Raw genomic sequence first — 71,723 nt, forward strand, 5'->3', positions numbered from 1 at the left:
AAGAGGGAGGTGGAGGACAAACTCAAGCAAATCGAAGGTCGACGCCCCTCTACAAGTAGTATATCCACCACACCTGACACATTCTCGTATCTCTCGTTGTTATTCGTCTGGTTTAATCCAACAAAAAAACATTTTTAATTATAGTGTTTTAATGAGACTTGTGATATTTTAGGCCTGGACTGGTAGAGTATAGATATTGGTATCAACTGTAGTATAAATTAGGGATGCCCAGATATGGGTCAGTGAGATATCAGCCCAAATGATACGAAAATATGGCCAAATGGAGAGATACAGATACTGAAAACTATAGTTACACATGTGAGGAAAGAAAGGGAGGCAACTTTATTTTCTACTTATTTTAACGAACGGAGTGGACCCGTCTCGTCCACCAGCACTGATGCCCGCTGCTGCCATTTTCATTCCGACCGTTCTGGGTTTTCTCCGGTTTGTTGACCCTGTTTTTATGCTGCTTCTCAGATCTGGAGAGGACGATCCAGGACTTGATCCAGAGGAAAGAGAACAAGGCCAGCGAGGTGGCCGACCTGATGGCCAAGGCGGAGGACTTGAGGAAGGCGATCCTCAAGCGGACGGTAGAATTCATCAAGTGCACCTTGTAGTCTGCTGCCGGGAGGGCCGGGAGCCGGGGGACCCCAAATGTACCCAGAGAATGGCTAGGGGGGTATCTACTGTTATCACCAGTAACCCTGTGATCACGAGACACAAGATAACAAGGTCGACCCTTCAAACTAGAAACATCCCACCCACAATGTGAAAGCTACAGCTGAGTTGCATGAGTTTTCCATCCTTTTCATCGCCATTTGTACGGAGGTTTCACTGCGTCTGCTCATGTACGAGAAGATTTTTAAAGTTTGAATACCAATGAAAACCTTTCTTTGGTCGTCACTTTGGCTTTTTTGAGTGGATTTTATTTCTAACATTTATCTGTTGTATTCCAGTCTGAATATTCAGAGTTTGTCGAAAAGATTTAACTTAAAATTAAGAAAATAAGCTCCAAGAGAAATATTTTGTTCTGATTTTTTTTTAAAGAATAATTCTGTCAAAGAATTTTTTTTTACCCTTCATATAAAAGAGAGGACTTTCTAAATACACTCTATTTTTACATTCCTCTGTTTTATCTTCATTGCTGGGGTGAAGGTAAAGAACATTTTATATTTTACTATTTAAAGATTTTAAATGCCTCTCAAATTGAATGTAAGCCATGGCGAACATATTTTTTATATTAGTATTATTTTTAATATGTATAAAAACGGACTTACTTTTTCATTAAACCATTTCTGGATGCATTCAATTTTACTGTGCAATATTGGAATATCCTCGATAACAAAATAGAGGCAACTACAATAAAGCAATAATATATTTCTAATGCTGATGCAATTCATTGATTTATTGATCTAGTGAATTGTGTTCGGGGTTGTGTGTATGGACATATGTATTGTCATTACCATCAATATTAATGAGTGCTAATAAATTAAAATATGATTCTGGATAATATTACCGAAGATCAATCATTTTGAACTATATGGTAATTTAAGATTTCTGACCAATATGTCCTAAAATATTTAAGAATTTTAGGCCATATCTTAACATCATTCATTGAAATGACATGTGAACAACGCCGAAGAGCGCAGACTGCAATGCTCCGTGTGACCAGCAGAGGGGGCGCACTGCCCGTGCACTTCTAGTGGACCTGTTGCGATTCAATCCTCTGATATAATGAGGAATGTACAGAATATTTCAACCGTTTTCTTCCACCAGGTCTGAAAGGTTCAATTTGTTTTCATTTTTTCAAAACATTTATTTCTCTTATTTCATTCCAATGACATGCATTTCACGTCTTCAACAGAAGCACAACTACTTTGTTAAACTGAACTGATGATCCATTAGGTCCATATTTTGGACACCACTTGTACTACTTATTTTTTAAATTGCAATCAGGATATGCATGAGCACTCATCTGCGGGAAGGAAAGGTACAATAGGCAGTTGATGAAGTATCATAGGCTCTGTTATATCGTGAAGGACATGTACTTACTTATTTACTTATTTACTAAGGGTCAAAGGTCAGTGGGGGAGGAGTCCAGGAGGATCCTGTAGAGCATCTGTTGAATCATTCTTATTCAGACCAAAGCCTTTTCTACCATTTCTACCAGCGCGCGACGTCCACCTCAGGCCAGACTGAGCCCTCAGGTTTAACAAGACCCCACACCGGCCTTGGAATGCGTCCACCCCCCGCACTCTTTTACAGGGCTCCGAGTGTGAAGGCTCAAACAGCCGAGCGTGAACACATCAGCCCCCTCGGCCCTCGCAGACGGAGGGCCACGGACCCCACGGCCGGAACGCGGCTTGCTTCAGAAGGTCCTGCATCAGCCTCGATGTCGTTAGAATCCATCATTTTGGCAAATTTGGAGAAGAAGAGGTGGAATAAAAACATTGAAACTCTGTACTGGGGTGGAAGTACCAATACTGAGTAAATCTATATACCCTACCTGACTCCAAGGAGAAGATGACATCACACAACTTAACTATGAGTGGTAGATATATATGAGACAGACAGACAGACAGACAGACAGACAGACAGACAGACAGATAGATAGATAGATAGATAGATAGTTTCCACAGTATATATAAATAGCCAGTACTTGTAAAACGTGACTCAACGACCGTTCCGTCATCACTGATTCCATCGCACTCTGTTTTTCCAGCTCAGTGGCTCCTCTCACTGTGAAAACAAACACAACTTCATGGATTTAATGGATTTTCCGTTTACATCCTAATGGACACATCAGTGTTCGCTGATCACCCCCATGCTCTTGTAAGTGAAATGTGCATCACACCTCAGAGCTGGAAACATGAGACCGTTTCTATCTATCTATCTGTCTGTCTATCTATCATTCTATCTACAGGTATCTATCTATCTATCTATCTATCTATCTGTCTATCTGTCTGTCTGTTTGTCTGTCTGTCTGTCTGTCTGTCTGTCTGTCTGTCTGTCTGTCTGTGTATTTATCTATTGGGTATTGGCCCCCTGCTGAGGCCACACATTGTTTTTCCAGCCTCCTGCTCCTCCCTGCCGCCTGGACACATCTTGAAACTCACCTCAGGGAACGAGCTCCAAGTTAAAACAGCAAGTATTCACATTCTAAAGTTCCTCATAAATCTTTCACTTTTTTTTTTTCAAGTTTTCAATACCCAAGCCCTTCAAAAGTTTTCTAAATTGCCTTTGTCCGCCAATAATACAATTACATTCATTTGAGATAGTTCCAGGGCTAATTCCCCCCCCAAAAAAAGTCCAGACTCATTTTGTTGCATTCTCCTAATGTATAATGTTTTCATTGGTTGCATATTCATGCAGAAGTAAACGTGTGGCATGAAAGCATAAAAAATAACTCTCAATGGCCTTCAGTGCCAAATGTAATTATTTTTCTGCTTAGCTGATATTGATATTGAGGATGACTAAATAAAAAACAACAAGAGACTAAATAACCTAAATGACCAGCTTCATCCACGCTACGAGCGGAGCAGTACTTAGAAGGCTAGAGGTGGAGGGCCCGGCCCCTGGGGTCACTGATCAGACGGAGGGAGGGGACATCCCTGCGGCCCCTGAGAAACAAGCCGCTCATGTTGGGACTCGTGTGAAACCCCGGTGGCTCTAGTTACATATAAATATCAACCATTCACCAAACGCGGAGTTTGTTACTGAAGGAATGTGGACTTCATGAGACCTGAGGCTGAAGATAAGATACGAGAGAAATGTTATTAAACACAGGGAGCAAACACTGAGTATAATACAAAGTAAATAAGATACCAGCAAACCTGGGAATATTTGGGAAAGACTGGGGGGAAAAAAAAATGCCTTTTTTCAGGCCAGAGGTTTTGTTCATTTAGCACATCATCATCCATGACCGTTCACATTGAATAGGAACATCGTCCTGAATGTGCAGCCTGAATGTTGTTTTCTGTGTAAAAATGATCAAATATGAAGTGCAGACATAAAAGCACACTGGTACAGGCTACTTCTCTACTATTTTGGAAGGCGCGAGTAATAAAAAAAATGCATTAAAATTATATTTTTTTTATGTAATTAAGCACATCCTGAGTACAACATGCAACTAAGTGGTTTTAATTTAACATCGTTTCACTTTCAGTGTATTTATTATGAGACATAAAGGTATAATAAATAGTATTTAATAATAATTTAAAAAAAGCATGTGTAAGTGCGTTATCTGAAAGTGTACTGAATAAACAACCAGCTTCAGATAACACACTTACACGTACTTTTTTGTTTGAATGGGGAACAGTTGAGAAACACCCTCCCACGGACGCCGTGTCGTACCACCGCACGCCGCCAGGGGAACCTTGAGAAGCGGCGCAGCGGGGAGCCCGGAGCCCCGCGTCGGCGCAGTGGGAGCGTTCAGTCACGACCAACACGTTCACAGGAACACCGCCCTGCGATCCCAGACGGACCCCCACCCCAACCCCCACCCCACCTCCCGAATAACAGGGCGTGAGTGGGAGGTGGTGGTGGTGGTGGTGGTGGTGGCGTTGGGTTTGGGGAATTCATGGCTTTACCTCATTTGAGTCCAACCGCGCCGCTGCACCTAAACTCACATCTCATTCACAAGTTATATGAATGGATGGAATAACCCCACCACCCCAGCCACCCCCACCACCTCCACCACCTCCACCAACCCCACCACCTCCACCACCTCCACCACCCCCACCTGCAGGCTGCTCCCAGCAGGCAGCACAGCAGTGTCTTTTGTTTCTGAGGGAGGTGTGTGTGTGTGTGTGTGTGTTTATGTGTGTGCGTGCGTGTGTTTGAGTGTGTGTGTTTGTGTGCTTATGCCTGTGTGTCTGCGGGTGTTTGTGCGTGCGTGTGCGTGTGCGTGTGTTTGTTGACGTCTGTGTGCGTGCGTGCGTGCGTGCGTGCTCGCGACCTCTCCAAATCCAATCACAGGGTGTTTTAGAGCCGCTGAGCAGATGAACAGGGAACGTGTTAAACAGCGGAGTGGAGCCATGTGAGCGCAGCGAGAGGAGGAGGAGGAGGAGGAGGAGGAGGAGGAGGGAGGACATCTCTACAATAGAGGGAGGAGAGAGAGAGGGGGGGGGGGGGCTGTGTGTGCGTGTGTGCCTGCCTGCGTGCGTGCGGATCAGAGCCTCAGTTGGGGAGAAGCAGCTCAGTGGGACCGGACGCACCGCCGCAGGCTCCGCAGGCTCCGCAGGCTCAACATGTCGCTGCTGCATCTCGCCGCTCTGCTCAGTAAGTCCCAACTTTACTTCATCCGTTTTCCTTCGCACGTCTCTGGGCTCCGCGTCCAACTCCCTCTCTCTCCCCCTCTCTCTCCCTCTCTCTCTCCCCCTCTCTCCCTCTCTCTCTCCCCCTCTCTCCCTCTCTCTCTCCCCCTCTCTCCCTCTCTCTCTCCCCCTCTCCCCCTCTCTCTCCCCCTCTCTCCCTCTCTCCCCCACGAGTCGCCTCTGCGCGTACGCGGAGCCCGGAGCGACGCCCCCGCGTCCGTGATGCTCCGTCTTTTTGGACGCGAGCGCCTTCGCAGGAAAGTGATCGAAACGAAAGAGGGTTTTTTTTTGTTGTTTTTGTCTGTTTTTGTTTTTAACTTTCCCCTCCGCTCCCCTCCGCTCCGCTCCGCAGCGCGGGACGTCCACCGCCGCCGGAGCGGAGCGCGCCGGGGGGGGGGGGGGCGTGGAAGCGGACGCCGCGCTGTGAGCCGGAGCCCTGCTCCCGTCGGCCGCGTTCTTCATTTTGGACTATTTTTTATTTTTTATTTTTTTTTCCCACCTTGTCGCGCACATGAGCTCGCAAGGAAAACAAGGTTTCAAATCGTCAGCGTGAGCCCATTCCAACGCCTGTTTACCTCTCCTGTTGTGCGTGCGTGCGTGGGTGTTGCGCCACCGATAATTAATATTGATGAGGGAAAAAGTCACAACTCGTAATATAACACACACACACACACACACACAATTCAACAGAAGCCATTATTTAACACATAAATTGGCTCCCTGCTGGAAAACATTCTGACGACCCCCCCACCCCCATCCCCACCCCCATCGTTGCGTTGAAGGGTGGAGACCTCACCCCCCCCCCCAACCCCCCCCCCCATGTTCATCCCATAGTTTTATGACCTGGCTTCCATGGATCACATGATAAAAGTTACTGTAATAGGAGGGACCTCTTGTGGAAACACTGTCTAAACTTGCTGCAGGGAGTTAAATGCTGATCCCTGCCAAGTCTGTGAGGTGGGAGGAGGAGGAGGAGGAGGAGGAGGAGCAACTCTCACTGAACTTTCACTTTAGAATTTTATATTTCAGAGCCCCCACAGATTGCAAATTCTAGACGTGAAACTTTTACCAATTTTAAGATACGTGCGAACTAAAGCTCTCCTACATTTTAACAGCGATTAGAGCCTTACCCCGGGTGCACAGTGTGCGCCGACCGCTTTGCCGATATGAACATAAATACTCACCGACAAAATGTCCTTCCTGGCCGTCCTTACTTCTTGGAAAAAAAACAGTCGTTCCCCACTCCGCACCAATCATGCGTGGACCAAGCCCCCCCCTTAGAAATTGGTGCGACCTTTATTAGTCAATAATCGCCCACGGTATTAGCCAATAAATGCATTTCACTCAACAATGCATTTCAAAGAGGGCGTGTCCCAAAAGTAAAACGGCTTGAACTTTAGGACAATTTGATCTTACGACACAGACGGCAGACTTGAATATTTCATAATGAACTTGGACGGACGGAATGACTTCTAGTGGTGGTGGTCTCTGACATGATAGCTCACAATCCGTGGGGCAATTGATCCAATATTTGCTCCACTCGACAGACAACGAGGTTAGAACACTCGCAGCAGGTTTTGTGCAAAATCCATGTCCAAGCGAAGTCGAATCGTGTGTCACGGTCATGTCGGGTTCTCACTTTTTCCTTCCACATTTGTACTTAACCCTTCTTTGAGAATTCTAAGATGTAGTTTTACTCATGGAGGTTTCTTCATATTTAGTTTTTGGAGACTCTAATGTCACAGTATGTCCTTTGCAGGTATATTTGAATTGTGACGCGTGCTACCTTTTTTATTTTTTGTCTGCATAAGTAGATATGGCAACCGGCTATCTACCATAACTACCATGAGAAAAAAAAAATCTGCATTAAAATGCGTTTTCTGCTCCTGTAGCAGCAGGGGTCTTCGCCCAGGACGACCAGGGCCAGTTCGCGTTGAGCCTCCCCGAGTACAGCGACGTCTGCACGGAGGGAAGCTGCTACCCGGCCACCGGGGACCTCCTGATCGGCCGCGCCCACCAGCTCTCCAGCACCTCCACCTGCGGACGCCAGCGGCCGGAGCCCTTCTGCATCGTCAGCCACTTACAGGTAGATATCCCCACGGGTAAACCTTCCCCCGAACCATCCACAACTCAATCCCATCAGTACTCTGATTAGTCTGTTGATTACCTCTTTAACGTCGTTTATGTCAAAGTTACTCAGCTATGAGTATCTTATAAACACTACATGCGATCGAAAGGGGGGGGGGGGGGGGGGGGGTTGAATTGACGCTTTTTATTTGGTGGATGACTTCATTATTTTTAATCAAGATTTGAAACACAGCAAACCCAGAGGGGGGTCTGGAGCCCGCCCATTGACGCAGGAGAGGCCCCGAGTGATTGAAAACCGTATGTTTTTTAGAGGGCTCAAACACTTTTTTCACAATCGCACATGGTATTTCATTAGTTGACCAGTCTATCCCAAAATCGGAATAACCAATTATCTCAACCGCTGGTTTTAATATCCTCGGAAATGAACATCCCAATTCATTTGCTCTCTTGCTCTGGGCGCTTTATCGTTCGAGGTTTTTTTTTTTTTTTTTAATTAGGGGTGGCCAAAATTATGACGACGACTTAACCTCCCTCCACACGCGCACACACACACGCGCACACACACACGCGCACACACACACACGCACATGCGCGCACACGCCACGACTTTCAACTCTCAGCATGAGATCGTCTTTGGAGCTTGTTGTCTTTAACCAGTCGTCTAGACCCTTGTCTAGACCATTTCCTCAGTCACAAAATCCTCCCGTATAAAGAGCCGGCCATGTTTGGGGACAACAAAGCGCCGGGAGGACGGCGTGCATGGGGGCTCATTGTGAACCAGGCGGAGAAGACGTGGGTCGGCGAGATGTCAAAACGGTCCCCGGTGTGGGGGGGGGCGCGAAAACTTCAAAGGCGTTGTATTTTGGAGCCCCGGCTGGGTCCAATTCATTCGCGCCGGGCGTTCGAGCGCGGGGGGGGGGGGGCGTCCGCGGCCTTTGACGAATCACGAGCGGCGCCGGGAGCGGTTTCCGGACGGCCCCACGGCCTGGCGCCGGACTGAAAACCAAAGGACCCAATCCTAAAAGCCAGAAAACAAAAACGAGCTCAGCGTCCCTTTCAAAGCCTCCCCTAACCGGGCCGTGGACGGCTCAGTTTGACGTCCCGCGGTGTCGCTTTCCCCACCGCGCACCTCCGCCCCCGCCCGTGGCCTGGAGACGCCGTCATTTGCGCGAGATGTACTTGAGATGAAGGGGGTGGAGCTGTAGCCCGCAGCCCTCGGACGCTCTGAATGCGTCCGGCGGCGCTGACGTGGTGTTCCGCCGGATCCCAGATGTTTCCGCTCCGAGATGCACGCAGGCACACACACACACACACACACACACACTCTTACATCTGTTGGCCAAACGCTCCACCGGCACCTCTGTGGGATCACTCCACCCTGATGACACCGGATCACCGGCGCCTCCCGTTTAAAAGTCCTTAAACTCCATTTACACTTCAATCAATCACGGCAGAGGAGACGGTTAAACACACGGTTACAATGGCTGCCTTCCCCGCGGCCTGACGCTTCAAAGGCCTCGTCTGCTTCTCTTGATTGAAAGAAATCAACCGGAGTATTTGAGGAATTTCTCTTGACCCCCCCCCACCCCCACCCCCCACCCCCCACCCCGCCACAGGAGGAGAAGAAGTGCTTTGTGTGCGACTCGGCCGACCTCTACGACCGCCACGGCAACCAGACCGACAGCCACCGCATCGAGAACGTGGTCACCACCTTCGCCCCCAACCGCCTCAAGACCTGGTGGCAGTCGGAGAACGGTGAGTTCCCGTGGGAAACGGCGAGCGCAAAAAGCGTCTCGCCCGCCCCCTCCTCCGCCGCCCCTCCCCTCCTCCTCCCCATCCTCCTCCTCCCCCTCCTCCGTCTTTGCTATTCTTCTTCTTTTTTTTTTTTCTTCCACGCCCGTTGGCTTTCCCATCCTCTGGTTTATGAGCGCGGCGTCTATAATCAACCTGTAAGGGGGAGGCTCCAGGGTGAGGGAGAGGGAGAGGAGAGGGGAGAGGGGAGAGAGGGAGAGCGGTAATGTCCAGGGTGAGACCGTGACCTTCGTGTAAACTCGTGTAAATTACAGAGTGAGCGCCGGGAATGATTAGCTCCAGGACGGCAGGACGTGGCCCCGGCTCGTAAAGGTGTGTGGAGCGTGTTGTTCACGCTGAGAGGTGGAGTTTACAAGGCCGGGCCTCGCTGCCCCCCGGAGGAGTTTCCCGCATCGCCGAGCAAGGCACTGCGGCCGCCAGCGTCGGGGGGGGTTCTGTTCCCTACGTTACCCGAATTACAGAGAAAGGATTGCCAGTGCTCATCCGTATGGGAATAGTCAAGTTTTTTGGGTGGGGGTTGGTGCAGGCTAGCTCGCTCCACCTGCAGCCTCGCATTGTGCTCGCGCAGTTAACGCGCAGCCTCTTAGAAAGACGAAAGAAATCCCACCCCGAAAACTGGCCCATCCCTTCGATGGAAAGCGACTTGATTTTCAGATTTTATTTTTTATTTTTTTGCCGTATAGACCCGTGTTAGATGGGAATCGCAATCTGCTCACGGCGCCGTGTCCTGGTTTTTTAACGCTGGGGATGATTGCACACCTGATGACGCCCTAACGACGCCCGAGGCCAGACCGGATGGACGGTCCTCGCTGGGTCCTCGTGCTCCACATTTTGGATCCGGAACCAGCACCAGCAGCGGGGAGAAAAAGTGGTGGAACACCCCTCCCCGAATACAGACACACACCCTCGAGATTTGTCGCGCTGCAAAATCACCCCGAAGGAATGAGGACGACGCCGGAACCGGGGGGGGGGGTTCTCGTGGGAAGTTGTGGCGGGGGAATATATTTCCTCCGGGAACGAGCGGGAGGAGCCGATGCGGAGGCAGCGGGCGCCGCCGCCGGGTGGATCGACCCGGGAACCGCGAGAGAGGAATGCTCCCTTCATTCATTCGGAGTCCGGGGCCCAGACACAGAACGGCCTGTCACAACCAGGAACCGTTTGCGGCGTGGATCAGGAATCACGAAAGCCCGGCTCTCTCTTCAAACACATAGCGTGCGTGCGTGCTTCCAAAGGACTGGAATGAATTCCTAAACCGCCGCCGGATGTCCCACCAGGTAACTCAGGGGGTGTGAGTGGCCCCGCGCCCGGGGTGGTGGTTAACGGGGATGTGTTGTGCCGTGAACGTGCCTCGTAAACGAAAGCTCAACGGCCGGGGTCTTGTGGTCCGCCGGGGCGTGGCCGCTAATTCGCCTGGCGGCGAGAAAGAGGTTCCCTGACTACAGACAATCGAAATGAGCCCTCAGCCGCTTTTCTGCATGCGGCGGTGCCGCACCGCCGGACCACGCTCCGGCTCCCCGCGGACCCGTCATTTGGCCGTTGGGCCCCCGCTATCAACCTCCTGCCGCCTCTGCCACAAGTTCTTTGCGGAGCCCGGGGCTCGCCGGCCCTTCTGTTAAACAAGCTTAACTTGGCTTTGCCGTGGAACCTCCCTGGTATCGGGTGTCCGGTGTCGGGGAGCTCCCTCTGGCTTCAGCTCCGACGGAAATGACGGAGCAGCGGAGGTGGAGGAAAGGTGGGCGGTCGCCGGTGTGCTTTTTTTTCCCCCGGAGGAAGTGAAGGGAGATGAGCGCTCTGCCTGTCTTTTTCTCGTGAAAAAACAGGGCGGTTCACTGTCAATGCTCTTTGTCTCTCCCTATCTCTCTCTCGCTCTCGCTCTCTCTCTCTCTCTCTCTCTCTGTCTGACTTTTTTGGGGCGAGTTTCTCTGTAATCTAATCTCTTCCGACCCTCCCCCCATCCTGTCTCCTCTGGCTTCTGTCCATCTCTCCTCTACCTCTTCCTCCTGTCACGTCATCCCATAATACAAACCTCAAGCAGCGTCTGGACACTGGACTGCTTCAACCCTAAACCAGGCATAATCCCTCTCCCTCTCTCTCCCTCTCTCTCCCTCTCTCCCTCTCTCCCTCTCTCTCCCTCTCTCCCTCTCTCCCTCTCTCTCTCCCTCTCTCTCCCTCTCTCCTCTCTCTCCCTCTCTCTCCCTCTCTCTCCCTCTCTCCCTCTCTCCCTCTCTCTCTCCCTCTCTCTCTCTCTCTCGCTCTCTAGGCATTGAGAACGTGACCCTCCAGTTGAACTTGGAGGCGGAGTTTCACTTCACCCACCTCATCATGACCTTTAAGGTAACCAATCAGCGGCGGGCTGAGGGAGGCGCTACTCCCTGGGGGGTCTCTGTCTCCCTCCCTGTCTCTTTCTTCCCCCCCATTCTTAACCCCCCCCCCCCCCCCCCCCCCCCCGCTTCCTGCCCTCTTTCAAACACACACGCACACACACACAAACACACAATGCCCTACAAATGGGCTCAAAGTACACGCCACTTGCACATACACACATACACTGGTGCTCAGACAGGCACAAACCGGTGTGCACAAATAGACACAAAAGCATGCAAACACTGGCGAGCGCACACACACACACACACACACACACACACACACACACACACACACACACACACACACACTCACACACAAACACAGGCGGACAGCGGTGAGTAAGCCTGTGGAATGTGTTAGAAAACGCCCACCCATGTAGTGGGTGAGTTTGCTCTGGGTCGGGGTCACACCACTTTACCCCGGGCTGCAGATAACACAGAGCGGCGTCTCTGACCAGAACCCACTCACTTTGGCACCGTTCCCATCACTGAGCAGAACTGCGCCCCGCTCTGATCACCGGCGGCAATCCCCTTCATGGCAGTCACTTGGTGGAAGGCTTCACCTGCATAGCGGCGGCCTCAGTGGCGGGCCTCCTCTCTGTAGAGCTCTGACCCCCACAGAGGTTTTCTCTGACGAGGACTAAACGAGTATGCCCTTTTTTTTGGTGTTTTTTTTCTGGTGTCACGTTCGACGTCACAAACGCGCCGGAGAAGGGGCACCGGGCCCGGGCCGGCTCCCCACACTCGTTTGGATTCTGAATCGGATATGAGATGATGGAGTGTTACACGGATATTCCTGTCTATTGACGGGCCGACATCGGAAAAAGGGCAGAAATGAGCGAGTCTGCCCGGGTGTCATGTTTCACCGCCAGTCGGAGCTGGAGCCGATAAATACCCGTGACTAGTGCAGAGTCATTGGTCCTGGGAATGAATGCCAGCTGTAACCTTTCCCACGAAGGACAAAAGCCAGATGTTAGTGGGTGTCAGTTGGTTTTTGGTCCGGTGGGATAGGGGTATACGATGCATGTGTGAAGCTTTTATCTTACTGGAATTCATCGATCTGCATAAGTGCAAAAGTTAAAATAGTACAAACTCAGATGAATTCAGACATTAAAAAAAGAAAAAAAAGGATTGTAAGAGTTTATAAGACACCAGAAGTCTCATCATCTGCAGTTTTCTAAAAATAAAATCTTTAGCTGGAAGTCCCAAGTCTTTGCATGATGTTCAGGCGGCTCCCCAAATAATGCCCCTGTCTTGGTGTCGTCTGATGTAATTGTGGAAGTGAACATCTGCGTCTCGCCAGACACAAGTTTATTTTGCATTACATCAGATTTGAGGAGCAGGTGTGCCTCGTCCGTGCTCGTCGGAACCTGCGCTCCCGTTCGTTTGGCACATCTGGCATCTGCGTCGGATCTCACTGCGAAACTGCATCGTCGCGCATGTTCCAAAGGATGCTGCGGCCAGGCGAGCTGCGAATATTAGACAGATGGTGTTGCACAAAGCGAATTAAAGTAGGGAAACCGAGAGAAATAGCTCCGGTTGTTAAACCGTCAAGGTTGTGGGCTGGACTTTAACTGTGACTTTATTTCCAAAAAAGGCGTTGTTTCGGGTGGGAAAGGAGCACGAGGTGTGGATTATGTCCCTGTGACCCCTCCAATAAAATGCTGTTAGGAACAAAGACTTCATCAAATGAGCTTGTGTCTCTTATCACGTACCTCCTTCAGTGTGAGAGTACAGAAAAACAACACGCACGCACACACACACACACACACACACACACACACACACACACACTGAGTGTCCGTTTCCCGCCCTCAGACCTTCCGTCCCGCCGCCATGGTGATCGAGCGCTCCTCGGACTTCGGGAAGACGTGGCAGGTTTACCGCTACTTCGCCTACGACTGCCAGAGCTCCTTCCCCGCCGCCTTGCACGGCGCCATGCAGAAGGTGGACGACGTCATCTGCGACTCGCGCTACTCCGACATCGAGCCGTCCACCGAGGGAGAGGTACAAAAACATAATCCTGTCCTGCCCGCTTCAAGTCGGTTCAAACTGCCAAAAAATGTATATATTTATTGTTAAATGGGAAACATGTACTGTAGGTAAATGCACGTTTTGGCTACGCAACCAAGCGAACATGATCCGAACACAACGTACAGTGCGAGTGTACATGTGAAGGCACAACCCCGGCACTGACACGCTGCATAACGTGTAAGACTCTGGTCCATATAAGATGGAAGTTGCGATGAAAACCTACGCTGGGATGTTTGTTTCAGGTCATCTTCAGAGTTTTGGATCCCGCCTTCCACATCGACGACCCCTACAGCCCCAGGATCCAAAGTGAGTCGCCCGGATTTAACCGGATAAAATCACGCTGTGTCTCTTTACTTTGGAGGAATTCCCCCACTCTTTTCCCAGAAGCGTGGCGTTGTTTTAGCTTTATCTGTTTAATTGGATGTTTCCTTATGGGATGGATACTTGGATCACGTCAAAAAGGCAGTGGGGCCATTTCACAAGTGACCCGAGACTCCACCCGACACATATCCCAACGCCCCATGGAAACAGTACTGCACCGGTTACCAGCATTATGTAAAGGAGACATCCATATGAAGAACAGTAGCTATTGTCCCTAAAAGTCACGTTTCAAACCCAGAAAGTGGTGCCCGGTCCCATTGAGCCCTTGAGCCCCGCCCCCACCTTGTCGCCAGCTACCACCGCGGCGACACCCACGGTGTAACGAGCTTCCCCGGTGTTTGTTTTGTGCCTCCGCCCGCAGACATGCTGAAGATCACCAACCTGCGGGTGAAGTTCACCAAGCTGCACACGCTGGGGGACAACCTGCTGGACTCGCGCATGGAGATCAAGGAGAAGTACTACTACGCCATCTACGACATGGTGGTGCGCGGGAACTGCTTCTGCTACGGCCACGCCTCCGAGTGCGCGCCGGTCCAGGGCACGGGGGACGTGGTGGAGGGCATGGTGAGTTGTATGCGATGAGGTGGGATGAAATGACGCTCTATGTGAACGTCATGTGTAGCATGCCGACACGACGAAGAGGGATATTCACCGTTCGGCTCTTACACGCTGCACTATCCGTGTGTTCTCAGGCTGTGCCGCTCGATGGTCCCAGAGTTGTAAGTGTGTTTGTGTGTGCTCACACAGCTGTGAATGTGTGTGCTTTAAGGATAGCCAAACAATGCGGTTCCTGTTTAGTCTGAGCCGCCCTGTTTATAGTCGTTCTGGGGGAAGTCTATCCTGCTTTGCAGCGCCTCCTATGTGGCTACTCTCCTCGTCTAGGAAAAACAGAGGAAGGAAGCTGTAAAGAATCAACACGTCGCTCCTTTTCTTCCGCCGGGCTCCGGCTGTAAACGAGGATGCAAAGCTCACTAAAGGCCGTTGTCATTAAGATAGGGGCAGAACTGCTTTTTTTACATTTCGTTTTGACAGTGAGTGATAATGAATTTAAATAATAATAATAATGCTTATAATAGTAATAATGATGATGATGCTAATAATAATAATAATAATAATAATGATGATGATAATGATGATGATGATGATGACTATGTTGATAATAATAAAAATAATACAAATAATAAAAATAAATATTAATAATAATAAATAAACAAGCAAAAAAAAATGGCCTCTCATAAAAATAAGTAACACACTCAATTAAAGTTTTGGGTCATCAACTTAGACCAAGACATTGAACCATCACAACCATTCCTCAGCAAATGATTTTCAATCTTTATTTCTTTTCAATGATTTTGTGTTGAATCATCGAGTCTTGAGCTACAAACAATTCCCCAAAAAATTCTCAAAATATTTCTTCTCAATGTCCCCCAGTTCGTTTCATCGGGCTAGGTCACGTTTTTCCCACTTTTCGCCAGTGGCATGACCATTCCGGATAGATCTGGCAAAGGGAAGGGCGGAGGAGAAAACCCACACGTGAAGCGGGCCGCTCTGTGGTGCGCGCCGACGGGCGGATGGAGGCTGGTTTTGGGTTGTTAACTGTGTGTTTTTCCCCCACCAGGTCCACGGCCACTGCATGTGCAACCACAACACCATCGGTCTCAACTGTGAGAAGTGTCAGGAGTTTTACCACGACCTGCCGTGGAGGCCGGCGGAGGGACGCAACTCCAACGCCTGCAAGAGTAAGAGGAGAAAATTGATGAATGCTTCACATTCATATTCAAAGTACTATAGAGCTTTATTCTAGTGGAGTGTAACCAAAATCTTCTCTTTTACTCATTAAATGAAAAAAATGGTCGTTTCATGTGATCTCAATTCAAATAGAAAGAAATAATTTATACGTTTTTTAATGAATTTAATTTGTGAATTTCAGTGTACATAATTATTTATAGTTTGACACATTCACACATTATCATTCACACATTCTTTTTCCGTTTGAATAAAAAAGTGAAAAGACCCATAAACAAATAAAAGTACAAATCAATGGCGACTAAAAGTTTCTTTGTGACTAAAAAAAAGTCAACTGGGACAATCATTTTTTCAAGTCTCCTCCCCTTCCATCTGCTGCATTTCACAGGGGTTCTATTCTCATCCAACTGACTCGAAGAATAAATAGTATTTATAACAGAATTTATTCATTTATTTATTTATTTTTTACATTCAGTCACATGCACTTTATTTTACGCCAAATGAAAAACATGAAGGCTTTCAACCAGATCAGAGCCTGTTCTGGACACGGTCACGAGATCACAGACTCATGGTCGCCGTCGCTGCCAAATCTCCGGAAGGGTGAAAAGGAAATGTTTCACAGCGTTGGCCTCTCGTCGGGGAGAGGAATGCTCGTCCCGCCGGTGATTTATTTCACGTACGAGCCCAGTGGCGTGTCACTGGCCAGGATACGTGAAGCCTTCGTTCAGTGATTATCCCTGCACACGCCGACATGCTGGGTTATTGGCTATTTTGGGTATTTCCCATGAACCACCGCTCATATTATCCCGGTTATTCCAACCGGGACGCAGCGTTTTCATCATCGCCGCAGGTTTGGCGTCCTGATACGACGGGGACACCAACGTGCTTGTGAACGCCGAAAAAAAAAGGGACGCCGCGCGAGTTTGCCTTCCTGGTGTAACACTTTCTCCCCCCCTTCCCTCCCCCTCTCACGCTCACCTTCCGCCCCCTCAGAGTGCAACTGCAACCTCCACTCGGACTCCTGCCACTTCGACGCGGCGGTGTTCGTGGCCAGCGCCAACGTCAGCGGCGGCGTGTGCGACGACTGTCTGCACAACACCGTGGGCCACCACTGCGAGCAGTGCAGGCCCTTCTTCTTCCAGCACCCGGAGCGCGACGTCCGCAACCCCAACATCTGCGAACGTGAGTGCACCCCACGGCCCCCCCGGGCTCCGCCTTCGCTGCACAGCTGCTCTTATGGATTTGACTTTTTTTTTTTTGTGTGATTGATTTTCTGCCGTGGTTTCCTAATTGTCTCGTTGGACTTGAGGCTGGATGAGAACCTCAACTCGCTCTTGGAACTACAAACTCCAAGCGGGCCCTTTTTCTCGTGATGCACTGACTTGGAGGTGTCACTTGGATCACGCAATTACTGCCATTTCAGCTGCCGCAGGCGCCGAGGGAGTCAATGCTTTGCTGTAATCCTTAAAGTCAAAGGGAAATAAACAATATTACAAGCGGCTTTCAAAACACGGTGAGTTAGCCCCGCGGTGTCGACCGATTCGAGGAGCAGCTGCCAAATGGCGATGATGTTGGTTTCCGTAGTTTCCTTTCCCCAGCGACCTCCTCGACTGCTGGAGAGCTACTTTGTTTCGGGGGAGAATGTTTATTTTTCCCAACACAGAACTTTTCAATAATCTGGTGCTTTGACTCTGAGCCATGATGTCATTATACCAGGTTTTTATCGCCCACCTCCCAAGACGGTTGCCTCCAGCAGAGATCTGTCAACCTGCAGCAACGCATGAGATCATCCCTGTCAACCCTCCCGTTTCTTCCTGGGATCTCCCCCTTTTTTACCCTTTCCGCTGTCATCCAGAGCATTTTTATTATCCTGTAAATATACCGTTAAGAAAAAACGAACAAAAAAAAGGTTGGCGCCGCCGCCGATCTCCACGTTTCTCCAAACAAAACCAATAATAAAGGTGTGTTTTTTGCTGCAGATGTATTCATCCCAATTGAATTAAACCGAAATCACCGTGCGTGGTCAGTGGGGGCACGCCAGATCGCAACGTTGTTTACATTTCAAGGTTCCAGAATCATGGAATACTTTGAAAACGCAAAAACAACATTAAATGATAATTATATATATTTTTTTTTCGCCAATGAGCTGTAGTCATTGCCCGAATAATCGACAGAATCCTCAGCAACAAACTCACTACAGCACACCCTCCAGACATGCTGAGGCCGCAGCCCCGCCCTCCTCTCCTCGGCCCTGTCAGGTGCTTCGGTCCTGGAGGCTCCGCCGTCTCCACCGGGTCTCTGTGGTGGAGCGTTCAAAGGAACACCTGCTCTTTGAAGGCGGATCAGAGACTGAGTTCTGCTCAGGAGCGCGGGCGACCAAACGATGCAGCCCCGGGGGGTGTTTTGGAAACAGCGCCGCGTGTGTTTGTTTTCGCGCTGGCGGCGCTGGAACAAGCGTCTTTTCTCAGAGTCCCTTCTGCGTCGTGTCGGTTGGAACGCGGGCGGGGAGCTGGGACGTTTCCCTCTGGTGTCGGGACGCTGCAGCTCTGCCATTCCTGTTAAAGTAGAAACTTGTGGCGCTGAAGTTGCCTCGGTCGTTTCCTCCGAGCCCTTTGTAGCCGGGAACGGCTTTAGAAGTCGCTGCCAACCTGGACACCGCGCATCGGGCATCATTTAAATCCATCAATGAGGCGGTAAAAACTCATTTTCATCAGCAGTATTTTGGAAACATGCGGAGGACATCTGGGCAACCGTTAATGTCGGGCCCTGCTTAGCGTTTTCGTCTTAGAAGCTTTTATTCTGGGTCACATTCGTTATCTTAAACATGTTAACATAAAAAAAAAGGACTAAATTCATATTTTAACATAATTGAATTATGGTAATTGTAATAATTTGCAAGACTTCTGTCAAGATATTGATGATTGGATTGTTTGCCTAAAAAAGTCAAAATTCAGTGAGTTGATTTCTATGTTTCCACTTTGTTAACATCACTTTCTTAATATGGAAATATGGATTATAAATATATAAAATGTAATTATCAATATCACTCAATTGTAAAATTAGTGTTAGTATTATTAAAGTCGCCAACCAAAGGCTGATGCATGTGTTGGGCCCCGAGACAGACAGACAGATAAAAGGGCGTGCGGAAAGACAGACAGACAGACATATGGTCATACGTACAGATGGACAGACAGACAGACAGACAGACAGACAGACAGACATACGGTCATATGTACAGACAGACAGACAGACAGGCAGGTGGGCAGGCATACAGGCAGACAGACAGCAGACAGGTAGACAGACAGACAGATGAATAGCTGGATAGATGGATAGATAGATAGACGGGCAGGCAGATAGATAGATAGATAGATAGATAGATAGATAGATAGATAGATAGATGAGCAGGCAGGCAGACAGACAGACAGTCAGGCAAGTAGGCAGGCAGACAGACGGACGGACGGACGGACAGTGTGTCGGCTAACAGAAGCCTGTCCCCTGTGTGTTGCCGTAGCGTGCAGCTGCGACCCGCTGGGCTCTCTGAACGGAGGGATGTGCGACAGGATGACAGACGTGCACTCGGGGCTGATCGCAGGTCAGTGCCGCTGCAAAGCCAACGTGGAGGGTGAGCGCTGCGACCAGTGCAAACAGGCGCACTACGGCCTGGGCGACCAGCCCCAGGGCTGCCAGGGTGAGCATGCACACACACACACACACACACACACACACACACACACACACACACACACACTCGCATGCACAGACACACTCGCATGCACACACACACACACACACACACACACTGGAAAATAGGAACTAAATGTCCAGAAATGTTGTCAGATGTCCTTGTCCTGTCCTTACTGTCAGAAAATCCTTACCTGCCTGGAGTTCTGTGGAAAATGACAGTTCAAAGAACGATCGAGTTCATAACCCTACACACAAGATTCAGTCCTAAATTCTGTTAAAAAAAAATCTTTTATCATATGTCATAATGAGTTTGTTATGCAGTTTGATGCGCAGCCAGAGTGGACAAATTGCAGGTGCAGGATAATTATAAAGGCATTACAAACATCACAAAAATCTATTGGCTCATAGGATGTGGAATTTCTTTGGATTACAGTATTTTTTTGAGAGCACCCTGTGACAATAATGAGGGTATTAACATTACAACCTTTTGAAAGAGTCCACTTACTCCCCATCAGCCTGCCATGGAAACACCAACTCTGAATAGTACTCACTAAAGTATGGATAGAATTGTGGTCTGTGCGAGTGCAGTGCATGAAAATTAATCTTTCGAGAGGGACTGAGGTTGAAATCAATCACAGATTTTGCTGAATGTTCCTGATTTATCCGCTAAGCCCCAACACTGAGATACATGATCGATTACAACACGTGTTTGCCTCCAGCTTGCAGCTGCAACCTGCTGGGGACGCTTCCTGGAGGAAGTCCCTGCGACACGCACTCTGGAGACTGCTACTGCAAACGCCTGGTCACCGGGCGGGTCTGTGACCAGTGTCTGGTGGGCAACACGCACACGCACGCACACACACATGCGCGCGCGCACACACACACACACACACACACACACACGCACACAGTATACCGTTTGGTGTGTGTAAGTCAATTTGTGAGTTTCCTGGAAGTGTATTTTTGGTACTTCTTATTTACTTCATGCACAAATTTTAAGTACAGCTTTATTATGAAAGTCGTTAATATGCTGTATAGTGTAAGTACACTTATAAAAAGGTATATTCAAAAATTCAACTAACTTAAGCTTCACTTTAGTGTACACACTAAGTGCAACTTAAGTGGTTTCAATTCAACATTTTTGTATATTGCAATTTTAATATATGAATAGTATATAATAATCATAAATACATTGATTATTATATACTATTATGATGAATGTGAATGGTATAAAATAATCATAAATTAATTCATAAACAAATATACTTAATATACAAAAGTATATTTTCATATAACACTATTACATATATATATTTTTTTTTAATTAAAAATCACACATGCACGCTCAAGTCTGTCCTCAGTGTAGCTGACATGTGTTTAGCGACGAGTGGTGTGTGTTACTGGTTCACCACGGCTGGTGAACATCAGACAATCTCAACAAGCTGCTACACACATACAAGATGGAGGGCTGATGATGATTGGTGTGTGTGTGTGTGTGTGTGCGCGTGCCTGCATGCGTGTGTGTGTGTGTGTGCGTGTGTGCAGCCGCAGCACTGGGGTCTGAGCAACGACATGGACGGCTGCCGGCCCTGCGACTGCGACCTGGGAGGAGCCGTAAACAACAAGTGAGCCCTCACAACACGCAGATGAGAGCCAGCAGGGGACTGTTTTGTGATGTAAACAAGGAGGTAGTTTGGGATCGATTCCCCTGTTCCTTTGTTGGTCGCTCTTGGCTGTTTTCATTCGTGTGAAAATGGATCACTCTCTCAAAGACGACGGTGGGACTTAGCAAGCAGCTTTCCCACGGAGAGTGGGAGGATCGCTGAGGATCGCTCTCGAGGATTTTTAATGTAAATATTGAATGGGATATGATGAAATCTGTGAAAGTAAGTTTCCCAGGAAGCGTTCGGAAGGGATGAGGTGAACCCACCGCGTTCCTGTACGGAGCGTAAACATAGTGTAGGTCAGCATGTAGGGTTCAAATTAAATGGCATGACACTCATTTTAACAGAAAGGAAAAAGGCTGCAGAAAAATCTCTGCAAAGAACTCATGGCAGTTCCAAAAAGTGGTGATGAATTCCTTGACACTTGGCTCAGTAGTTGTAATCTAGGGTAGATGGTAGTTTAGACACTAGATCGCTGTAGATCCTCTCAGGGTGGAATTTTTCTTCAGTAATAAATCAAAGTTGGTTTTTTTAAACTGAGCTTTCTTTTCCCCATCTGCTTGCCCCCACCCCCACCTCCACCCCCAGCTGTTCCCAGGAGACGGGGCAGTGTGTGTGCAGGGAGCACATGTTCGGCCGGCGCTGCGATCAGGTGGAATCCGGTTTTTACTTCATCGCCCTCGACCACTACACCTACGAGGCCGAGGACGCCAAGTTTGGACCCGTGAGTTTCCACACGAGCTTTGACCTTCGACCTTTCTCACTGAACGAAGGCTGAACATGCCCCGTCCGGTTGCTTGGGCGTTCGTAGCATTATGGAGATTTTTTTTTTTTGGCACATTTTGCAGCAAGACAAGTGTATTTAATTTGTTAAAGTCGCTTCAACCTGGAATCAACTGTGTTAATCTCCGTGCAATTGGTTCAGCACAATAGATTTTAATTCTAGAAAAGTGAATATAATATGATTTTTCTCACATTAGAATATGTGTAGAAAATAGGGCTGGACGATATTGACAAAACCCTTTTGAGCGACAAGATTCTTTACTTGATTTTATTTATTTTTTGTTGTTATTATTTTACTATTGGTGCATTCATAAGATATTCACACACAATAAATACTTGTACCAATCATTATTAATGTGGATATTATGACAAAGCAGATAGAGATTACAACAGTCTGTGACGTTCAAAAAGTTGCATTAGACAACGTTTGCCTAAACCGCGATGTAACGATGACCAAAATCCCAGATGCCATCTAATCTCCCATCACGATATCCATATTGTATCGATATATCGCCCAATCCGAGCATAAAAAGGGTCGGAACTGATCTCCCCTCCGCTACCGCGCAGGAGGTGACGGTGGTGCAGAGGCCGCACCCTCAGGACCGCAGCCCGACCTGGACCGGCGTCGGCTTGGTCAACGTCCCGGAAGGTGCCTTCCTGGAGTTCTCCATCGACAACGTTCCGCACTCCATGGAGTATGACATCATCATACGCTACGAGCCGCAGGTAAGGAGGCGGGATCTTGGCATTTTAACCCTGGTAGATAATGTGAATCTGGTGAATGTTGTTCCGTGGCGTTTCAGTGATTCAAGGGGAGTTGTGGTAGTCTGCACTGTGGCACTGGTCCGATCATCCCGATAATAAATTCTTCTCCAACCATCACCACACCCCGGCCAAAGAGAATACTTTATACTTTATATACAGTATATAAATACCTAATATGAATACGTCTCTGCATGCAGCTTCCCGATCAGTGGGAGGAGGTTCTGATGACCGTGATGCGACCCGGGCCGATATCGGCCGACAGCCGCTGTGCCAACACCATGCCCGACGACGACAACCAGATGATCTCCCTCCACCCGGGCTCACGGTAAGAACACCAAACACCACCCGACCTCCCCGATTAGCGTCTGCGTACGTTAAGATTTCCTTGAAAGAGCGACTTGCAGGTCGGTGTACCCAGTGTACCGATGCGTGGGGGAAATGGCGTAGAAATTCCATTTCGTTTTATTTATTTTTACTCAGAATTACAGCTGGACTCTTTTTTTTTTGATGCGATTGGCCACGCCCACCTAAAGATCTGACACCGCCCGCAAACTTGAACGTGACGTCACATGGGGGAGACAGGACGGAGCGAGGGCTCCAGCGAATGACGACTTGGCAAGGAGATGATGTGTGAGAGACGATCAGAGTCTGTTTTTATTTTAGATTTTCCCGAGTTTCCTCCAAAAAAAAAAATGGCCGCGACACCAACATTTTCCTGTATTTTTGCCCTTGCCGCCTGTAAAAAGGGTTTTTTTTATTAATTTTTTTTTTGTTTTACGTTTTTCTTTTACTTTTTGTAGAGCACAAGATTGTAAATTCATAAAAAAAAACAACCCTAATATTTGCTCTTTAATGTGTGCGTCTGCGTGTGCAGTGCTCTATGAGTCTCTGTTTTTATCTGTTTTCCTCTGTTTGTATATACATCTTTTTTTTTTATTTACTAAATGTAAAAGCCTCTGAACGATTGAGTCTGTGAAGAAATGTCTGCTGCTGTGTATCTTTCTAGCATTCCCCAGTGTGTGTGTGTGTGTGTGTGTGTCCGTGTGTGTGTGTGTCTGTGTGTGTGTGTCCGTGTGTGTGTGTGCATGCATGCGTGTTTACGTTTCACCAGCTGCTGATCCTGCTCAGTGCCTGTTCCTCCCGTCCTGTGTTTACATGTCATAACCGGGAGTGTGGTGTATACATGGTGGTTTGAAGGATGTGCTGGGGTAATCCTCCACCCTTTCCCCCCTTTTCCACCGCCACAGCTACGTGGTTCTTCCCAGACCCGTGTGCTTCGAAACGGACCTCAACTACACCGTGCGCCTGAGCCTGCCGCTCTACTCTGCGCTCAGCGACATCCAGTCCCCGTACACGCTCATCGACTCGGTGAGTCCGGCCTTTGCGGCTTCCTGTGTCCCCGCCGTTCTCGCACAGGGACAGGCTCACTCTAAAGCGCGTTTCCGAAATCGTAGTGCCGGAGTAGGAACTCTGCAGGATGCATTGAGGTCGTTTAAAAAAAACAAAAAACGACGTTCTTCTCAGAGACGAGAGGGAGGCTGAGCCTGAGAGACCTCCCAAAGCCATGAAGCAGCGGTAGCTCCGCGCGCGTCGGCCCCACCCCCTTGCAAAGGCCCAAAGTTTGGAAGATTTGGCATTTCTCCCTGATGCAGATCACATATCCCCACACTCATAAACAGAGCAACATACATTCCTCCAGCGCATTGCAACACACAGTGGATTCTGCTTTGGGGGGGATTGGCGTTAAAAAGTGGTACATACGGTATGAAAATAAATCGTTGTCGTCGTGACTGTGGGCGTATGGAAAGGTGATGTTTAGCGATGAAAGGGTGTCCTATTTCCACCAATGTGAAGAGTGAGCGACCCCTGGACGACCCCCCCCCCCCTCTCCCTGTGCGTCGCCCAGATCGTCCTGATGCCGCACTGCAAGAACCTGGAGATCTTCGCGGGCTCCGAGGGCGGCGACCTGGTCTCCAACAAAGCCTGGGAGACCTTCCAGCGCTACCGCTGCCTGGAGAACAGCCAGAGCGTCGTCAAGACGCCCATGACCGACATCTGCCGCAACTTCATCTTCAGCGTCTCGGCCCTGCTGCACCAGGGAGCCAAGGGTAGGAGCGCCGCGCTGGGTCCGAAGAGAGGGGACTACAATGGACTAGAATGGACTAGAATGGACTAGACTGGGCTAGAATGGGCCAGAATGGACTAGAATGATCCAAAATGGGCTATAATGGGCTAGAATGGGCTATAATGGGCTAGAATGGACTAGAATGGGCTAGAATGGACTAGAATGGGCTAGAATGGGAGGAACTGGAAGGGACCTGGGGATTGGAATGGAATAGAACAGAGCAGGAAAAAGATAAAAAAAATTCAAAGATGAGTGAATAGACCAGGATACAATAGAGAAGCATAGAAAACAGTAAAGATAAGGAAGTACAGCAGATCAGAATATAATCGGCGATACGCAGGCAATCTATTATCGAGGCTACATGGCTCCCAGGTTCCCAATCTTTATTGTCACATTTACATTTACATTTAGCAGACGCTTTTATCCAAAGCGACTTACAATTGTTCAAACACCGACGGACGCAGCCATCAGGAGCAATTAGGGGTTAAGTGTCTTGCTCAAGGACACTACAGCGTGCTAGCAGGAGGAGCCTGGGATCGAACCAGCAACACCGCCTGAGCTACCATCCCCTGTCGACAGAGGTCATGCTTCTCCGGCTCAAAAATATATGATATAAAAAGACTCACCTTTTTTTTTCCTCAAAAGATGCCCTTGCTTTTTGTGTCATCCGCTTTGCCAATACCCAGGCCTCACATTGCCCATTGCCCAGTCCCTCAAACTCATTTCCAGCTAATTTATCTCAAAGGTTCTGCTCAAGAGAAAAGAATAAAGAGAGCGAACAGAACAAAATGGAGGAAAGAGAATAGTAATCATCGCCTGGGAGGTTTTTTTCCCTCGTGGCTCATGAAGGAGGCATGCGGTCGTGGCTCCGAGCTGCAATACCTTCGCTCCGACGCGGGCCTTTCAACCCCCAGCATCAATCATCCTCCTCACCCGCTCACCCCTTCCTCCTGTCCCCCGACCTCCACCACCACCAACCCCACCACCACCACCTCCACCACCTCTCTTTTCACCAACTGTCTCATTTGCAATTCCTTCCATTGTGTCTCTTATATTCCTTTCCGTCATTCTTGTCATTACCTACGAGCTAAAACTTCCCCGCTCGTGTGTGTGTGTGTGTGTGTGTGTGTGTGTGTGTGTGTGTGTGTGTGTTTGTGTTTGTGTGTGCGTGTGTGTGTGTGTCTAGCGTGCGGCTGTTTCCGGCTGGTGTCACTCAGTCTCTCTCTCTCTCTCTCTCTCTCTCTCTCTCTCCGTCTCGCTGTCGTGTCGGGACACGATCGGGACCTGGGGGCTCGCGGCCGCCTCCGATGCCTTCCTTCCGAGTATTCCCCTCAAGGAATATTTCTCAGAGTCCCGCCCGGTGTCGGGGCTCGTAAATCTCCCGCCTTCGTCCCGGGGACGGAAAGGAAGGCGTAAAAAAAAATAAGTTTTATTTCCTTTTCGCGGGATGAGCCTTGATGCGAGAAGCGGCGGAATGTATGGGAGGAGTAGTCAAATAAAAGGAGTGGTTCTCAACGTGGGGTCCCGGGTCCCCCAAGGGGTCCTTCAAGAGCTTCCAGGGGGTTCCCGGCAAAACAAATAGTTGTTCAACTTTACGATTATTTCTTGTAGAAGACGTTGGCGCCGTTAGAGAATGTACAATAATGACAGTTTTGATCGTAGTTTCACTGTCATCTCCCATCACTATAGTATAGGCAGGAATTTCGGGATAAATCATATCCAACAAGAACATGAAAGTCTTCCCAAAACGGGCTCACAGAGACAAAGGGGTATCGAATGGGGTCCATGGCCATGACTAGAATAAATTCATAGCAGAAGACGTAAAACAAAAAACATGGCTTCCAGCCGTGACTTCCGCGTCATTAAAACAGGGTTCGGGGCACCGGGGGCGTGTTTCCCCGTTTGAAAATGCAAATAGGAAACGCAGACGCAGAGATCCTATCATCCCGCCCGTCTCACCGGCGCGGGGCTCGTTTCCAAGACCTAATTTACAAAACAATGATCCGGCTCCTTTGTCCATCAGAGCTGGGGGAGGTGGCGGCGGAATCAAGGATCTCCTCCGCCTCCGGCTGCCATTAACTCTGTTTATCTCAGCCTCGTCGATGTGGGTTAATCTGTGATGCCCCGGGGGAGGAACACAGGAGCGGGAGGGAATAATACAAACATTTAATCACACTGAGTGAACAATCCAAGACGATGCCGGAAACAAGGCCTACGTGGAAGAGTCTTTTAAAGGCTTGAAAACATCAGGAACTTATTTTCTCTAAGTCTTGGGACAGCATACTGCACCAGTGTCATGAGGGGCCCACTTTAACGTCAATTGGAAATTGACTATTGACCCATCTGACCAATCTAATATCTGATCTCACTATTACTTTAGTGCCCTTTTATCAAACTTCTATTCGTTGTCAGTGTTGATATTTTACCAAAAGACACAAGGCCTGCACGGTGCTTTTTGATGTGGTCACCAAAAAAAATGGTGTCGGTGCATTCCTGAGCTGTGGGGAAGACTTATGCACGTGTTAGTACCTGCAGAGTAGGATGTCACCGGGAGGATGATCAAGGGCCCAAAACCTGCACGCACGCATGCAGGCACACACACACACACACACACACTCATAATTAGACATGAAGGTGGATGTGATGGTAAGCCTTCTCCCTGAGCTCCATTCACTTTAGCGAGACACAACACAGAGGACCGATTATTATCTCTAAATTATTTACATTATGTAATCAAACATGGAGAGAAAATGACACACGTGCAGAAACACTCAGCAGCATTCACCGGGACTGACTGAGTATTTGAGGCACTTGTTCCGTCTTGCCAAGCCAAGCCCCCAACCGCCCCCCCAACCATTTCTTCCCAGAAATAATCTGTCGCACTTGTCATTTGGGCAAATATTTCCGTCTCTCTCTCTTTGCTTTCCTCTGTCTCTAGTGCGTTGCACTCTTGGTGTGGCAGGCCTGTGGGGGGTTCGTGTGGCAGTGATGGTGTGTGTTGGCCGATCTGTCGGAAAAAGGCTGAAGTGCCACTGCTATAACATGGAATTAAACAACGCGAAACCCCAAAAATACAGATGATATAAGAACACGTTCAAAAAGTGAGCTTTCACCAGAAAAATGGTCAGGAGTAATGTCAAATTCAAAACTAAGGGGAAAAAAATAGGTTATGTTTGGTTATTTATTATTATTATTTTTTTGATGATTACATTTTTTTCTTAGCTTAGATTCAGTTCCTTATCTCACATGCGCCTCCTTTTTGGACTCCGTTTCCCAGCGTGCCAGTGTGACCCTCAGGGCTCCCTCAGCACCGTGTGCGACCCCAGCGGCGGCCAGTGCGAGTGCCGACCCAACGTGGTCGGCAGGAACTGCGACAGGTGCTCCCCCTCCACCTTCCACTTCGGACCCAACGGCTGCAGAGGTATCGATAAATCGGACCGCTTTAAATATAAACGGAACACACCAGTCGGAATGCGGACTCTAACCGGCGCCTGCGTCCTCTCCAGCCTGTGAGTGCCACCCCCAGGGCTCAGAGGACAGCTTCTGCCACGAGGTGACCGGGCAGTGCACCTGCGTGGCCGGAGCGCACAGCCGGCAGTGTGACCGCTGCCTGCCGGGACAGTGGGGCTTCCCCAGCTGTCAGCCCTGCACCTGCAACGGACACACGGAGGAGTGCGAGCCCTCCACCGGCCAGTGCCTGGGCTGCAGGGACCACACCGGCGGACACAACTGTGAGAGGTACGACATGGACGGAAGGGCGGACGGACGGACTGACAGATAGATAGATGAACAGACGGATAGATAGATAGATAGATAGATGGATGGATGGATGGATAGATAGATAGATAGATAGATAGATAGATAGATAGATAGATAGACAGATAGATAGACAGATAGATAGATAGATAGATAGATAGATAGATAGATGGATAGATAGATAGATAGATAGATAGATAGACAGATAGATAGACAGATAGATAGATAGATAGATAGATAGATAGATAGATAGATAGATAGATAGATAGATAGATAGATAGATAGACGGACGGACGGACGGACGGACGGACGGACGGACGGACAGATGAATAGATGGATAGATAGATGAGCGGATGGACACGCAGACAGACAGACAGACAGATGGAAAGATGGACAAACAGGCAGACAGACAGATAGAAAAATATGTTTAATTCACTATTTAACTACTGGTTATAATTCACTTCTCGCAGGTGTCTAGATGGTTACTATGGCGACGCCCTCCTGGCCTCCGGGGATCACTGCCGTCCGTGCATGTGCCCCGACGGACCGGGCAGCGGGAGGCAGTTTGCCGGAGGATGCTACCTGGGCCTGGACTCCGACCAGGTGTTCTGCGTGTGCAGCCCGGGCTACAGAGGTAAAAGCTGGGCCTCAACCCCAGTGTGAAGACCACTGAACCCACAATGCACTGCTGCATACTGCGGTTCTTAGAGAGATCGATCTCAATGGTCACTGAGGTGAACCGATAAGATATGCTACGACAGCCCATATTCTTATGACTCTGCTATTATTAGCTCTGCTATTAACTCTGCTCATTTTTTGGGGAGGGGGGGGATTTCATAGGAGCTAGGCTCGCTGATCCCATCTGCAGCCTTGTATTGAGCTAACACGGTTAGCGTGCAGCTCTATCGCCGTGTTGGACAAACAGGGACGTAATTGGCGTTGATCCTTCTTGTCGGAATCGGGGTCAGATGACAAGACAATTTCTACATGAAATTTGAGAACACCTTTATTTAATCAAACAATTCGATTTTTTTCCCCAAGTTGGAATGAATCTTCATTGGAATATAACGTCTTTGGCATGTAGTTCACTCCGGCATAAAAGCCTTTCAGCATAATTTGGTTGCAGCGTGACACAAACAGCTGGCAACATTTCGGCAGCACCCTGTGAAGTTCCCCGCCGTGGGCATGATTACAGATGTCGCCCCCAGGAAGCGGGTTTTATAACGCAGCCGTGCGTTATATTAAAGGGCTTCTGTGATCCTCTGTGATGTAAACAGAGGGCGGGCTCGCCGATTCGACACGGAGTGTGTTATTACCGCAGGAAGGCGCTTCACCATTGGAAAAAGTGAAATTGTAGACGCGGCGGTAATTTGGTTCTGGATGAGTCAGGTGTTGAGTGATTGTCACAATGGCACATTATGGGATTCCACCGTTGTAATTAATGTGCTTTCTCCATTTTCTTCTTACTCACTCTCTTACTTCTTCTTTGCCCTATCTGTGTGTCTGTCTGGGTGTCTGTCTGTCTGTCTGTCTGTCCATCCAACTATCTAACCCTTCATCCCTCTCTCTCTCTTCCTCTTCCAGGCGCCCGGTGTGACGAGTGCTCTCCTGGTTACCATGGAAACCCCCAGGAGGCAGGGGGGCAGTGCCAGCCGTGCCAGTGCAACAACAACATCGACATGTTGGACCCGGGCTCCTGCGACGCCCAGACGGGGCGGTGCCTGAAGTGCCTGTACCACACCGAGGGCCCCGGCTGCCGGAGCTGCAGCTTGGGTTACTACGGCGACGCTCTCACGCAGAGCTGCAGGAGTGAGTCCGTCAGTTTGACGTACAGTCGATGGTCATAGATTACATTAATGTCGGGTGTCATTTTTTTTTTATTAATTTTATCGTGAAAAATCAAACAGGCTCCAGACTAGAGCTGATCTATCTAGATGTACAGTATGTTTCTATCTATTTATGTATTTATATTCATCTATGCTCGGCTGATCTCTCCATTAACTGAAACTCGGCAAATAGGTGGACTGCATTGTCAATTTGAGTCCATTCCATGACTGACCTTGAATGACCTTGATCGAATCATTGATTGGATCAAAGGGGGCACGGCACGTGCATCTTTGGTTGAATGGTTATTATTTTCTTGTTATTGGCTGGATGGTCAACTATTCCACATCCAATGGCATTGATTTCTGCTGTACATAAATATGCATTTTTTTTGTGTGGAGCCACTACATTGTACATTGACCATGTACATGTAAAAATCAGAAATACTCGATTAATTAAATATTTGTTTTGAAACGCTGTGTGCAGATGTGAGGAAGGCACAGCAAGTCATGTTGCATTCCATTAGAACTTGGCAAGCTGGTGAATTCTACAAGCATCTCCACATCTGCATCTGCACATGAGCTAAAACGACAGATTAGTGACGATCATGTTTTCAAATGGTCGTCCCTCTGCACTTTTCCACACGGGCGGTGGGATATTTGGGTGGGTAAGATTTTTGCCCCGTGTGTAGCAAAAAGACAAGGAAGAAAAATGTGGGGAACCAGACCATTTCCTGCGCTAAAGTTGTTTTTGCATAATCAAATCAAATCTCACGTCCGCAAACCCTCCCCCCACAGAGTGTGTGTGTAACCACCTGGGCTCCAGTCCCTCCAGCTGCCCCGCAGCCGGGGAATGCCACTGCGACCAGGTCAGCGGGCAGTGCCAGTGCCTGCCCAGTGTGGAAGGCAAGCAGTGCGACCAGTGCGCCCCCGACACCTGGAACCTGGCCAGCGGGAGAGGCTGCGACGCCTGCGACTGCGACGCCAACCACTCCTTTGGCAGCTCCTGCAACGAGGTGAGTCTTTGACGTTTTTGCTCATCCGCCCAGTTTGTTTCTCTAAATTTCGGGGGTTGTCCACAGTGGGACAGTAACTGACAGAGCTTCTGACTTCCCCTGTCTCCAGATTAGCGGGCAGTGCTCCTGTAAACCAGGCTTTGGAGGGAGGACGTGCAGGGAGTGCAGAGAGCTGTTCTGGGGAGACCCGGAGGTCAAATGTCACGGTGAGGCGCATGCGTGTGCATTTATACTTTGTCATGGTTTCCCATCCCATGGAGTGTGGCAGCTATTAAGTCCCCATTCCATTCGTAAGGGTTTTCTTTGTTTTTCCCCCAAACCCCCACACACACCATATTTTTTACATGTTCAGTTCAAAGATCTGTGCATCATTTGTTCCAGTCTGTGCGACGTTGGATGTACAGTGTCTGCGTAGAGCGTCCGTCTCCTTCAAATTCCTTTTCCTTAATGAAATTCCTTGATTTGAGCAGCATTTCCTCTTGCTGCCGTGGTCAGATAGAAATATCAACATACACAGGGATACAGGAAATGAAATACAAATGTCTTGTTGAGTTGTCCCTTATGTGCACTCGGGGCCTTTTGGCCTTGAAGGCCCTTGAAAGAGAGTTCTGACCAAGAAGTTGTTGACACTCTACCATATAGTTGCACATAAAGCTGACAGTCAGAAAGTGCAGCTTTCCCTCTTTGCTGTGGGGAGGACGTCGTTGTGGGAGTCTCAGCTGCGCAGGAGGAATCGCCCGGCCTCCGCCCGCCGCTGTGCGCTGCAGTATGAGGTCCAGATGTTCACCCTCCGCCTGCCCGCCCGCCGGCCCCGTCTCCACGGCGACCGGACGGCGGGATCTGTCCGAGCCTCGCAATATATCCCCGCCGTCCCCTTCAATGCACCTTTGTTCTGGCAAGGTCGTCCCGCGTCCGGCGTGGGGCCCGGTGTTCTCGTCTCTCCTCTGAAAGGACACGCCGAGCGTTTCCATTTTAATCACTCAGCCGGTGTCCTTATCTAAAAGAGACTCAGCAGAGAGCCCGGCAGTAGAAATGGAAACTTCGTCCGCGCGTCAGTTCACACAACTTCGTTCCCATAAGCTTTAAAGACCGGCAGAGAAAAACTGTCGCTCGCACCTGGTCCGGACTCTGGCCCCCGTAACCGAGCGTGAGGGTTCAGGGAAGGAAGGGAACTGGAGAGAGCTTTGTTTTTTAGAGTGTCTGAATATTGAATAGAGGTCTAGGTTCATTAGATCAGCAGAAGCAGAGTTTGAGTAATGGGGGTTTTAACTATGCTTTCTGTTATTGCAATTGCCGGGTTTTAGACGTGGGTAAGCACGAGGACAACGTTATTTTTTGGAGAGGAAATGGTGATCGATTAAATATCCTCTCCTGGGAAATCAATTAGTGCTTGAAAAAGGCAACAGGCGGGCTATGAGTTTACAAAAGCACTGAAATGTGTGTAAAAGTCTGATTAAATGCTCATTGAAAGTGCTGGAAAAATTCTCCAATGTCACTTGGTTTTACTTGTACAAACTCTGTAAAAGGTAAAATGAAGCACTCATCGAATGACGATTTATATCCATTTGGTGGAAAACGAATGAAAGGAGCAGGAGAGGAGGTGGGAACAGAGGGAACGCGCGTCGTTCCCTCTGAGTGACTTTCGCAGATCACGGTCGTGGCGAAACCCTCCGGGATTTGCTCACGGGCTCCTCGGCGGTGCTGCAGGTGTCGGGGCGGGGGAGCGAAGCAGTCATTCACCTTTCACCCCCGTGACCTCCTGCGTTCACTCGGGTTTCGGGCCAGCAGCCTTCCAGGCCCCGGCCCAGTTGCCCCAGATTAAAATCTAGACCCTGGGCTCGGCATCCATACAGCTGTGGGCTTGAATTCCAGCGTGTTGGTTGCGCGTCGATTTCCCAGGGTTTGGGGTTTGTCGGCTGCCGGCGGGGGAGCATTGCGACCCGGAATGGTTTGTGTTTTCTGGAAGGAGGAGACGACGTCGGTGTTGACAGAAGTCCCAGGCTGTTTGCTTTGAGAGGCAGGATGAGGCAGGAAGCCCCCTCCACCCTCCCCCACCCCTAAATAAAAAAAGAAAAGAAAAACCAGCTCCCCCGGTTTCGGGTTTCCTTCCTGCGTGGAATGGGAGTCCGTCTGGTGCGAAGCGACAACCCAACGCCGGGACACAGCCACCCGAACAGAGTCTGGCTCCGTGGTCCGGTTGGTTGCTTGGCCCGGATGTTAATGATTCACTTAGATTGATCTGCATGGATTGAGACGCTCTCCTGGAGGACGGAATGCAGGTAGCGCGCACCCGGCCACCTGGAGCCGTCCCCCCCCTGCTGGGAGACGGAGTGCTTCAAGCACCGAGGGTGAAGGCAGATATCGCGGAGTTGTTTGGGGGATGGCTCATAACTCCAAAGCCAGCCACCATACACAACACACACACACACACACACACACACACACACACCTCCTTGTCAGACGTCAACGTGGGGTTTTCGATTGCCGAATATCAGAGGTTGGTTCTGCACCGGCTGCAACCGGACGGGGACCGTAGCTTCCCGCGCCTCCCACGCCGCACCACCCCCACATCCACCCAAGCTCCTAAATAGGAGACAGATGGAAGCTGTACGCCCCCCCCCCCCCCCCGCCCCCTCCTCCTCCTCCCCCCCTTTCCCTCCCCCTCGGCCGGCGCTTTGCCCTGACATTATCGGCGCCGGAATGAACAACAGATGCATTGTCGAGAGGAGAGTCGGGACAGTTTCACCGCGACTAATCCGACCCGCCGCCCAAACATTTCCTGTGGAACGTCTTTACTGTACAGGAGGTTTAGATTTGACCGGTGGGGGGGGGGGGGGGCGAAAGCCAGCTGGGTGTTTTTGTCACGAGGCCTTGTGGAGGGTTTTCATCTGAGTGGAGGGCTTCTCTTACCCCGGGGCTGCTGTCCCGTTACGCATTTTTGGCGCTTTCTACCCCCGACGTTCTCCATGAACTACGGTTATTGAGCGTCTTCATCATGAACTCATTCACCTCCATGTGCGGTATGTGGCCGAAAAGCAAACACGGAGTCTGGTGAAAATCCATGAGAAGAACGTTGCAAGGCCTCGTTTCAGCCAGATCATCACGATATTCATCATGATATTTTTGGCGTTTCAGGATTAACGTCCCCTCCCATCACGGGCCGCTGCGTGGGCCAGGGTGTGCAGAGGGATCAACCGTGCGAACACTACACGGGATTGAATAAGTGAACACGGTGGATGTCAGCAACTGTCCTTGCTCTGTGTTGAACCCCGAGCCAACGTCCCCGGTTCGGGAACACCAGGCCAGTACTGGGTTTACTTCATAAGGAGCGCGGCAGCGCGGCCTGTCACGTTGTATGGCTTGTATTGAATTGTAAAATGTTAATGTATGACTTCAAAAAGAGCTCTCCGCTCTCCACTAAACCCTCTGGTTTGAGGGAACGTGTGTCCTGAGTCTGCGCTCAGGGCATTGGGAGAGTAATGAAGGAGAAACATGGACGCCCCCCGCCCCCCGAATTCCCACTCCTCATACCCCCGTTGCACCTGGGCCGTACGGTCGCCTTGTGCTTCAGAGGTGCAAACAGAGACGCTGCTTTAATCCAGGTGGAGATCTGAGGCCGCAGGTTCCTGCAGGTCGCGCGTTCTAGAGAGAACTCTTCTCAACTTGTTGAACCTCTCCTCTCGCCGTGGTGTTATTCCAGACGATTGATGATGATGATGATGATGATGATGATGATGATGATGATGATGATGATGATGATGATGATGATGCTGATGCTGATAACGGTTGTCCGAATTAATTGCAAGGATTGTTTGAATACTTGGAGCAGTAGTGGGGAGGTGCTTGACTTCCATGTGGAGCCGCTAGGTGTGATCGTCTGTGCAGACAGACGATCACACGCGGCCCTGTCTACGTTCCCGTCGTCTGTGTTTCCCGGGGCTTCGTTTGCTTTGACCGTGGGGGTCTGCGCCAGAGCCTTTTGTTCACCACACACTCCCTTTGAAGTAGGCAAATATCCTCTCCTTTTCTCCATTCCTATAACCCCCACTCCATCCTCTCCTCCTCCTCCTCCTCGAGAACCACCCCTCCCTCCCCCAGGCTCATGGAGGGTACTTTGGAAGTCACTTTCTGATCAAGTTGTAAAGTAAAATGAGACACTTTCTGCCTGAAAAGCTTTGTGTGTATACAGACATGTACCCTCCATCTCACTGGACTCAAGCTGACGTAGAGATTTGAACGTCTGAATGTCTTCAATAATCAGCACAGGGACAATACAGTGCCCAACAAGGGGCTGCTTCCTATGCTGTTAACTTCTGAGTGGAACGAAAAGGCCAAAACTAACCTACGATACAAAAGACAGAGATTAGGTTTTCTAAAAGGCAGTGGGGCTACTGAATTCATAGCCAACGCTTAGCAAGTTTCCATTCAGCTCATAGTATCTGATATAAACAATACCAGGTTGGTAGAACATAGTGGCTTGTCTCGTGCGTCTAAAGTGTGACCAACAGCAACTGGTTGAAAAATTGTTTAAAAAAACAAGTTACATTTTAGAATGAGATCCTCTGGATGATGCATGTTCACAAATGTATATTATTTCCAATGTTTGTCCAAACCACAGATAATGATCATGTCATGGGCCATGCTCAAAACTTTATCGCCACGGTTCACATTCCATTGTGACATGTTTACAGAAGGTGAACAATGGCTCCATCCAGAGGTTTCTTCACCACTACCAGGCACTCAAAGAGCGAGCTTGAGCTTGCTTTTAAATGAATGCAGGCGGCATCTGGATCAGTCTTGTTAGCCGAAAACTGATTGATGCATCCGGTGGTTCTCAACGTGGGGTTGGGGGACCCACAGAGGCCCTTCAAGAGGTCCCAGGGCGTCCTCCGCAAAATGATTAATAGTTAACATTTCACCATTTATTAATTTCCAAGATGTTGGCACCACTAGAGAATGTACAATAAATCTGCCCCACTATAGTATCGACTGGTGCGGAGGTTTGGATTCTATAACCACGGCCTCGGTTTTTGTCCCCCAGCCTGCGACTGCGACCCGCGTGGCATCGCGGAGCCGCAGTGCAACAAAGCCAGCGGCCACTGTGTGTGCGCGGAGGGCGTCTCTGGCCCGCGCTGCGACGCCTGCGCCCGCGGCTTCTCCGGGACCTTCCCCGACTGCCAGCGCTGCCACCAGTGCTTCGCCGAGTGGGACGTGACCGTGGGCCAGCTGACCAACCAGACCCACCGGCTGGTCAGCAAGGTGAACACCATCAAGGCCAGCGGCATCACGGGACCCTACAAGCAGACCATCGACAACATGGAGAAGAGCGCCGGGTACATCAGAAGCATCCTGGCCCAGAACCCCGCCACCCAGCCCATGTCCCACATCCAGGGACTGCTGGAGCAAGCCACGTAAGAAAGTGTTAAAATTTAAATAAATAAACATTACGTCGTTCAGCACACGCTTTTGCCTAAAGCGATTTACAAGTATCGCAAGATCACATGAAATATAGTTGCGATTTGACTTTAACTAAAGGAATATAAGATACAAACCCTTAACCATACGCAGTTACAAAGTGAATATCAAATAAAAAAATAAAAACCAAATAACATCACTGTCAGAATTTATAGACATTCCAGAGATGAAATATAATTACTGGCAACAATAACCATAAGCAATTACATAATACAAGGAACATGTATTTATATGTCTTTTTAAATGTTTTCCTCCAGATGCCTCAAAGATTTGTAACATTTACAACGAAAATGTGTAGCCCACTACACCACCATCGCTTAACTTTGTTTATTTATATTTATAATTTATTTATAGGTTTATAAAATACATTGTTGTTGTGAAAGTAGTTTTTTGTTGATTTACAAAGTGTGGATGAACAAAATGGATGAATAATTTTGATAAATAATCATGAAGAATGATAACCGCCGCAGGAAACCCACCCACAGCCATAAACACCGCCCAATCATAGAATCACACTGTAACCTGGCTGGAACGAAGGGACTTCTGCAGTCACACCGGAACAGAGAGCCAAAGCACTCCTCCATTGAACTTAAACGGAGGGCCGGCTTCCCTGGACCCCAAGTATTGCTGCCTGCAGCAATATTCATTTTATATGTTACAAAAAAAATGTTGATTTCATATTCACAGATATAATAAAAAAAACTAAATAAATAAATATGAATACATAAAGCTCATCTAGGGCATCTGTCTGTCTAGGGCAGCTGATACATAAAACTTATCTCATAGCCTCAAACAGCCAAGACAACACAGAACTGCTCCTTTATTTATATGTTTGTGTTTTGCAGTGATCTGGTTTCGGAGCTCAGTGACAAGCTGAACCGGAGCGAGCAGGCGCTGGTCCAGGTGTCCACGGAGGACAACAGCACCAACGCCAAACTGGACGCCCTCAGAGAGGACGCCCAAAAACTGGAGCGCACCGTCCAGGAGCTGCTGGACCAAGTGGAGTTCATCAAGAACTCCAACATCAGGGGTGAGGAACACGGAGAGTGTGCTGGGTGGTACGGCTCCAACAGCTCCATTACAAGGTTCTTCTGGTCCAGCGGCGGAATTTCCAGAGTAGTTTTGGTCTGTGTTCCGTTTCCAGGTGCGACGGACAGCATCACCAAGTACTACCAGCAGTCCCAGGAGGCAGAGGCCCGAGCCAACGCATCCACCAGCGACCCCGGCAGCCCTGTGGAAAACTCCGCCGTGCTACGGCAAGCCATCGAGGACAAGATGAACGAGACCAAGGAGGAGTTCCAGAGGCGACACAAGGAGCACGCCACGAGGTTGGACGACCTGGCAGGAGAGCTGGAGACCCTGGACCTGTCAGAGCTCAGCGAGAAGGTGAGAGAGGAGAGAACCATTTTGGATTCAAGCCTGTCACATTTAAAGAAAATCAGTCAGAACAATTTGGCAGTTTGCAAGGGAGAAGGGAATTATAGCAGTGGGATCGCTGAGTTGTAAAAACTTTCGTCAACTTATAATTTTATAAAATCATTTTCACATGATTTGAAAAAAATATGAACAGTAATTTGCAATGATACACATCTTTTGCGGTACATACAGTAATGGTATTAACCCACAGAAATTTGTGCCGCTCAGCAGAGGTTGCAGATTCAACTCCAATTCAAACATTTTTGGTCTTTTGCTCGGTCCACCGCCGGGCTGAGGTACAGACAATTTGACTTTTGTGTGATTAGAAAAGGGGGGATATCCAACAATGCGCCGTAGTCTTCCAAAGATGTAACTGGCGCATGCTTTGGAAATGAAGTGACGGAGACCCGTCAGGCTATTACAATAGACTACATGTTCTGCACCTACATTTTCCGCGTTTGTCTCCCTCAGACGTGCGGCAGCCCGGCGGGCCTGGAGGCCTGCGCCGACTCGCCCTGCGGGGGGCTGAGCTGCGTGGACGCCGAGGGGAGGCGGAGGTGTGGGGGGGAGGGCTGCGACGGCCTGGTCACCCTGGCCGACCGCGCCTGGAAGAAGGCGCAGGAGTTCGACCAGGAGATCGGCGACGCCATGGAGGAAGTAGAGAAGCTCTCCAAGATGGTGAGGCCACTCAAACGCCCGGCACGATTACACAGTTTATAGTCATTTTGAAAACCCGCGCCTTCTTCCCCCAAAAAAACGACCGGCTTTTCCTCACTCGGCATGCTTTGTTTCCTGGAGGTGCTGAACAGTTTGGCTATTCCAATGATGGATAAAGAGCTAATTCTCACCTTTTTCCTTGTACCCATCCATCCAGGTGTCAGAGGCCAAAGTGAAAGCCGACGAGGCCAAGATGAGCGCTCAGGACGTCCTTCTGAAGACCAACCAGACCAAGCAGCGTCTGGACCGGAGCAACGAGGGACTACGCAGCCTCATCAAACAGATACGAGACTTCCTCACACGTAGGTCAACCAAACTGGCCAAACCTTGACGGCGTGGCCAGCAGTCGATTCGAGTTTTCTGCCGGGCGTCGGGTGTCGTTTTCACGGTCTTAATCGAAACCGTGAGGAAAAACGCGGCTGTCCTGTGGCTCCCTCTAGAGGACGCCGCCGACCTGGAGAGCATCGAGAAGGTGGCCAACGAGGTCCTGGAGATGCAGATGCCCACCACGCCGGCCCAGCTGCAAAACCTGACCGACGAGATCAGGGAGCGAGTGGGAGACCTGGGCCACGTGGAGACCATCCTCATCCAGAGCGCCGAGGACATCCGGAGAGCCGAGAGTCTGCTGGAGCAGGCGCGCGCCGCCAGGTAGATACCAAGTTCACGTCTTTATCTGGAGGAACTTACGAGACCCACAAGATGGACACCATGCATCAGCTTCTGGTTGCCAAGGCTGACAAAATGGTTGCCGAACTTTGAATCATTTTATAATTGCAGTCTTGTAATCCTAATCATTGCTCAGTCACACCTTCTGGACCTGCCCCGGCGGATTTTGGGCCGGACATAACCGCGTTTCTCTTCCTCGTGCCATCCTGTTTGTCCCACAGTGAAGAGGCGGCCGGCGTGCGGGACACGGCGGAGATGGTGAAGCAGGCGCTGGAGGAGGCTCAGAAGGCGCAGGTCTCCGCCAGCGAAGCCCTCAAACAGGCCACGTCCGACATCAGATTCACCAACAACCTGGTGCTTTCTGTGAGTACTTTTAACCCATTCTAGCGCTCAGCAAGGTTTTTTTCTTTCACAAAATGAATACTACACTGGAGCATTTTAGCAAAGGAAAAGTAAAGTGAACATTACAATAAAGATATAGACAGTTTGTGGTAAAAAGAGCACGACTGACACTTAATCCTTTCTTCTCAATAAGAGATGTCTTCAAGTCACTTTTCTTATATCTGACATGTTTGATACCCCAAGGTGTCTGCAGGTCCCTAAAAGTCATTATGTCTTTAATTGTGAATTCATGAGGTCTTCATTTCCGCATAAACATTATGTCTAATTTTAATATGTACATAGATTTCCTTTTTATGGTCAAAATTTGTCAAGTTCCGCATCATTCTCCATTCTAACATTTTGCATGTGCTAAACCCTATAATCCTTCATAATACCCTAAGCCAACCGCTGAAGCTAATGCTCGGCAGACGATTCGTCCACAAATTCAGCGTTCAATTTCGCGCGTGCAGGTGGAGTCGGAGACGGCCGACTCAGAGCTGAAGCTCAACAACGCCACCCAGAGGCTGCAGAACCTGGAGCGCGACGTGACGCTGCTGAGGGAGCAGACGCAGAACAGCACGCTGAGCGCCGAGAGGACGCAGCAGGACGCGCAGAGCATCACCAAGGTGGCCGAGCTGGTGAAAAAGGTCGGTGGAGAGCCTGCTTCATGCTGCTTCATGTCGAGCTGGAAGCCGCTCTGCTGTGTCACCAGGGTGGCGCGGGGACGGGGCTGAGGGGTTTTCAAATCTGCCCTACATCATTACTTTCTGTCGTTGGTCTTAGGTTTTCCAGAGAAATTATGATTCTTTTACATTTCCTGTGACCGCTCCTTTTTTTAATTTAAATTTTTTATAAATTCCATGACATATTGCAGCTGTATTTGTTAATATAAAGAGCCTAACTCCTCAGACTCAGAATCTGTTTATTTGGCCAAGTACATTTATTAGGAATTTCTCTTGGAATTTTTTTTTTTTTTTATCGTACCACCACACACAGATAAGAAAAAAAGAAAAGAAAAATGTACGTGAGTGTAGGTATAAATATGAATATTGTAGTGAAGAATATGAACACAGATATCAATGGGTAGTTATAGATCTAAATTATTTAGAATTGCACGGTTTAGAGGGGGATTGCACACGTGGTCGTATGTGTGTCTATCGTCCGTAGAGTCGATGTGATCCTAAAATTCAGGTGGCATTGTGACATAATGAATAGCACAGTATTATTTGATGTACTGAGGCAAGATTTAATAAACTGTATGCAGGATTCTTTGTGCTATATTTTTTAACATTATACATTGTGTGTGTGCGTGTGCGTCTGTGTGTGTAGGACCTGGACACGGAGCTGAAAGACAAGTACACCACAGTGGAGGGGTTGATCTCTGACAAGGCGGAGGGTTTGGTGGACGCCAAAAAGAGGGCGGAGTCACTGCAGCAGGAAGCCAAGGAGCTGCTGCTGCAAGCCAGCGACAAGCTGCAGCTGCTGAAAGGTACTACAACACTGAGCGACATGATATGCTAATGCTGAAAAGAAATCCTCCCAAAATACTACAGATTCCATTTGTGGGACATTGTAAGGGTTAAGATAAATGACAAAAAAGACAGTGACGGGCTAAGTGGCAGTAAGCGGGTATTGCAAGTATTGACTAGGCATACAAATGCATATACAGTAAATATCAATATAGTTGGGTATTTCTGTACAAGATAAATTATATGTATGCGATATTTTATCTAATAATTAATAATAACATAATAATGAATAATAAAATAAATCATCATTAGAAAAAGAAGAAACAGTTCCTTCCACAGCTCCTATTATTTGATGGCATTTCTTGCTTTTGGTGCAATGGGTAAGTAAGTAAGTAAGGCTTCATTTGTAGAGCACGTTTTAAAACATACAATTACAAAGTGCTTTACAGGTATGCTTCAAGTAGTAAAAAATATATGCAATTGAAGAAAGAATCAAACAGGACAGTGTGGGCATATAAAATAAAATGGAATACAATAAAATTTAAGAAAAATGTAAAATTAAACGAAAGAAGACATAGTAAGATTGAAACAAATCCAAACGAAGAGGGCAAAAACAACAAATGTGAGGCTTTATAAAAAGGCTGACTGATAAAAACCGACATTTATTTTACCGTTCTCAGGCTTTCACTGTACATCAAGTCTTGTTTTTTGTGATCATCTGATAACCATCCAACAAAAGGGAGCATAAAATGGAACCTAAAGAACTCTTTCCCTCTGGGACAGACCTGGAGAAGTCCTACGCAGACAACCAGAGGACGCTGGAGGAGAAGGCCAACCAGCTGGTGGAGCTGGAGAAGTCGGTGAAGGAGCTGCTGGACGAGATCAGCCACAAAGTCACCATCTACAGCACCTGCCTCTTCTAGGAGCTGCCATCGCCGCCGCGCAGCGTTTCACCCGGCACATCCCCCCCAAGCTCACCGCTTTAACCCCACCTTGACCAGGAGCGGTCTGTACGTTTCAGGAGTAACTTAAAAAAAAAAAAAAAAAGACCACAGGGCATATCAGGGATGGAGCAGTTACGTTTTTCCCCCGCTGGTACAGATTTTTCAGTTGTGGCCGATACCAAATACCTATCCAGTCCATTACTAATACTCAACAGTAGAGACTTTTGACTTTTAATCTGGGGTCATTAGAACACAACCGTTGACATATAATCAATTTTCTCCCTTAGAGACGTCTAACGTGCTTCAATGTGTCAAAGAAAAGCTGAGAATCAAGTCATATTTCAGGTTGTCAGGTGTCAGACATGTTTGATATGGCTCATGGGATTGGACTTGGTGTTGTTTTAAGATTATATCCTATTTCAGCTCGGTATTGGTCCGATATGCGATGGATGGATATGCCAAGCTGTAGTACTGACGTTCTCGCTGTGTCCTTGTGTGAGCGTCCAACTGCCTGTAAAGAGAAAAGGTGACGCTTGTGTTAATGGCTGCTGGATGTAACAGGGTAGTTAACCCAGGGTTAAATCAAAACAATGTGCACTGCTAAAAAGCTCTGTTGGCAAACTGTGGAGTCATTCCACTTGAAGAGTTTCCATGTTAAACCCAAAATAGAGGGTTTTTTTGCAAAAAAAAAAAATTATACTATGAAGTTACAGTAGATGATGGTGATGTTTAATGGCCATAATATAAAGCAGAACTTTGTCTTCATTCCAAACATTAATAAGTAAAGGGGAACACAGGGGTAAAGATTTGTGCATTTTGATGCTGAAAATGGGCAGAATTCCCCCTTGAAAGAGAACACATGACCAGCACGCTCAGTAATACATCATACACAGTCAGTAATACATCATACACGCTCAGTAATACATCATACACACTCAGTGATACATCATACACACTCAGTAATACATAATACACACTCAATGATACATCATACACACTCAGTGATACATCATACACACTCAGTAATACATAATACACACTCAATGATACATCATACACACTCAGTGATACATCATACACACTCAGTATTACATCATACACACAGTCATACATCACACACATTTCATGAGAAAAATACACAATATAATTGAATAAAATTCAATTGTGCCTTGAATGTGTGAAATAATCAGCACATCCATCAATTTAATTTGAAGTTACAAAATGTGTGTTTGCCAACTTATAAAAGGAGGTGCTAGCTCCTAAACTGAATTTGATGAACAGTTCAATATTTTTTTCAATTCTTTAATTTGTGTAAAAAAAAAACCTTGAATGTGCCACTACACAAAAGGAATGTAATTTGTCATTCAATTATTTCAGGCTTGTAAACCAAAGTTATAAAGGACTGGAAAAAAGATGAACGTTTGACTGCAGATATGTATACCTCAAAACTTTGTTTTGTTTGTGTGAGACGATTATTTTGAACACATACAAAGACACAATGACCAAATATTTTGCAACCAATTGACTTTTTTTTAAATAAAATCATCCATTTAAATCCACTTGATTCTGCTGTTATTTATTGTAGTATAACGCCGCATTCCATTGAGTTTGGAACTCGAAAACTGTGCAAAGGAACGGCCGATCAAGTCGGAATTCCGAGGGAGAAAGCTCGGGCCCCGTCTCCCAAGATAACAGTTCTGACATCGCAGCAACATGATTTTCCCCCCTTTCTCGGGGTTTTCTTTTCCTGAGAACACATCTAACTTCCATCTACTGCCTGTCGTTTGGGCTCGTTTGCACATGGTTGTAGAGCTCAAGTCAAGCTTGCCAAGCTTGGCCACATTCCGAGGTCCAAGGAACGCAGCACAGTCGGCGATATAGAACTAGAAGTCGCCATCTTAGTCAGGTGTCAATTCGGTCCCTAAAATTATTTCAGGTGGTGTTTTTGGCTGACGCGCGTTTAGACAGCGCCGCTCGCAGCTTTACAGTGATGCTGTTGCTCCATTCGTAAACGTTTTATAGGCAGAATATTTGTTTTATAGACTATGTGGTTTTTTTGTTTTACTATGCGTGTTATATGCCTATTTAAATTGTTATTAAAAAAAAAAATCTGTTTTCATTATTTGTCCTGTTTTTCGTCATCCTTTACCCGACGGCACGACAACGTTCATAACAAGGGCAATAGAGCTTGACTGGTTTAGGTCGCACCGTCCGACACCGCTGCAAGACGGCGGCGCTTTTGACGTATCGCGGCAGGCGGATGCGGCGGCGAATTTCCCACAACAACATCCGGTACCAGGTTTGACTTCCCGGAGCGTTTCCTGCGAGACCGTTGTTGTCTTTGAGCAGCCGAGCACCGAGCGCACGGCCGCTGGTTCGGGTGACACGAGGACCGGCCATGGCGTCCACCGTGCTGAACAGCGACGTGCAGCAGGTAAGAGCCGCCGACCGGCGCCGTACAGGCTTGACGTCAACCACCCCCCACGGTTCTTTGCAGGTCACCGTGCGTTTCCCCCGCAGAAGGACTCTCGCCGCGCCGTGGCGATCGCCGTGGCCTCCCACGCGGTGTTCGATCCAGAACCCGGAGACACGCCGGCCTCGGCGCCGTACCGGAGGGGGGCTGCCTTCCCCTTCCTCCAGGTGAGCTGCTCCACGGGCGTGGCCGCCGTTTTCGCCACCGAGATGTTAAGTCACGTGTTTGCGCCGTGACCGCCCCATTTCCCGGCCCGGGCGCGAGATCTGTGACGCCATCGAGTGACGTCACTAGCGCCTTCCCGAGCCATTGCCCAGCAGAGATGGGGAGTAATAATACAACTACAAGGCGAAAATGGGGTCAAATGCAATGTGTTGTCCATTAGAACACAAGTCCAGGGCTCATGCAATATAAACTATAATAGACCTCCTCGTGGGTAGACCCCACCCTCTTTTGGAATGTATAGACTCAAAATCCTCAAATCCATGGTGACATTAATACTTGTTTTCCATCACTTCTTAGGCGATTAAGAGGGTGAACGAAAGACTTTTGGAGAAGAATGCGTCTGAAACGCTGCTGTTTGACCTGGTCCTGCTGTCCGCGACGAGCGGCACCGAGCAGCAGTCGCGCATCATAACCAGCACAAAGCATTACGGTAACTCACGTCAAATAACGTGCCCCTACCCGGCGAGGAGTTCACGTTGTGCTACGGTAAATTTGGATCTCTGACGACGTCCACATGCCAAAATCACATGCTAGCGTCCCCCTCGAAGATAAAAGCTATTTTTCTTTTAATTCCTGCCGAACGTCCATTCTGCCAAAATGCAGATTCCATCAGAGTAGACCTGACAATCCGATATCAAAAGAGTCTGAGAATGTTTTAATACTGTAATAACGACAGCCGACCATGACATTTCTTCTCCCTTTTGCAAACGTGGTTGTCGGGCCAAAACAGATGTCAGGAAGACCGTCCCGTCCAACAGTTTGTGCTTTTCTCAAACGTTCCAGGTCTGGAAATCGGAAGTTTTTGTTTCTGCGATACAGAGGATTCCTTGGAGACTCTACGAGATAAAAAGGTCAAACTGTTTCTGTCGACCGACTCCGCTGACGTTTCAAAGGCCTTAGAGAAAGGTACATTGCATAGTTACCAACATATTTTAGTGTGCATTTCTGCGTAACTGAGGCTGTTTTTTTTTTAACTTCTTAAACTTGTGCAGAAAGCTTATCTTATGGATTTTTTTTTTTTATCTGCTGAGTCTCTTGGGAGCACTGGACTATTTTATACCTTTTATTCTCCCGCACGCTCCTCCCTGTCCTGCGCCGAAAACACATGTGGGGAGAAAAAGAATGAATGAATGAACGAATGAATAAAATAAGTAATTGCGCTGCTTGACGTGTGCAGGTATCGCAGCGGCGCTGCTCAACTGCCACGCGGCTCCTCAGTCCACGGAGCAGCTCAGGGTGGCTTTCTCTGGAGACGCCGTGGGTCACCCGGACTTCTCCACGGCCACTCTGAACCCGGAGGACGTCAGCGAGTCTCACAGCGCCAGGAGCGCTCGGGTAGGAAGGTCTGAAGTGCGCTCTGTGTGAAACAACACGGCGCCGTAGACTAGGCACTTGTATAATAACAGTGACTGTCCGACTCTTTGTTCATTTGATTCAGCTGACGTAATGCACGGCGCGCCGCAAGGGAGGGCTGAGGATGAATAGTGAGATGAGAGTCAGAAGAGTCGTTTTTGCTCATGAGTTGTGAACACAACTCTCATCGGAATCATTTAATTCTGTCGCAGTTATTTATTTTGCTGAAACGGCTGTTTTGCCGCCAGTGACTCCGGGCCCCCTGAGTAGCTCAACAAATCTGTTCACTGCGACCGAAATTGCTTTACGACTCTTGCGTCGCCACTGAGCGTGCAACAGTGTTTGGCGTGAAGGCTCTGGCCCTCGCTGGTTGTGGCAGCCTGCTCGTGCTGGGATCTGAGGAAGCATCTTGTGGTCGTCTCTCCTCCGCAGGACTCGGTCAGGCGGTTTGCTGCGCTGGTGGGTGAGATGAGGAGGCGGTTCGGCGTGGAGGACAGTCCGCTCTCCACCTGCCTCATAACTTCTGTCGCCCCCAGGGAAACGTGCATCCAGGCACTGAAGAACCTGCGGGCCTGGGGCCTGGCTGTGGATGAGGCCTACTGCCTGGCCGGGGCCCCGAGGGGCCCCATCCTCTCCCTGGTCAAACCACATGTTATCTTCACCGACAGCATGTTCACCAGCTGAGTCTGTCCATGGCTCGTGGCCGTGTTTGTGGCGGGCCGTTCTGTTACTCGTCAAGGATGTGCACTTGTTGAATAATTAAAAGAAGAGGGGCCTTAACCTGTTGCGTAGATGCCAAAACAATTTAGGTACATTTTAAGGTGTCCATTGATGCTTAAATATATATATTTTTTAATATGCAACCACCAAGCCTGTGTTTACCAGCTCATTTGCACTTTCTCCATTTTTGAGAATAGGCTGATAGAAACTCCTTTCTTTAAAAAAAAAAAAATGCAGGGATCTCTTGTAGCACAAAAATTACTATATGCGGGTGTCAATATTTTGGGACAATTGTTACGAAAGGCAAGGTAAATGTATTCAATTTGACCAGAAAGTTACTGTATCCCCAGTAGGGGGCAGTATGCAGCCGCTTCAGTAGAACCTCATTCATTCAAACTCAAAATAAATGAATGAGTTTACATAAAAACTCTTCCTAAATCAATCCAAGTGCTTTATCTGAAACTTCCCCAGAAACAAACGTGAATGTCGTACATTATTTACCCAATGTGGGACCTCTTAACCTACTGGTATCTGCTAAGGGTTAAAACATTGTTGACTGGTAAGTACAGAGATGTGAAGTTTGGATAAACTGGTTTCACTGGACCTGTTGGTTAAAGAAATGATGCTCTGCTTTCTTAATGGTTTGTCTTCCTCACCGGGTCTCCCTTGATAGATTATTACTGTGCTGTACAATCAGAGTGTTTCTATTTTCCATAATTAAAGCTGTCTAATGTCTATATATATTTTTTTCTATCATGACTTGCTGCTCGGTTCTTGTTTTTAGCAGATTCTATAACTACTGTTTAATGTTTTATCGTACATCTTATCTTGCCTTGTCAGTGTCCACTAAACCTGTTAAAGCTGTGTTGTCAGTAAAGGGACGTGTCCAGAACTTCTATACTGAACTTTGCATTGGGCTCGTCGAAAGTCGAAGAAGTCCACCAAATATGGTGTTTGACATATTTGGTGGACTTCTTCGACTTTTAACTTCAAATATTTGTCAGACAATTAAACATTGGATAGGAATGTGTGGGACTTTGTTCGTTTTGATAGATATGAATATGCCCCAGAAAGTACATTTCATGCAATTAACCTGTATCTATTGTGACGGCTTCCTGGACTTCCCGTCTGTGGCTTCATTTTAAAGCGGTGTGTGTTTTACAACATGAGTTATCTGGGTGTGACGACACTGGCTGACACTGCATAGCAACTGGCATTCCGTCTGTCTGTTAGGATTCTGCTGTTACCGTGGGAATGGACAGTGTCTTTGTTCCACCGTCACAGCCCTTGTTTTGCTGTTGTTTTTGTTACATGTGAAGTTGCTTCTTTTACACCTACACCGTCTACGTCTTGCCTGTTGGGGCTGGAAGGGTGGTGGTCCCTCTCTAGGTTCCTTCATTTTGCTTCCGGGTTTTGGGAAGTTTTTCCTTGTCCATCTGAGGTCCTGGGATTTGGGATTCAATCCGTTCTATGAATATGGGCCAGCACAGGCCTCTGAAAGTGTAATGGCTAAATCAAGAAATAACTTGTTTTTATTTACTTGTGGACATGCACTTCCTGAATAACAACCTGTCTGATGATACTATATATTTTTATTTTGAGGGCTAAAAATCCATCAGATTAACTTACTTACAATGTGATAACTCTGTGAAGTGGGGAGTCAGCGCACGCTAAACATTGCATTCGATTTATTGAGACGGGAAGCCATCGAGGAGAGATAAGCAGATTGGACCTAGAATGATCAAAGTTCACTGGCATCGTGGTTTTATAACCATTCCATTGTTTAACAGCACAGGGTATATCACAAACAAGCTTTGTTTAATAAAACATGTTCATCATACAATAAACACAAATACATGAGGAAACTATTGTAGGGGCCCCTTGGCATTTGCCTAATTTCCAAAAATTGCCAACATTACTATTCAGTAGTAACTCTTCTTCCCTCATATTGCGTTTGGTTCACTCCACTTTTACAAACCGACATCCAAAAGCAGTCTGTTCTATAAAAAACAAATTATACCCGAGGGACTGTCTTTAAAAGTGAAATGCCTTTGAACTTGAAACTGAAGCAGAGCCTCAGTTTGATGGACTTTAGAAGTAAAATGATTTTATACGTCATTTCTATCCCAATAAAAGTATTCAAATGGTTTAATCAGATGTGCATTGTTTATTAATATATTTTATACATTATTTACATGAATAGAAACTATTAGATGTTTATTTTATTGATAAAGTGGTAACTAAATGTACATAACATCAGATTGTATACTCAAATGAAACGTATTATTTCTTTATTGAATTAAATTCCCGTCTAACCTTTGGTTTCAGGACGTCGAATGATTGACAGATGCCTGATATTTGCACTTCGCCAAAATTGCTGAAAGTTCTTTTATGGGATGCCCTCATAGAATTTGCTTATCAGTAATGCTTCAGCATCATGTGATATGATGATCCAAAGGCTAAAGATCAGTTACCATAAAACAAGTCTTCGTCCATTCTCTGCTTCCTCTCACAGATGTGAATTCATCACTTCAGTGTATTTGGAGTCGGATCCCGGGTTCAGAATCTTCATCCCCAGCCCGCTATCAGAGTCGTTGACCAAATATGGGCTCTGCTTTCCAAATTTGTCCTCCAAATCATCCTCTTTTCCGCTGGTGGAGGATCCATCCTCTCCGTCATCGTCCTCCTGCTCGTCTTCCTCGGGATCCTGTTCTCGGTTACCCGGGATGATGAGCACTTCGTCTTTGGCATCGGGGACAATGTCCTCCTTGAACCAGACGGACTTGTAGCCCTCCTCCACCCGTCTTTCCTTGGTCAGGATGGGCTTCACCTCTTTCTCGCTGTCTGCTCCGGATAACTCTGTTGTGGCTTTGTCATCGGGCAGGAGGGCCAGGAGGGCGGCCGAGGACTTCAAAATGGCCTCCTCACGTAGGACGTCCCCGATTTTTGGCTCTGGCTTGTCCCTCACATTCACTGGGGCAGGGGAGCCCGTGCTGCCGGAGTCTTCATCACTCTGGAAGGCATCGTTGGTGTACTGGACGCCCTCCTTCAACTCTCCGGGGCTTCGGCCCAGCTAGAATCAAAAACGGTTTCATACCGAAATGCATAATAGTGTCACATTTCAACAGTGTTTGATGATTTCATTTAACAGCACAATTGTTGTAAGCATCGAACTGTAAACTCACAGAACTGCGGAAGATGCTGGCCTCAGTCATCTTTCTCCAGTCTGCCTTGCCCTTCTGAATCTTGCAGACCAGAATGCCAATGATTACCAAAGAGATGGCCAGCAGGACGGCCAGGGGGACGCCCACCGCCGCCATGTCTCCAGGACCATATGCACCTGCACCTTCAAACAACAGCAGAATCAAAGGCATCACAAGGCATATCCAGGCTTTAAAAAACTAAGCTAATGAGGTTAAATATATAAACTGCATCCACAACAGTGACAATATCTCAATGAAATGTTAAAAGTTGATTTTGATAGATTTAATTTTTTTAATAGCTGAAATTTGAAGCACAAAAAAACAAAACTGAAACTTGCAAAGATTATGATTCATCATGGTCCATGGCTGGATCCAATTTGTTTAGATTATGGAGAAGCAGATGAAGCATCCGAGTGAGCAGTAGAGGTGGCGTGCTGTTGATGCATAACTCCCATCCTGCTCCAAACCTGCATCAACTACAATGTCCCTTTTTTTGGGGAGAATTGGAAAATAGGTTTTTTTTTGTACTACCATGATGAATTAATCTAACTAGGCTATGATGTACTATAGAAATGTCTACTGAAGCTGTAACCAAAATCTTGCTGTGCTTCAGCCATTGGGCTACGATTCAGAGGTCAGATGACTTTCCAACAGAAATAACTCATTGTGATAGTATAGGGAGTCTGCCCTGTTAGATTGGACTACCTGAGGGAGGACATGCTGTACTGGCAGTGGAAATGCTGTCTTGAGTAGTCGTGCTGGGATTAGTGGTAGGAAGACTGCCATGGGTGGTTATACTGGTATTAGTGGTGGGTAGACTGCCATGGGTGGTCATACTGGGATTAGTGGTGGGAAGACTGCCATGGGTGGTTAGACTAGGATTAGTAGTAGGTAGACTGCCATGGGTGGTCATACTTGGATTAGTGGTCGGAAGGCTGCCGTGGGTGGTCATACTGGGATTAGTAGTAGGTAGACTGCCGTGGGTGGTCATACTGGGATTAGTAGTAGGTAGACTGCCGTGGGTGGTCATACTGGGATTAGTAGTAGGTAGACTGCCGTGGGTGGTCATACTTGGATTAGTGGTCGGAAGGCTGCCGTGGGTGGTCATACTGGGATTAGTAGTAGGTAGACTGCCATGAGTGGTCATACTTGGATTAGTGGTCGGAAGGCTGCCGTGGGTGGTCATACTGGGATTAGTGGTTGGAAGGCTGCCGTGGGTGGTCATACTGGGATTAGTAGTAGGTAGACTGCCGTGGGTGGTCATACTGGGATTAGTAGTAGGTAGACTGCCGTGGCTGGTCATACTTGGATTAGTCGTGGGGAGGCTGCTGTTTAGAGTGGTCATACTGGGCTGAGTCGTGGGAATAGCTGTCCCATTGGTGTTAGGTTGTGTGTCAGTGGTAAGGTCTACGGTAGTTGTCTGTATCAAGTCTGTGGTGCTTGGAGCCACACTGCTGGTGGAAAGCCCTAGAAGGAGAGAAAAATGTTGGAAACCAAGTAAGTGAGGCTTTTCGTAAGTAGTACAAGTTGTATTTACTTGGTAAAGATTCAAAGCTGTTGTCAGGAATCAAATTCCACACAGGTTAAATCCGATGTCAAATCTGATGTCAATGCAGCTGAGGAAGCAAATACTCAATTCCAGTCATAATTGGCCCACTTAGCGTTGCTGAGATGAGTACATGTGATATTGTTGGAAAAGATCAAGAACCAAACCTTGATTCGCTGGTGTTTGCAATTGAATACTATCCAATTGTACTTCTGGTATTTCTCGTATTTCTCGTTAGACAAATCAGACAAAGAGTTTAATTTCTCCCTTTCTCCTTGACAGTGCTACCTGATGCCACTTCTACCTCCACTCCCACTGTTGCTCCCTGTCCAGTGGTGGTGTCATTGGCCTCTACCTATAAAAGGTACAAATCAAGTTGAGCGTAAACAAAAGCAGCGTACAAACCGGGGCAGAACCAGTCCCTTGAAGGGTCTTGAATGATCTTGAATGGTCTGGGAGTGAACTGTAAACTCACCCGCAGGGAAACCACATCGGGGGGACCGTCCTTCGTCATGAATAAGTAGCCGTCTATCAGCGAGAAGCGGTCGCTGCCCTGAATTCTGTAGGTGATGGCAGGATTCACGCCCTGTGGTAGAAGAAACGAAATCGCTCATTGCTGCAAAACACCCGAGAGCCTCATCCAGAAACATCATCAAGCGTCCTTTAGTCGCCGCAGCGCCGTCGACCACGCCGCTCTGTTTTACCCCGGAGCTAGCGAAGTCTTCGTCCCTGGCCCGGATCCTCAGCGGTACGTCCTGTTCCTGTGAGTCCATGGCCATGGAGCCCACCGTGGAGGCGAGGCCGCTGTACTGCGCCTTCTCAAACTGAGGACGGTGCAGACTCTTAATCTTAACCTCGATCGTCACTTTTGTGGTGGCCAATTGGAAGCTGTTGGTTATTTGTGTGGCCTGGAAATGACACACACACACACACACACACACAACACACACACACACACACACACACACACACACACACACACACACACACATGCTCCTGAAGTTAGAAGATACTGCATGTGCAGAATATGGATTATGTGACAATTACGAAAGATTCTTCCAGGCATGAATATGGTTGAATATATTGAAATGTTTACGATTACAGACAAGAAGGATATACAAATGTTTCGACCCCCCCCGCCCAACTTGTTGTTTTTAACCCCTTTTGGGGGGTCAGAGTCTTAATAAGGGGGGGTCAGTCAATCCCCCCTGTTCTCTGAACCCTGGATGTGTGTTTATTTAAATCCGTAGTATAACATTTTTCTGTGTTATTTAACAGAGTAATATTGTCAATTGTGTAGTTACTACTGCTTTGAAAGTTCTGCGCCGGCGTCAAAGCTTGTCCTCAGCTCGACCAAGCAGCCAGAAATGTATTTCTGGCATCACGACCGCTTTCTGCTCCTCAAATTAAAAGCAATCAGCTATGAGCTATGAACTCAATGAGAGTTCATAGCAGTATTGGTGGTCGAGGGCAACAATCCCTTCTAACAAACTGTGTAATTCAATGCTAACATTTGCAAAGGGTTGGGGTGGGGGGGAGTGATTCATATCCTGGAACTCTGAATTGAGCCTGACTTGAATTGAATGTTTTGCTGAAGTCTTTACCAGCACAGTCAACTCGATCAGCCCTGGGACGTCCGCCGCCCGTAGCATTGTGATGGCGCCGCTGTTGACGTCGATCTCAAACGGGTTACCCTCGGGTGCTAGGCCACATGGAGGATCACGGTAGAGGTAGATGTTCGAATGGAGAACGGAACACAAAAACATATAAGGACAGCTAAATGGGAAAATGGATGTTTGGGGAGAATCTGAAATCACGGAACTTCTTGGCAACCCAAAGGCATGTAACATGCAAATATGAGTGTTTACCATTTAAAAAACGGTATGATATTCCCGAATTTATTCCCGAGTCACCATCTATGGCCCTAAGTGGACCTGGTTTCAGAGGCAGAGGCCCAACCTGCATGAGAAAAGAAATACAATAAACGTTTTTAGAGTGGTAATAGAGCGTCTGAGAGAGCGTCCCCCCGTTATGCACGGTACTTTTTTTGTTTCGTTCACTAAGGTAACGAAAAGAGGCACGGGGACGCGCAGCTGATTCTCCTATAGGAAGAGCCGGCCCTACACACACACACACACACACACACACACGCACACACACACACACACACACACACACACACACACACACACACACACACACACACACACACACACACACACCCCTGAAAGCACGCAATTTTGCAGCGAGCGGACGCGTTGATGACGACGCCGGCTTCTTCGGTGGGACCTTCCTGCACGCTCCTCTCTGCTTGCCTCTATACAGTAAATAATATATGCCAGCGCTGAAAACAAGTGTTACGTTATTATTTTTATTTTTATTGTGCCAGAAAGCGGGACACTTTGGCAGAGAACGTTGAAAACCTCGACATTTTTGTGTCTTACAGATATCTGTCGGGACTCGGGACACACAGACAGTCCCGGTTTCGAGCTGCGGACGTACTTCTGGTCGCCGTACTGTAAACGTTCTGTCCAACCCATGCTCAGTGACATTTCCATCCCATCTTACTTTGTTCCAGTTCCGTTCTAGTTTCTAGCCATTAGGATATGTTTTTAGCTCTACCGCCAGCTCTGTCTCGTTCACGCTGCCCGTGTAGCCTGCGTTCTGGCAGACTTTAGTCCGGTCCACGTTGTACGTCGTGCACGGCTGGAACCACGGTGGCCTGTTGTCGATGTCCCGGATGGACACCATGATGGTGGTGGTGCCGGTGAACGAGGCGCTGCCTTCCGGTGGGGGGCCGTCCGTGTCCTTAAAATGAGAAAAGAGGGAATAGCAAAATAAATAAAAACGTATCCCCCCCGCCCCAGGATGTTAAGGGGAAGGCCAGGATAGAAAGAGCCGGCATGACAACTGCATCCCAGCCAGCTATCCCCTGGTGAGTATTTTAAAATAGTGTTGAGTGTAAAACAGGCAACTCAAATATCATCCTCCTGAGTGAGTTTTGTTGTGCTGATTGAGCAGGTTTTCGTTATTGCAGTTACAGCTTTAAAGGTTCTTTTTGGAGAGAATGTCAGCACCATCTGTATTACCCCGGTGAGGTTATCTGCTTCAGGGTCAGTGTTGGGGGGGCCGGGGGCCATGTTCGTTCTCCCTGAAACCGTGGCGTTTAGCAGAGACTTACAACTAAAGTTGACAAGCAATTTCTCTACGCCGTCTCCTTTTCCTAGAAGATAGAAGCAGAACGGTGATGAAGGCCAAGCTGCGAGCGGCACTCACCTGGGCGTACAGAATCAGCTTTGCGCTTTTTATCGTGTCGTAGTCCAGAGGTTTCAGCGCCAGGATGTTTGGGCTGGTGGGTCCTTGCATCCCAAAGCCTTCCTGCGTGGATACATGGGAGGGGGGAACCTTTTCATGTCTACACCTGTCTCCTTCTTCAAGGTAGCTGATGGATAATGGTATTAATACAAGGTCTCACGGGTTCTGAGTGTAGAGTGTAGTAGAGGGTAGGTGAGTCTGGGTCGCTGGCTGGGAAGGACCCCACAACCTCTGAAAACTTAAAACAGATAGATAGATAGATAGATAGATAGATAGATAGATAGATAGATAGATAGATAGATAGATAGATAGATAGATAGGTACAATAGGTAGGTACAATAGGTAGTTAGGTGGATGGAGGGTGGGATGGGTGGATGTATAGATGGATAGATGGATGGGTGGATGGATGGATGAATGGTTGGGTGGATGGATGGATAGATGGATGGGTAGATGGATGGATGGATAGATGGATGGGTAGATGGATGGATGGATGGATGGATGAATGGTTGGGTGGATGGATGGATGGATAGATGGATGGGTGGATGGGTAGATGAATAAATAGATGGGTCGATGGATGGATGGATGGATGGTTGGGTGGATGGATGGATAGATGGATGGGTGGATGGGTAGATGCATGAATGGATGGGTAGATGGATAGATGGACGGATAGATGGGTAGGTGGAGACGTAGATGGATGGGTAGGTGGATGGAGGGATGGATGTAGAGAGTACATGTGCTTATGTCTGCTCAGCCGTGCAGCATGACTTTGTGACGTGGTTGGAAAACACACTCACCTCATTGATGTCCACGTTGTACAGCCTGTTTGGAAACACAGGAGCACCGTCGTTCACGTCGCTCACGAACACTAGGAGAAGATTACTCGGCGACTGAAACAGAGACACCTCGTTCATCATCTCGGTACAGAGTTGGCGGAAATAAATACACACAACATAAATGTGGGGAAGTGAGACACTATCAGACAATGAAGACACAGAGCTCTGTGTCTCTAATGTGTTGCAAAGGAATTGTACCAAAGCGGTGGACTTTCAATTTCAATCTCATTCAAAAGAGACTTGTTTATTTATTATCTATACCCAAAATGTGCCTTAGAGGGGGGTGAAGAAGCTGCACTCGCAATGACAAAGCAAATAAAAATTGCAAAGCCGTTCCACAGCAAGAGGAGGTGGAATGTGACTTTAGTTGACATAACAGACATAACAGAATGTGACTTATAAGTTGACATAATAACTACAGTTGAGTCCAGGTTCACAATCTTTTTTTTTCTCTTATTTTTTTTATATTATATTCGTATTTCGGCCTCTTACCCCTTCACCGGTTTCCGGCATTTCGCATTGAAATGTAATTTCATAATCCGCCTTGGTCTACAAACGAAACAAAAAATAGTAAACAATGTATAGAGAGACACGGAGAGGTCGGTTAAACAGTCAAGACAACGTTTGCTTCAAACTACGGGGGGAAAAAAACACCAAATGGTAATGGAATGGATAATGTCAATTCACCTTATGTATTCAAAGACATATGGGTCAATTTGTCTGTGTGTGTGTGTGAGAGAGAGAGAGAGATATATTTTGAGTGATTATCCCCACGTAGCCCTCACAATATGTTAACCTCAGTTTATTTTTTATTTTCTATACCTCATAGTCGAAAGAGATGTCTGCTATTATCTGGGATCCATTGATGCTAAAAGGATAGTTGGAGCCCTCAGGGAAGCTCAGAATCACTCCGGCGGCTGTGGGGATGGTGATCACCACAGCCCCCACTGCGTTGTTCTCCTGGATGGTCGCCTCGCTCCTGCCGGGGCAGACTGCAGGGGAAGAACAAGGTCGTCCTTCACAATCTCTGACATCTTCTCATCCTATACAGTAAGTCTACGCTTAACTCAACTCAATACAAGGTGGATTATAACACAAGGAGAAGAAGAAGAAGAAGAAGAAGAAGAAGAAGAAGAAGAAGAAGAAGAAGAAGAAGAAGAAGAAGAAGAATCAGCAGTGGTGTTTTCACCTACATTCCCCAAAATGTATTTTTTTTTCTTACCTATGTAGGCTTGTATATCTTGAATTAATTTCATTATATTGTTTTTGAACCTTATGATATTTTAAAAATAAAAATACATTTCAAATAAAATACTTAATACTTTATTATTACTATAATAATAATAATAATGATAATAACAATAATGATAATAATAATAATAATAACAATAATAATAATAATAATAATAATGATAATAATAATATTAATAATAATGATTTAACAACAAACTTAAAATTACAAAATGAGTAATAATTGTAGAATTGTCATTGTTTTTTTTTCATTGAGATTTGTGAGCGGATTTTTAACGTCTGCACATACAATGACAACCTTGAAATAATACATAAATATCGCAGCAGCACTTCTGTATTCTGCCACTAAACGTCTAAACCGATATCTGTGTGGATTAGCACAGTTGAGCTCCACATCAAGGTACAAACAAAACCTTCGACCGCGGAGACGACCCCGCTGCAGTGCTCAAATAAAAAATAAAAATAAAATAAAAAAAGGCGCATCTCAGAACATGGACTCCCAGTACTTACACTCTTGGGCCGACAATGGAGACAGAAGCAGGAGGAACAGTGCATTCAGGGTGTCCCTCAGTCTCAATTCTGGACGCACCCCCGCCATGTTAAAGCGCAACTAGAGAGCCTGATGAGTTGCACGCTGCTCTACAGAGCCAACCTTTGAAACCTGGGTGTATCTATTGCTTTATGACAGCAGTGGACTCCCCCCCCCCCCCTCATAAAAAATAAACAAGACATCTGTTCTCCAGTTCTTATCAACTCATCTCCTCTCTTTGACTCGTGAACTTTGTATTTCTGTGCCATACACAATTATTCAAAGGACTGAGATGTTGTTTCGTGAGTGTTTATTCTCACTTCAACTCCCCGCTCCGACAGCTTGTTTGATTGATAATCCAGATACGCCGGGTGAAGATAATTTGGTGTTAAGTTCTTGAAAATTCTCTCTTAAATTACAGAAAATATTGCGGCTCAATTATTATTATTTTTTTCTGAGACAGAAAAAAGATAACGATCTCACAACCGAAGAGAAAATAATGTACAGGGAATTTTTTAAATTCATTTTCTCTTCTCGAAAGAAGGGGTCACATAGAGAAAGCCGAGAACCAAAATATTTCTATTATGCTCCCTGCGCCCACAGAAAGCAACAAAAAATCCTATTGAGACTCAAAACCTTAAGCCTTCAGGGATGGTATCCTGATCAATTACAACTGCATTTACTAAGGATTTTGATGAACAATCATATCTATGACTTGTGCAATGCAAAGGAACTGCACATTCTGAGGAGTGATTTGTAGATATTCTTTCTAAATCACGTTGGAAAAAGTGTATTTGATCTTTTTTGAAGATTGTGCACCTCCCTCTCTGGGGAGTCAGCTCTTTACCAGCAACTTGGCCTACGTCCACTCTGCGCTGGGACTGGGATATGAAATGGGCACAAAGGCAGATTGAACGGGAGGTGCTGCATGGGAAGGGGAGGCGTCTGAATTACTTTGATGTCATGATGTCATTATATGCTTTTTGCCTTCTGCCAACGGCAACTTTTGAGGTATGAGGTCTTTGTCTTGGATTGGGAACATGATACTTCATGATACAGTACTTTCCAACAAGAGCATCAAGACCAAGTCAGTAGTTCATTTATTACTGTAGTAATTTACAGTTTATAGGGACTGTGGTGTGGGGTCGGTGTGGTTTGAGCCCTGTCGCTCCTCTCCTGAGTGAGTGTGGGGTTGGGGGTTTTACCTGCCGCTGGTTAGACCAAACCAACGAACAGCAGGTATGCAGCCACTCTGATCCCAATCACCTAGATCCAGGTCAGGTGTGGCTGCTCAAACCACACCGACCCCGCACCACAGGGACATTGTTGGGTATTCAGTCGGGGAAAAAATGCTGTATGGTAATATCTAACCATACTTGCCACAAACGTGTATAAATCATGACAAAAAATAAATTGTTATGATGTCAGATGTGAGATTGCGCAACAGAAACTGTCGGATCTATTGTAGTCTTTATTAATAATAAATCAACAAATCAATAACAATCATCAATGTTTCAAACGATAAAAGAACATTTACAAAAGTTCCTCGTCTGTATGAGATATTTATGAATTATCGGAGGCAATTTAGACGTCATGGTGTCAATAACTGCGGTGTGTTAAAACCCTGAGGCTTCCATATGTACGTTGGTCACGTGGAGCAGGCCAGTGAGGTCCAGAGGGTCCAGGTCCAGGTCCAGATCCAGTCCAGGTTCTTCCAGATGCTGCTGCAGTTCCTCTGCTACAGACCAGAGGACCAGCCGCTGGTGCTGGGACACATGTACTGCCTCAGCAGGTCGTTCACCCTCTCTGCTTCCCCAACCAGTCCGCTGTGGACCAACACACATTTAGGAACAGAGCGCAGGAACCAACCTGCTAAAAGGGTCTTTTTTCCCCTTCATTTCTGCTGAAATGTGACTTTTTATTCCAAGCACACAGCCAGGTTTCCTGTTATTCACAAGCATAATTTCTACTCTGCAATCATTTTTCACTTTGCATTTATCTTTGTTGATTTGACACATGAGTGCCTAAAGGTAAACTCTACAAAATAAATTAGGACATTTTTGTTTGTTTTATAAATAATAATAATAATAATAATAATAATAATAATAATAATGATAATAACAATTATAATATAAATAATAATAAAATATATAAGTAGTACAATACCAATAATTGATCAGAAATATACTGTATATGTACAATAGCAGATATTCTAGTCATTATATGGGAGAATTACACATATGGGAGCAACTTCATATATTGTAAAGGTAACTGCTGCAAGATTTAATTTAATCGGTCCTAGTTGGAGTTTTTAGCCTTTTCTTTTATTATTATTTTATTATTTTTATGTCCACAAGCAGAGGAGGCATTTTAGTTTTGGTTAATCTGGTTATAGATTTTAATAAATCACCTCCCATCATGTTCCTTCCCCCGTCAGATGGAACTGTTCTTATAAAAACAATTGCTTTTTTTTTTTCTTTCTCCTTCCTTTGACAATATATCAGTGTTTAAATGACATGAAGCCCCATCTACCTTTTCTTGACCCCTTGCATGCGTCTGAGGAAGGCGCAAATAGAGCTGTGCTTGGCTTTGGACCTCAGGTACTCTGCATATCTGTTGGAGAACTCAATGTCCCCGAGCTGTCTCCTCTCCATGCCAGGGCCCCTGAGAGGGCGGGAGGAGCAACAATAGTGTTTGGAAGAACAATAGAATAAAAAAACAAGAATAATAAAAACACAAAACAACAATGACCTTTAGCTCAGTCTTATTCATATAAGCAACTCACTACCCACTGAGCTGCAAAGGCATGGAACCCCAAACCCTGTCTGTGCTCCGCCCATTAAGCAACACAGGGAGTGAAACACATAACTGTGTCGGTGGCAGTGAGCACCGGGAATAGAACCACTAACACAAAGAAGTGGGTTCACTGATTTCCAATTCCACATCCCACCTTAGTCTTGCCTCGGTTAGAGCATCCACGTAGCTCCTTGCAAACATTGATAGTGTGTTTGGGCGGCTGAGCTCACTCCTTATTAGCCCATCTTTGTCCTCAGTCCTGTAAAAACACAGAACACTGTGAGCCATTTACACTCCCATGCCACAACAACACAATTTTTGGCATGGGCTCATGCACTTAATATTACCTGAGAGGCAATAACTGATTAGACCAATTAAATTAAACAAAGTTCAACTGGAAGGTTGAGTAATGTGTCATCTAGATTTATATCGGGTGAAAATTGACTTTGTGGAGGTTACATTGGCCAGCCATGTATGCCGAATGAAGCCATTTTGCCTCAGTCTGTCAGATGGGTCCACTGTTGCATTGCAGTAGAATAATTCTTGTGGAACCTGATGAAATGACTTGGTAGTTTTGGCGGAAACATACAGACAGGGGCCTGAGAATGGGACGCTGTTCCTGACTATCAAGTGCCCTCCATCCAGACACAAAATCCTACCAGGGGTATTGTTTTGCAGAAAGTTTCAGGTAAAAACGTTTGGTTTGGTTTGGTTTGTCCCTTAAGGGATCAACACAATAAAGAAAATGTGACTGGGAGTAAAACCCCGGTGGAGCAAGACAAGGCTGATGGGAGGGACTCCTTGTCGCTAAATCATCGTCTTTCCAGTTGCTGTGGGCAGACATGGCAGGTGGTATGGTACTGCAAAAGCACCGAAATAAAATAAATAATTTGTAGCTTGGAAGAACATAGGGATTTATGGATGGAGATGGGTTATTCATCCGAATAATTAATTATGTATTATATGGGTTAACAGTCACTTAGTTCCAGTCAATGCATATTATGTGCACCAGAAAAAAAACAACCCGCGGTATATGAAGTCCTACCTCTCCCATGGCGGCAGTGAGGATGTGAGGTTGAAGAGGACGGTTGACAGCAGAATTAACTGCCCCAAGCAGCTCCTTAAGGTCATCATATTACCCAGATCCACCTTAAAACATTCAAAACAGTTCCTGTCAAGATTAAAAATAAAACCTGCGGCTGATTAAAAAAAAACAAAAAAAAACACTACGAAAAATAATGAAAGCAAACGATGTTTTGTATGCAGTCATTTATCTAGTTAAGGCAGGAAAGAGAAAAATCCACCCACAAGATGCCTGTAATGATCCAATGTCCGCTCCATGTGATTTAGGACGGCATTGTGAACTTTACTGGACACAGCGCCACAGCATCATGTGTCTCCTAAAGGTGCAATTTGTGTCACCTGGGAAATGTATGACGATTTACACCTTCACTACCTTGAAAATCAAATCACAGCAGCTGTCTGGGAGAATTCCTTTTTCTCTCACTTGTACAAAGTCAGTTAACTTTCCCATCGGACCATTGGACCTGTAGAGCTGAGAAAATGTGAAAAGTTTCCTTCTGAATCGTACGGAACAATTCATCAGTCATTTAAATGGGAAAGTCACTCAATTACGTTGACTCAAGCGCTGGACGTGGACTTTTGAGGCACGTCAGTAAGCAAGAAAACGACCCCAAAGCACCGCCGTGAGCGGCTTTTAAGTTCAGACGGACAGAATTCAAATGAAACTATGAGCGCCATCAGGACTGGACCGGCAGCCCCTCACCGATGGAGGTCACGTCCTCAAAGTAGGAGGCCATGCAGATCTCCACGAGGGAGAGGATGAGAGGATGGCAGCGTCTACTCACCCAAGAACAGACCGAGACCGAGATCGGATCAGACGCTCAGCGGGTGAGACGGGAAGCTGGGGACCCTCTGCTGGGTCTCCCCTTATGAAGGCTCTTATTGAGACCCCCACCTACTTTCTGACACAGAGTTTTATTGTCCGGTCTATTTGAGCGACTCATTCCATCTATTTGTTTATAGGTTTTTCCACACGCGGTGCAGCGGCCGTGTTTGCTCACCCGGGTCAATAGCGTTTAGCAAAAATTACCGGTTGACGCGTGTGATTGCCGCAGATTGCCGCGCGGCAATCGCCGTGTGGGGACACGACACAACTTGACGCGAAAGATCAATAAAACAGAATCGATGGCGTTAATACACCGGACACTCCTAATCGCTTGATTTATGTCTTTTGAATGTGCCACCGTGCAACAAGGAAATGGCGCGGTGTGAGTGCGGGTCGAGGTTGGTAGACGACCCCCAACCCAGGTTGACGTAGTTCTCCCAAAAACAACCTGTGTAAGAGTAACCAAGTATTGAAGTCAAAATGTTCCTGAAGTGCGAACCACTTGGAGTCGAAAAAAAAAAAAAAAAAAAATTATTAAAGAATATTCCGTATTTGAAGTTTTATCCTATATTTATTTCGCTGGCACTTTAGAGCCATGTGTTTGCGTTACGCACGTGCTCCTCTGCTTCCACCGTTGGTGGCGGGGTCCGCCTCTCTGGGGAACAATGCAGGGATGGGACATGGGACGGGTCCGAGGGTCTTCCATCTTCAGGTTGCGGTTCGACTCCCTCTCACTCTGCCCCAGGAGCCGGATGGCAACGACGACGACGCTGGAGGGGAGAGAGAGAGAGAGAGAGAGAGAGAGAGGGATCTGGATGCAGCCGGTGTCTGGACCGCTGTTGGAGGCAGCCCCTGCAGGGCTGTCCAACAGAGCGGCCTCCAGGGGAAGGCCGCTGTTTGTGTGGCCACTGTTTCAAAGCCGGACCACCGCACGGCGCCGCCTCTCCGTTAACAGTCACAGATTATTATTATTATTTTTTTTTTCAAAAAAACCTTCCCGCCCCACGTTTCCCAGAGGGGCGCGAGTGACCTTCCTGCCTCCCCCCCCCCCCCACTACTCCCTGCCGCCGTGTGATCAGAGGAAGGCGCGCTCTCAACAACAGGAAGCGGCGCGTGTGTGAGTAGAAAGACGGACGGATCTTGGCAAAAGTGAAAGCCAAATAGTGTGGAACAGGACGGGTCCGCCTACTGCATCTTCAAAAGGCTTCTCTCACAAACTGCAGTCACATGAATCAATAGGTGGCAGTAGTGAGCAGGACGGATCTAATTTATTTAATCTCAACAGGGGGGAGTTTGCATCAGTGGCCATTTGGAACACTGTAATTAAGATGATTCCTTCAATTGTTGCTTTAACTTCCCACGTGTCTCCCCCTGTTGCTCCCGCTTCATGGGTTGTTGTGTGATTGAATATCTGAAAGGATGCAACAATATTCTAATTAGTGGCATGGGGGAATTTAAATATAATTTTCTATTTCTAAATTGAATACCCTTCAACTAATTCATTATTCAACACTGCAGACAATAACATTTAGTATTTGGAAAAAATAAATATATATTCGTATGTGTTCATGAAGCAAGCTCAGAATGTGTCACATGAGCTCTGGCATTGGTTCCCAACATGAGGTTTGGGGATCCCCAGGGGTCCTTCAAGAGTTTCCAGGGGGTCCCCAGCAAAACGATGAATAGTCTAAGAAATGAATCCAACCCTGATGGAGGAAGAGCCAAATCCCACCCATTCTGGATTCCCTTAATCATCGCCTAACCTCGTTCCCAGGCTTTCTCATTGAAGGAGAAAGCCTGGGACAATGTATTTGATGCCATTCTCAAAAGGGAGGGAGCTAAATTATTACATAATAATAATTAAAACATTTTTTTTGCCAATTATATTGCTCCTTTAGTCCTTTAGTCCTTTAGCTTATGGTAATGCAAAAATATCAAACCAAATATAAACGTATGACTTCATTTTGTTTTAGTTTAATTTCATTACATTAAAAATGTATAATTCTTTTTTTATTCATTATTAATTTCCTTTCTTCCACATCATTTACCCTCAATCTCCCCCTGCAATTCCGCTGCAGAACCATGGGCGCTTTCGTTTGATTTAATGATTACTGGCAAGTAATGAATCCAATGAAAATCAAATACATCTTTGGTTTGCTTTCTTCAGGAGCAGAAAAAGAACTAATTGGTGATTGGAGTCCGTTGAATGGCATGGCGTCCGTGCAGGAAAATCATTCAACCCATACGGGGCGGCAGCTCGAGGAAGGGTGCCTCCCCTGCCGCCTTAAGCACACACACTTTGTCACTCTCTTCGGTCAGTTAATGTAATTAAAGATTAAGTCGGCCTCCGCTAGGTGCAGCCAGGCCAGGAGCCGTCGCGGATCTCCTCTGTTAATAACTTCTGACAGAACATCCCCCAGATTAGAGTCGGCATCTCACTGCAGAAATAATGATTCCCATAATCGATCGTCGTTAATTGATGACACAGCAGGATGGGTTGAGACAATGAAAGAGTGGAAATCGTCTTTCAACTTCAATAGGAACATTTATGTTCATTAAGTGCTATATGGCAGTTTGCATTCAATATGTCATCATTTTCCCAGAGACTAATACGTCATGATTATGAGAAATATAATAAGGGCAAAAACCTTCAGATGTGCTGTACCTTCCGAATTACGGCACGACCCTCTTCACTCAAGGATGCAAACGTGCATACTACACAAATTTAACGAAAATATTACCATTGGAGGGAAGTATATGGACTTTTCCAGAGGTAGAAGGAGTATTGTAAATTTAGCCAAAACTTGCACCTTACTACAAGCAAAAGTATTGACTCAATTATTTCCTCAAGCATAAACTAAAATGTCTTACCTCAAAATCTAAGTTTGGTTTGGTAACGTCACCATTAAAAAGAAACACCGCCAGATGACACTTTATTTATCCCCGGGGGGGAAGCCGGGAGGATTGTGCGTAACCACCGGGTGCCATGACATTTCACTGCATGTACAGTATGTATGACTGTATGTATGTGCATGTGACGAATCATCTCTTGAACTTGAACTTGACTCCGACGTTTGAGTGAAAAACTGAAATTTAAGTCAGCAGATCACAAAGTGAAACAAAGCAAATAAGAAAAAGGAATCCTGAAGACAGACCAATGACTTGTTGGCTGGACCCTGCAGCCCTGAAGCGCACGCATACACCCCACCCCCGCCCCCCAGGCGCAGGCATAAAATGCACCCGGGCTACGGGCAGAACCTGGGCTACAGGCGCCACAGCCCCGCAGCCGACAGACTCCACGACACCCCGGGGCGAACAGAACCCAGAGACAGCCAGACATGCGGTAGAAACACCACGCAGCTAAAAAAATATATATATGATCTATAAAATACAAATGTATAAAAAATAAATACAAATAAAAATAAAAATTCTTAAAGCGTGGCCTACGCAGAGCACAGAAGAGAGCATATGTTCTGGGCGTAGTAGTAGATTACACAGCAGATCAGACAACAGTAGATCACATAGTTAAGCATGAGATATAGGACACTAAATGCTTGTTTACGTACTGTATGCTGTGTGTCGACGCTGCGCCTGTTCTGCTCTGTGTTAATGCTGAAAGGGAAAAGCGAGAAAGGAGCAGCTCGCTTTTCACAAATCTTTCTGTTTGAGCATGAGTGCAAAACGCCAGACAAATGGGGCAACAAAACTGACTGTTTTCCTCATTCTTTGACTGGCGCCCGATCACCCGATGTGGCACGTGGCGTACGCTCCGTTCTCATTTCACATCCTGCATTTTCGAGGGCTGCCCAGGAGTGGGAGGAGGGGGAGACATTGAGATTGATTGACATTGGGAAAAGGCTTTTAATTACCTGGCAATTTCTGAGCTATAAACAGAAAGAAACGTATGGAAAAAACGTAGTATGGTGCAGTAGTTAACTGGCAATCACGCTGTAATGCATCATAGGTAGAGTATTTAAACAAATTGTATATTTAAATGATGCAATTATACAAAACCAAGTTACAGCAGTAACTTTGTATGAACGTTGCATTAAGTGCAATGGGTCTCACGTAACTTAGCAGCATCAATCTCATCAAACTGGATCTACCTTTTATTATAGGTGTCTCACGCCAGCTAATTCCTAGTCGACGCTATTTTTCTTTTTCTCTCTCACTTCAAATTTCACGTTTTTCTTGAAAATGACTCAGATATAACGGTCTTGTCAGAAGCCTGATGACAGCAGACAGGAGTTGTTGATGTTGATTTTATTTTATTCTACGTTATTTGATACTTGTGTTGAAATGGCCATTTGCAAAATTTCCATTGCAGCTACAATCTGGTGAAAGCTCTGGTGAAAGTCCGGATAATCAAGGAATGAATCGCCGCAGGGACCAACGCATCCTGACAAGCCGGTCATTTTTGCATGGCAACTCTAATGGGGCCGAACAGAACTAATGTGCTAAAGTCAACTGTAATTACCCAGTTCAACTATAAATATCATGAATAGCTGTTTTCCCATCACATCCTGAACAGAGAACGCGGCTTCCTTCGTCCAGCTGAATATTGACCTGTGACCTCCGAGCTGATTCCATCCGGCGGGCACCCACAACTTATCTTCTGTTCATTAACATCCATGTACGTCTATGTCCCTCAGCCCTGTAACTGTCATTACTGCACGGGGGGGGGGGGGGCGTCTCAATTATCTCAGTCAGTGCCGATTTTGTTTTTTGGCTGGAATGTGAATCTCTCGCAAACAGTGGAAAAATAAATAAATCAATACAAGTAAACGATGAATGTCTTACAACCACACAATGCCAGGCTTCTTTGAGAATATCACTCTCGGTTTGTTTGTCTGTTTGTTGGTGTGTCTTCATTGCTGTCAAACTGCAAAATGAACCCATCTGAAAACGTTCATAAGGAACCCCCCCCCCCCCCCTTGGATCCCGGTGTGACTTTCTGTCGAGTGTAAACAGGAGAACACCTTGGTTTTTAATGTGATGCTCCACTAAAGCTGCATCTCCAACGGGAGAGGAAACAATAACGGAGGAAAGCAGCCGTCAGCCAGAGTTGATTAAAGACATTGGTACTGCAGGGCTGTGCCACCCCAGAGGACATCTGCAACCAAAAATCAACGAGGCGACGTTGATGTGTATGAGAGAGAGTGTGTGTGTGTGTGTGTGTGTGTGTGTGTGTGTGTGTGTGTGTGTGTGTGTGTGTGTGTGTGTGTGTGTGTGCGTGCGTACGCGTGCGTGTGCGTGTGTGCGTGTGTAAGCAAACTGTAATCAAGAATTCAATAAGCCTCAGAGAAAAAAAAGAATCAAACCGTAATAATAAACTGATAAATCTGACGTGTTTCAGCTGGAAATGCCTTTGTCAGGGTGTGTGTCTCAGATGGATGGATGTGAATGTGTGTGTGCGTGTGTGTGTGTGTGTGCGTGTGTGTGCATGTGTGCGTGTGTACCTCTGTGCACATAGGCGTGTTTTGGGCCGGCGTAACTGACTCCCGCTGCAGCCGCCACGCGCTCCATGCAGTAAGACTCTCACAACGTCCCCACACTCTCAGCAATTATCTGTATGGAGTCTGTAATCATGACTGCGAGGCTCAGAGAGAGAGAGAGAGAGAGACAGAGAGGAAGAGAGAGAGACAGAGAGGAAGAGAGAGAGAGAGAGCGAGAGAGAGAGACAGAGAGAGCGAGAGGGAGAGACAGAGAGAGGAAGAGAGAGAGAGACAGAGAGAGAGAGAGACAGAGAGGGAGAGAGAGACAGAGAGACAGAGGAAGAGAGACAGAGAGAGATTTTCTTTGTGTTGTTTTTTTTAATTTTTAAAACATCTTCATTTCAACATTTTCTCCAGTTCATAGTTGCAGACATTAAAAAAACAACACTTTGTTCAATAAAAGAGCCCTACACGTTAAAAACAGACTGGAAGCACAAGAGACTTCGACTTTTAAGATTCCTTTATTTGCAGTAATTCATGTCACAGCAGCAGCAACTTTATCACGAAGGAAACAATAAGACATAGCAAAAACCAGAGACAAATCAGTCAACCGGTAAAATAGTCAGTAAGAGCACAGACATCTCTCCTCAGAGATAACCAGGCACGCAGGGATCTGTTGGTTTCGTCACCAGGTTTGAAACAGCTGTTCACTATAAGGACAGCTCCCTTTGTAGCCCAGACTGCCTCCTTTGTACAGTTTACCTCCTTAGAGAGAGAGGGAGGGAGAGAGAGAGGGAGAGAGAAATATGCAACTGAACTACACACACACACACACACACACACACACAATAACACACACGCAATCACACACACGCAATCACACACACACACACACGCAAGGCGTAGGTTTAGTTTGGACATTGGAGGGGACATATGAAGTAAGGGGTCTGGGGGTCCTCCCCCAGGAAATTTTAAATGTCAAACACTTAATTTTCCTGCGTTCTGGTGAATTCTTATGCACCACTTTGTGCCTTTTCTGCATCAGTTTATCCTGGAAAACTCTAAATTCAGGCACCAGGTGACAATTCAGCCGTTTTATTCTCGTGCTTTTGAAAGTAGTCACTTTGCTGTCCAGCGCTGTTGGACAGTTACTGGGGGGAAGGCAATCATTTTGTCTGTTGAACTATACAAAAATCAAAACTCACTAAGTCCTATTTGGTAAAACAAAACTTTCCTTTTTCCTGTTTCTCTTGGGTAGAGAAATCCTCCCTTCCGCTCCTCCTTGGTTACCTGCCTGAGTGCAGCACCAGAGGAGAGGAGGAGACGCCGCAGGTGTTTTTTATTCAAATGTATTCCTCTGCTTTTATGGGGGGTATTCGAAATATGGAGGGGGACGTATCCCATGAAATCGTGGCCTATGAGAACAGACAGATAGACGTATGAGTGAGCGAGTGAGCGAATGAGTGAGTGAGTGAGTGAGTGAAAGACCGGGAGAGACCGAGAGAAGGCAACAGAGCGAAGGAGTGAGAGGGAGAGAAAGAGGAGGAGGAGAGGGAGAAAGTCGGGGAGAAAGACAGAGCGACAAAGTGAAAGAGAGAGGTACAGAGAGCGGGAGAGTTACTGACTGGCTGAATGAATGTGAAATCTCGTTCAACCGGAACGCCGCTTTTATTTTGAAATCCTTTTCTATCACACCGTTACCGTCATTTTGTTAGGAGGTATGCTGAGTGAACCCAGGTGCAGAGAACAAGGCAGAGGTGAGGTGGCAAAAATAGAGGTTTTACTCAAAACAAGTACAAAACTGGGCAAAAACAAATAAGAAGTCTCGGGAGCTTGGAACAAGAGCGTTGTCATGAGGTTAGACAAACTCAAGACTGAGCCAACAACATGGACCCAGCAGAGAGCCAGCCTCCAGAGGTGGAGAGCCTGCGGGTGGCCTTGACGCACCAGGGGGCTGCGATTGGCCGACACGAGCGGGTTCTCCAACAGGTCCTGGAAAACCTGCAGTCGCTCGCCCAGGCCGTCCAACAGAGCCAGGCACCGGCTCCACCTATGGGCCCTGGGCCAGCGCTGCCTCCCATGGACCCGCGTCCTCCAGAGCACCGCGAACCACGACTGCCGGCGCCAGAGAGGTACGACGGTAACCCAGGGGGCTGTCGTGGCTTTCTGACACAATGCTCCCTGGCTTTCGAGCTCCAGCCGTCACAGTTCCCCACCCAGCGCTCACAGGTGGCATACGTGGTCACGCTACTCACCGGCAAAGCACTCTCCTGGGCCACAGCCATCTGGAATCGGCAAACCCCGGCCTGCTCCAGCTACCAGGCTTTAGCCGGGGAGATGCGCCGAGTGTTCGACCACTCAGTCAGTGGGAGGGAGGCGTCGACACGGCTACTCCGGCTCCGCCAGGGGGGACAGAGCGTGGCGGACTACGCCATCGCATTCCGCACCCTCGCCGTGGCGTCGGGATGGAACAGCGAGGCACTCATCGCTGCCTTCCAGGAGGGCCTCAATGAGGGGGTCAAGGACGAGCTGGCATCCCGGGAGCCGCAGGGGGACCTGGACACGCTCATCGATGCAGCGATTCGGGTGGACAACCGCCTCCGGGAGAGACAAGGGGAACGCGTTTTCCCCGCTTCACCAATACCAGCGCGCAGAGCGGCTCTGGGGACGAGGCCTCCCGAGCATCTCCTGGCTATCCCGAGCTCGCCTCCAGCATCAAGGGAAGAGCCGATGCAAGTAGGCAGCACACGGCTCTCTCGGTCCGAACGTGACCGGCGGATGAGAGAGCGCTGCTGCTTGTACTGTGGGATCCCGGGGCATTTCCGTTCTTCCTGCCCTGAGCTCTCGGGAAAAGCCAACTCTCGTCCAGGTTAGGGAGAACTGCGACGAGGCCAACCTTCTCTCCCGAGCTCGAGGCGACCAGGGTCCTGCTGGCTGCCTCCCTCGCCTGGGGAGATCAACATCACTCCCTCCAAGCTATGGTGGATTCCGGCGCTGCAGGAAGCTTCCTGGATGTAGGGCTAGCAAAGGCCCTAAAGCTCCCTCTGGCACCTCTAGAGCATCCTCTCACGGTGACAGCCCTGGATGGAAGACCACTGGGGTCCGGTAGCGTGTGCCATCGGACCGCCCCCCTTTGGCTGTCACTGGAGGGAAAACATTCAGAGGTAATCCAGCTCCACCTCATCCACTCTCCTGAGTTTCCACTGGTCCTGGGCTACCCATGGCTAGCCCGTCACAACCCACATCTGGACTGGGCCTCCGGGCGTCTCACCGAATGGGGCCCTGTCTGCCACACCACCTGTCTTCGTTCTAGTCCGTCTTCTCACCCTCTCGAGTCTCCAGTCCGTGTCCAAGCTCGGGCCCCTTCCCAAGCCCCTGCCCACTCCGGAGTTCCTGTCCGTGTCCTGGCTCCAGTCCGTATTCAAGGTCCCATCCATCCCGAGTTTTCACGAGTGCCCCACGAGTATGCCGATCTGAGGGATGTCTTCAGCAAGAGACGGGCCACCACGCTTCCTCCCCATCGGTCCTATGACTGCGCCATCGACCTTCTGCCTGGCACCTGCCCTCCTCGAGGACGTCTCTTCTCTCTCTCTGCCCCTGAGACTACAGCCATGGAGGAGTACATCAGGGGGGCGCTCACCTCAGGTTTCATCCGCCCTTCTACCTCCCCGGCGGGCGCAGGGTTTTTCTTCGTGGGTAAGAAGGATGG

The 71,723-nt window shown here is 47.5% G+C and overlaps 3 protein-coding genes across 3 annotated transcripts in view; all 3 read left to right on the forward strand.

Moving 5' to 3' along the window:
* The window catches only part of lamb4 (laminin, beta 4), a gene marked incomplete at its 5' end in the record, with an annotated part of 30,441 nt that extends 29,089 nt beyond the window's left edge, over positions 1–1,352 (forward strand). The window contains 2 exons of the mRNA XM_080002928.1: positions 1–37; positions 478–1,352. The exon at positions 1–37 is cut by the window's left edge and continues 117 nt beyond it. Of these exons, the coding sequence (XP_079859054.1) occupies positions 1–37; positions 478–617 (177 nt within the window). The 3' untranslated portion in view covers positions 618–1,352. The remainder of the gene's footprint in view (positions 38–477) is intronic.
* A 3,845-nt stretch (positions 1,353–5,197) lies between these two features.
* On the forward strand, positions 5,198–43,977 carry lamb1a (laminin, beta 1a). The gene is made up of 33 exons (XM_080002232.1): positions 5,198–5,280; positions 7,208–7,401; positions 9,020–9,158; positions 11,476–11,549; positions 13,400–13,588; positions 13,858–13,921; positions 14,358–14,560; positions 15,615–15,735; positions 16,736–16,924; positions 19,254–19,430; positions 20,146–20,258; positions 20,972–21,051; positions 21,679–21,814; positions 22,441–22,599; positions 22,836–22,963; positions 23,886–24,006; positions 24,545–24,746; positions 28,041–28,184; positions 28,270–28,501; positions 28,990–29,153; positions 30,104–30,328; positions 31,141–31,358; positions 31,468–31,564; positions 36,400–36,769; positions 37,679–37,863; positions 37,978–38,219; positions 38,721–38,927; positions 39,124–39,268; positions 39,407–39,614; positions 39,854–39,995; positions 40,484–40,660; positions 41,343–41,502; positions 42,266–43,977. Exons 1-33 carry the CDS (start codon positions 5,250–5,252, stop codon positions 42,403–42,405), a joined length of 5,376 nt encoding a protein of 1,791 aa, XP_079858358.1. The 5' UTR covers positions 5,198–5,249; the 3' UTR covers positions 42,406–43,977.
* Positions 43,978–44,664: 687 nt separating this feature from the next.
* On the forward strand, positions 44,665–47,932 carry LOC307231154 (cytosolic 5'-nucleotidase 1A). Its single transcript, XM_080001742.1, has 6 exons — positions 44,665–44,860; positions 44,947–45,066; positions 45,422–45,554; positions 45,908–46,030; positions 46,302–46,459; positions 46,910–47,932. The coding sequence occupies exons 1-6, from the start codon at positions 44,825–44,827 to the stop codon at positions 47,159–47,161; spliced, it is 822 nt and encodes a 273-aa protein (XP_079857868.1). The 5' UTR covers positions 44,665–44,824; the 3' UTR covers positions 47,162–47,932.
* Positions 47,933–71,723: the final 23,791 nt, after the last annotated feature.

This window comes from Zeus faber (assembly GCF_960531495.2).
Source record: "Zeus faber genome assembly, chromosome: 6".
Classification (NCBI taxonomy): domain Eukaryota; kingdom Metazoa; phylum Chordata; class Actinopteri; order Zeiformes; family Zeidae; genus Zeus; species Zeus faber.

Coding starts and splice junctions, on each gene's coding strand:
- lamb1a (XM_080002232.1), top strand. CDS start 5,250: ATGTCGCTGCTGCATCTCGCCGCTCTGCTCA. Junction 20,259..20,971: donor GGGTCTGTGACCAGTGTCTG/GTGGGCAACACG, acceptor GCGTGTGTGCAG/CCGCAGCACTGGGGTCTGAG. Junction 38,220..38,720: donor TGTCAGAGCTCAGCGAGAAG/GTGAGAGAGGAG, acceptor TGTCTCCCTCAG/ACGTGCGGCAGCCCGGCGGG.
- LOC307231154 (XM_080001742.1), top strand. CDS start 44,825: ATGGCGTCCACCGTGCTGAACAGCGACGTGCAGCAG. Junction 45,067..45,421: donor CTGCCTTCCCCTTCCTCCAG/GTGAGCTGCTCC, acceptor ATCACTTCTTAG/GCGATTAAGAGGGTGAACGA. Junction 46,031..46,301: donor TTCAAAGGCCTTAGAGAAAG/GTACATTGCATA, acceptor TGACGTGTGCAG/GTATCGCAGCGGCGCTGCTC.